Genomic DNA, 52,988 nt, shown 5'->3' with positions numbered 1-52,988 from the left:
TTCCTGAGGTTGGTGAGATTTCAGAAAGTCACATTATTTTATATCATCCACAGAGCCACCCAGTGAAGCAGGCAATGTGTTTGCTACCTACATGTTAAGGTTGAATAAACGGGCACAGGAACACAACAGAAGTCTGGAGACCAGCGTGTGGCTCGAGAAGGGGTATCCCCGAGGCGATGTCAATGAACTTCTTTTTTCCTACTTGTAAGTGGAAGAGATTGTCTTAGAGGATTTCTGAAGTTCCTTTCATCGTGGCAGAAGTCTCAGACTGGGCCACATGAATCAGAGCGAGTGGAGAGGAGGACAGAGCTGACCCCAACAGGAGCAGAAGCGGAGAGAAACCAGCTTGCGTGAGGCCGGGCATCTGGATTTAACAGAAAGCTGGTCGTTCACTCCATTCATTGAACAAGAATTTGCGGACTGGTTTTTATCTGCCCAGCACTGTTCTAGGCACTGGAGATACAGTGGAGGCTAAATCCCATAAAGCCTCGGCTTCTATGGGAGTTCTTCTTCTTCTTCTTCTTCTTCTTCTTCTTCTTCTTCTTCTTTTTTTAACACTTATTTATTTTTGAGAGAGAGAGTGTGTGAGCCGAGAAGGGGCAGAGAGAGAGAGGGAGACACAGAATCCGAAGCAGACTCCAGGCTCTGAGCTGTCAGCACAGAGCCCGATGCGGGGCTCGAACCCACGAACCGTGAGATCATGACCTGAGCCTAAGTCCAGCACTTAACCGACTGAGCCACCCAGGCACCCCTATGGGAGTTATTCTGGTAGGGGGCTTATGACAGTAAGTAAACAAACACTCTGATAATAGAGAGGGGTGCTATGAAAAAAAAGAGTGACGTAATAAAGAATGATGGCAGTAAGTGTGGAGGGTACCTTAGGTGGTCAGGGAAGGCCTCTCTGAGATGGCAATTGATGCCACAGAGCCCAACACGGGACTGGAACTCACGGACTGTGAGATGATGACCTGAGCCAAAGTCTGATGCTTGACCGATGGAGCCACCCAGGTGCCCGTATTCTTTTTTTTTTTTTTTTAAAGTTTATTTATTTATTTTGAGAGAGAGAGTGTGTAAGTGAGGTAGGGGCAGAGAGAGAGAGAAGAACAGAGGAGCTGAAGCAGGCTCTGGGCTGACAGCAAAGCGCTCAATTCGGGGCTTGAACTCATGAATAGTGAGATCATGACTGGAGCCAAAGTCGGTCGCTTAACTGGCTGAGCCACTGAGGTGTCCCTGCATGTGGTTATTCTCAATCCAAAGATCTGTGAATTAAAAAGGCATGTTAACTAGTCCCCAGCCACTGGATAAACACTTCTGTTCAAAAAGAGGAAGTACCTTGGAATCATTGCTTCATAGCAGCTCTTTCTTTCTTGTTTTAATTAATGTCTGCACTCAAAGTGGGGCTCAAACTTGTGACCCTGAGATCAAGAGTTGCATGCTCTACTGACTGAGCCAGCCAGGTGCTCCTGGTTCACAGCATTTCTGAAATCCAACTAGGCATGTGTTGCCAGATCCCCTCATTCTGGGGATAAAGAATGTTCCTTATTTATTTAAGGAAAAAAAATTTTTTTAATGTTTATTTATTTTTGAGACAGAGAGAGACAAAGCATGAGCAGGGGAGGGGCGGAGAGAGAGGGAGACACAGAATCCGAAGCAGGCTCCAGGCTCCGAGCTGTCAGCACAGAGCCCGACGTGGGGCTTGAACTCATCAACTGCGAGATCATGACCTGAGCCAAAGTCGGACGCTAAACCGACAGCCACCCAGGCACCCCAGGAATGTTCCTTTTTTAAAATTTCATTTTATTTTATTTGAAAACACTTTTTAAAAGTTATTTATTTTGAGAGAGAGGCAGAGAGAGTGATCAGGGGAGGGGCAGAGAGAGAGAGAGAGACAGAGAGAGTCCCAAGCGGGCTCTGCACTGTCAGTGCAGAGTCTGATGCGGGCTTGAATTCATAAACTGTGAGATCATGATCTGAGCCAAAACCAAGAGTTGGACACTTAATCGGATGAGCCACCCAGGCAACCCCGGAATGTTCCTTAATTAAGGCCTGCACTGCAGAGTACTTGCTAATTCCCTGTTCTTTGAGACTTTTAGTTCCACTTAGGGATCTTGGCTCTACTTTCTGAGATATCCTACTTTCCATAAAAATGGCTTGTGTTTGTAGCTGAGCAGTTTCCTCAGGCCTCTTCCTTCCCATGGAGACCTGGGGACTTAGAGGGCTACTTGCAATCTGGACAAAGCTAGCCTCTTTCAGTCCTAGCTGATACAAGTCCCTTAAAAGGTGTTGTAGGCTTTCTATGTGTGAGATTTATAGGCTACTCCATGAGAGAAAAGCCACACCCACAATTCTTTTTGATGCAGGCCTACCCCTTAGACTTCTTCATAGCTATTTTGAAATTAGGCCTCTTCGGGAGTCCTGGTAAGATTCCTGGCAGCCCTTTTGTCTATTAGGTACCACCTTTAATGTTTCTGAAGTTTTAGCAAAGGGTCTGATCGTCCAACCCTCAAGTTCACCTTTACCCTGAGGCTATTTCTTACTCTGAGCATCTTTTGCTGCCCGGATCAGCTAGAGATGTGAAACAGTTTTGTTTTCCAACATAAGCAAGTCCTGGACTTCCTGTGAATTCTTCTAAATTCTACTTGCAGACTCTAGTTGCTTCTTTCGCCCCCCTCTCTCTGGAAGGGCTTTTATCCTGTGCCGCCAGGATTAGCCAGCTGGGACTTCCAACATTCCACTTGGAAGTCAGTGTAGCTAGATTCAAAAGTTTATTAGCTGCCTTTTCTGTCTTCCAAGTCACCACAGGTGACAGCATTGCCAACTGTTTTTACTGCTACATAACACAGACCACCCTTCCACTTTTTCACTGCTTTTCCAATCTCTACTGATGATCCTTTCACTGTTTTTCCAGGCTTTGCTAATAGTTTCCTTCTGCTTTTCCAGCCCCTACCCATTGCCTGTCCCCAAACCAAGTCTTCGTACTTTCAGGTTTGTCCTGGCCGCACTTCACTCACGGAACCAATAATTGCATCAGTGAGAGTTCGGTCAGGGAAGCAGAGGCGTCAAGAGCATCGGAAGAGAAGGCGTTAGGAATTTGAGACATGACACAAATGGAAGACGAACGAGGGAGGTAAGCGGAAGTCTGGTAGGGGAGTTGAAGGATCAGAAGAAGAGTCATTATCCAGACTGCCTGCAGTCGGGCAAGTTGGAGTTGCAGAGAAATCTGAGAGGCCAACCACCGTTCAGGCTCTGAAATGGGACCACAAAGGGAGAGCTCACAGACAGGTCTTTAGAAGCTGTTGCCTCTGTGAGTCTGTGACTGCACATCTGGTGGTTTATCTGGGGCTGCTGTTAGTCTCCGGGCCAACAGTTGGGGAGATGATCCGTGTGCAGGGGGAAGGAGAATGATGACAAGCCGGGGCCTGCCCAACCGCCCCCTCCGCCACGCCCCCCCCCCCCCCCCCCAGTCTGTCTTTTACCTCGTCTGACTGGACAACCTCCTGAAGATAATGGCTGTTTTTTCACTCCTGCCTTCCAAATTCCACTCAAGTTCCTCTTCTGACCCGTTCTAACTTGGAACCCACAGGAAAGGGGATTCTGGGAACTATAGTTAACAAGTGGGTAATAGCCCAGTCCAGTGCACCCCGCATGCATTTTTCCATGCCTCTTGGGGGAATGGTACCACTTTACTGAGGTCTATTGGGAGAGGCAGAGAAGTCCAGTCATCCAGGCATTTATGTGTGTGTGGGTAAGTGGAACAAAGGGAGTGACGGATAGTGCTATCATGATTTTGAGTGACTGGCCTGACTGTATTTTCTGTTGGAAAACAGAATCCAGCCTGTTCTTGGTGTCTAAGAATTATCTACAGCTGTGGTTTCCAACACTTGATTCACGTTAACCTCTAGGCCCACTGTCATCTGTCTCCGTTAAAACTGATCTTATAGAGAATACTAATGACCTCCTTGATGCTAAACCCAATGGACGCTTTTCGGTTTTTATCATATTTCATTTTTGGGGGGGAGAGTATGAGTTGTCAGCCATTCCCTCCTTGGCGTTCTTTCTTTCTTGGTTCTTAGGATGGCTTATTCTTTTGGGATTTCTTTTGTTCTGTCCATCCCTTGAATTCTTTCTTGTGTGAAGGTTCCATGCAGGGCTCTCTTCTACTCAGGGCTGAGCCGGAGCTGGCCTGCGGCAGCTTTCAAAAACCGATCGGGTGCATCTCGTCCCAGTTCCGTGTTCAGTGATGACAAGTTGGTAGTTTGAAACTGACCACAGTGGGAGTATTTACACCACAGACATCAGCAAATGCTGCAATCAGGGCTCCTCTTGCTGGAGAGCGGATCGTGACACACTTAAGCAGCACATCGATGCTTCTATTCTGGCTCTTCACACGCGCTCCCTGGATAATCCACCGTTTTAGTTTCAAGGACCATCTCTGAATTGATGGCTATCACATCTTTCATCTCCAGTTGAGATCTGTCTTGAGGCCCAGCTTTTCAAATGCCTTCCGGCTTCCCCTGGCTGTCCCACAAGCATATCATATTTCCCCTTAAAATAGCTCTCTCTCTTTTTTTTTTTTTTAATTATCTGTCTCAGTGAATGGCACCATCCGTGCCCTTTTTCCCCCCCCCTCATCTCCCTACTCCTTATTCAAACAATCATCAAATATTCATCAAATATGCTCAATCACTACTCTGATTCTTCCTGGAATCCAGCCGTTCTTCCTCATACCCATTGCAACAGCCCTGAATCAGTGTTTCTCTCCCAGATTACTGCAACAACTTCCAAACTGACTTTCCTCCTTGTGGTCTTACCTCCTCCCAGTCTGTTCTCTGTGCTGCAGCCAGAATGATCTTTCGGCAGCACAAACATGATCATGTGACTGCCTCGTTTAAACCCCTTCAGCGGCGTCCTGCTGCTGTCAGCCTTTAAAAGTCGACTTTAATTTACACGGTGCACAAATTCTTTTTTTTTTTTTCTTTAATGTTTATTTATTTTTGAGAGAGTACAAGCGGGGGAGGGGCAGAAAGCGAGGGGGACAGAGGATCTGAAGCGAGCTCTGTGCTGACGGGCAGAGAGCCCCATGGGGGGCTCGACCTCACAAACCATGAGATCACGACCTGAGCCCAAGTCCGCCTCTCACCCGACTGAGCTGCCCAGGCGCCCCTTGGTGCACAAATTCTTTGTCATGAGACCTTGCTTACCTTTTCAACCTCACAGCTTATTACAACTTCCCCAGTTTTCATTCCAGCCACGTCACACTGAGATTTTTCATTTCTGGGTTTTTGTTGTTGTTGTTGTTCTTTTTTTTTTAGCGTTTATTTATCGAGAGAGAGAGGGAGAGAGAGAGAGAGAGAGAGAGAAGAAAAGAGAATCCCAGGCAGGCTCCATGCTTAGCACGGAGGCCCACGTGGGGCTCAATCTCACGACCATGAGATCATGATCTGGGGCAAAATCAAGAGTCAGATGCCCAATCGACTGAGCCCCCCCCCCCAGGCGCCCCACCTCTGGGGTTTTTAACACGCAGTGCTCTCTACCTGAACCACACCGCCTCTCTGCTCTCAGTTTCTCCGTTCACTCCCCTCATCCTTTAACTCAGAAAGCGCCTCTTCTGTGTGGCAGAGACAATGCTGTGTGCTCACCGAGGCATTTCATTTTCTTTCTTGGGCCCAGGAAAACTGCATGATCCGTATCTCTTGCATCGAGGTGGGGCCATGTGGCTGGTCCTGGTTAATGGAATGTAAATGAAAACTATGTGTGCTTTCCAGATGCAAGTTTTTAAGTATGTGATGTGCCTTTCCACCACCATCCCCACCCCACCTCACCCCTGCCCTATGCTGGACGACTCAGGGGCAGCCTTGAGGTTTTAAGTTTGTGTGGTCCCAACATGGAAGCTGCCTGGGGCCCCTGAGACACCTTTGGAGGAGACCGCCAAGGAATCTGCCCAGGCTGAACAAAAAATATTTATTGTATTAAAATCACTGACATTTGGGGGTTGTTTTACCAGGTAGCGAGCAAGTGTCCTGATTAATGCAGTTTGGGAATCTGTTCCTACAAGCCCTTTGAGGTTTGGTCGAGTACTCGCCTACGTATTCCGTACCTCTGTGTCCTTATCCCTCACAGAGACCTTCTCTCTATGTCCCATAAATGCCTGTGCTGTGGTTTCTCTCCGGCAGCTGTAAGCTCTTGGAGGCCAGGGATTGTGTCTTGCTCATGATTGCCTAGCCCAGCACCCAGCAACTGGTTTGCCATCTGCAACTGGTTTCCCATCTGCTACGCTAGTCCTTTCCCACCCTCTTCATTAACCAGTTGAGGCCTCCCATTTACATAAGTGCAGCATCTCTTGAAGCTGTCCCCTCCTCCCTCACCCAGTCATCCAACAATACTAGGGGCTTATTCAGTCCAGAGGGATGAGTGCTGCTCTCAAACATCAGGCAGAGAAAAAGCTGGAGAGTTGAGTCAGTTCACCTCTGGGCTCCCGGTTAGGACTGCTGTTCCTTAGACCATTGCTCTGTGATATCACTCTAGTGAAGGCCTGGCCCCCACTGCTATTCCTCCTCTGTGTCCTTCTAGGCCTGGATATGGGACCTGGATCACCTGTGCAGAATTCTCCTTCATGGTGAGTTCCCCTTTGAAGCCTCCCACGGGCTTTGTTCCTACCCCGTCTCAAGCCTTTGGAGCAGTTGCCAGGACATTGAATCTCACAGGGAAGGGGTCAGGGTTTTATCACTTTCCTCCCAGGATGCTTCTTGGTCCCCATGCAAATTTACAGGGACCGCCTCCGTATACCAAGCTTTGATCAAGAGGCAACTTTTTCAGGCCACAAAAGGTCCTCTTATCCTTTCTCCCAGAGCAGCAAGTGCCTGTTCAGCACGTATTTACATAACTACTAAAGGCCACTCATGGGTTCTGGCCCCCTCCGCTCACCAATAGAGAGCAGATACATTCTAAATGATGTCCTCTGTTCAGCTCAACCAGCAGTTGTCAAACGTTTTTGTCTCAAGACCCATTTTTCCTCTTAACAGTGTTTGTTTATTTATTTTATTTTATTTTATTTTATTTTATTAAACAAATTTTTTTTTCAACGTTTATTTATTTTTGAGACAGAGAGAGACAGAGCATGAACGGGGGAGGGGCAGAGAGAGAGGGGGACACAGAATCGGAAGCAGGCTCCAGGCTCTGAGCTGTCAGCCCAGAGCCCGACGCGAGGCTCGAACTCACAGACAGAGAGATCGTGACCTGAGCTGAAGTCGGACGCTTAACCGACTGAGCCACCCAGGCGCCCCTTAACAGTGTTTATTTAATAACAGTTCTGTTTATCTATAGTTACAATATTAGAAATTAAAATAGAGAAACGTTAAAAAATACGTTCATTAATTCATTTAAAAATAACAATAATAGGGGTGCCTGGGTGACTTAGTTAAGCATCTGACCCTTGGTTTCGGCTCAGGTCAAGGTCTCATGGCTCTTGAGTTTGGGCCCCACATCGGGCTGTGCTGTCATCCAAGAGCCTGCTTTGTATCCCTCTCTCTCTGTCCCTCTTGCCCCCCATCGCTCTCTCTCTCAAAAACAAAATAAACATTAAGAAGGTAACAATAATAAACCCTATGTTAATGCAAATAGAATGCATTTTATGAAAATAGCTATCTTTTCCAAAATAAAAAGCTTTAGTGGGAAGAAAAAAATTCACATTTTTGTAAACATATTTCCTATCTGGCATAACAGAAAACGCTGGATCCTCGTATTTATTTCTGGATTCAATCTGCTGCAATATGTAGTTTTGGTTGAAGTACTTGGGAAAAAGAGGAAATTTTAGTAGCCTTTTTAGAAAATCGTATATTATTCTTTGATACCACACCAAAACTCGATAAATTTTAATTTGTTAAAATTTAGTTTGTAATGTTGAATCTGAAATCATATCAAATCTGTTGATCTATTTTGCAGTTTGTCTTTTTTATTAATGTTACTTATTTATTTACTTATGTAAGTTTATTTATTTATTTATTTTTTGAGAGCGCGAGAGAGAGGCAGAGAGAGCGACAGCGATGGAGAGAATCCCACGCAGGCTCCACGCTGTCAGTGCAGAGCCCCACACGGGGCTCGATCTCACAAACTGTAAACCTGAACTGAAATCGAGAGCTGGACATTTAACTGACTGAGCCACCCAGGCGCCCCAGTCTATTTTGCAGTTTGAATGGAGTTTTTGGGTGCAGAGAGAGAGAGGGAGAGAGAAGGAGCGAGAATGCGGAGCTCGGAGTGGGGCTCGAGTTCACCTGATGTGGGGCTCAAAACCACGAACCGTGAGATCATGACCTGAGCTGAAGTTGAAGGCCTAACCCACTGAGTCATCCAGGTGCCCTGGATTTTTTACCCATACAAAACTTTGTTACATCGTGTGCTGGGCATGTGGGAAATACTAGTCCCCTGAATTATGTAGATCTTTTGAATGTTGACACAAGTCACTAAACAATATTTATTTATTTATTTATTAAAAAATTTTTTTTGATATCCTGAATTTTTTTTAATTTTATTTAAAAAAAATTTTTTTTAACGTTTATTTGTTTTTGAGACAGAGAGAGACAGAGCATGAACGGGGGAGGGGCAGAGAGAGAGGGAGACACAGAATCGGAAGCAGGCTCCAGGCTCTGAGCCATCAGCTCAGAGCCCGACACGGGGCTCGAACTCATGGACCGCGAGATTGTGACCTGAGCCGAAGTCAGATGCTTAACCGACTGAGCCACCCAGGCACCCCTTAAATTTTATTTTTTATTTTTTTTAAATTTACATCCAAATTAGCACATAGTGAAACAATGATTTCAGGAGTAGATTCCTTAATGCCCCTTACCCATTTAGCCCATCCCCCCCCACAACCCCTCTAGTAACCCTCAGTTTGTTCTCCATATTTACGAGTCTCTTCTGTTTTGTCCCTCTCCCTATTTTTATATTATTTTTGTTTCCCTTCCCTTATGTTCATCTGTTTTGTCTCTTAAAGTCCTCATACGAGTGAAGTCATATGATTTTTGTCTTTCTCTGACTAATTTCACTTAGCATAATATCCTCCAGTTACATCCATGTAGTTGCAAATGGCAAGATTTCATTCTTTTTGATTGCCGAGTAATACTCCATTGTATGTGTATACCACATCTTCTTTATCCGTTCATCCATCGATGGACAGTTGGGCTCTTTCCATACTTTGGCTATTGTTGATGGTGCTGCTATAAATATGGGGGTTCATGTGTCCCTTCGGAACAGCACACCTGTATCCCGTGGATAAATGCCTAGTAGTGCAATTGCTGGGTCGTAGGGTAGTTCTATTTTTAGTTTTTTCAGGAACCTCCATATTGTTTTCCAGAGTGGCTGCACCAGCTTGTATTCCCATAAATTTTTTTTAACATTTATTTATCTTTGAGAGACAGAGCATGAGTGGGGGAGGGGCAGAGAGAGAGAGGGAAACACAGAATCCAAAACAGGCTGGAGGCCCTTAGCCGTCAGCACAGAGCCTGATGTGGGGCTTGAACCCACAAACTGCGAAATCATGACCTGAGCTGAAGTCAGACCCTTAGCCGACTGAGCCACCCAGGCGCCCCACTAAACAATATTTAAAGAATCACATTTATTGTCTTCACCATTTATCTCATCTGAATACCTTTAAGGATTGGGAAGCTGTTAAACTCATAGTGGCAGATACAAGTTTTCCCAAATCCTAATTTTCCCTTAAAAGCTCACATTTTATCTCTGGCAACCAACACTGTCAGTTGTTTTCTTTGAAGTGACAGGCTCACTTCATTTATGTTTGAGAAAATGTGCCAAATACCCAAGTCAAAATAATCATAGTACGTCTGTCAGTTCTTTTAAGTAAAAATGGTGTTCCATGAAAAAGCTGCTGGTTCAGCTTAGAACTCAAGCAATCACACAAGTGCTTTTCCCTGGGGCAACCAGGCTACTTTGGTATGCAGCAGAAATGTTTTATTTCCATTTTGTCACATAGAATATTAAAAAGATGCATAATTAGACTTAGGATTTAACACAATAATTTTAAGTAAAAGTGGCTTTATTTTTATCTATCTATCTATCTATCTATCTATCATTTTTTGTTTGTTTTATTGTGAATGTATGAAAGTAGTTTGGTGCCACTGCCTTGATTTGTGCTAAGTGGCTAGCATTTTTGCACACATTTGCTTTTGTACCATCAGTGCAAATGTAAGTAGTGGGAAAGGCAAATTGACATCTTAAGGAGTATTATTAAAATACTTTGATCTTACAGATTCCCTGAAAGGATCTTGGGTCCTCCAAGATTTTCAGACCACATTCTAAGAACTGTTGAGTTAGACAGTTCTCCTTCTTTCTTCTCCTAATTAAAACAAACAAACAAACAAATAAATAAAAAACAAAAAACCCACAAAAACCATATTGAGGTATAATTGATATACAATAAGCTGCAGATATGCTTCTTTACCTAAAAAAAATTCTTGAATTCTACCTTATCATGCACCCAGCATGTGGAAACACTTATCCCAGCCTTACCATGTATTTCCTGCCCCTGACTTGGAATTGGCTATTTCTTCAAGGAGCCTTGCTTCCATTTAGTAAGAGATAGTATTTAGAATACAGAATCTGGGGCACCTGGGTGGCTCAGTCGGTTGGGCGTCCGACTTTGGCTCAGGTCATGATCTCATGGTCCGTGGGTTCAAGCCCAACATCAGGCTCTGTGCTGACAGCTGAGAGCCTGGAGCCTGCTTCAGATGCTGTGTCTCCCTCTCTCTCTGCCCCACCTCCGCTTGTGCTCTGTCTCTCTCTGTCTCAAAAATGAATTAAAAAAATTAAAAAAAAAAGAACACAGAATCTGGGTACTAGGCATGCTTACTGCCACTTGTTTAAGACTGCTTCTAGGTACTTTGAGTGGTTAGAGCTAGGAAATATAACTATATATCTCTCTCTATCTCTCTAAATAGATGGATAATGGAGATACAACTATATAAATCTCTATATATCTCTCTATATAGATAGATAATGTGGAGGAGAAAAGATAATTTTCACTCTACCCTCTGAATTCTTGGCTGAGACTCCTGTAATAAAAGACAGATTAACAAGAGAAGAACAAAGAGAAGTTTACTAACATGTATACTTCATGTATATATGGGAGATGCCTAGGGAAAAATGAATAACTCTCAGAGGTGGCTTAGAACTCCAGCTTAAATATCATCTTCAGCTAAAGACAAAAGAAAGGTGTGGAGGAGACCACTTATGTGGAACTTACCAGAAAAGGTGTGGTAAACAAGAGTATGATTTGTTATGCAGGTTTAAGTCAGTGCCTTCTTCATTGGCAAGTTGTCTCCTGGATTAACTTTTCTTTTTCTTGGTAGAAAGGAGAGAAGGGGCACCTTTGTACATGAATGTCTTGCTTTAGAGAGAGAGTAGATTGTTTTCTTGTTTCTGCTTGTTTTTAATTGCTTTCAGCTCAAAATAATGCTATGACAAGGTGCAATATTTTGGGGTGGCATATTTTGCAACCCTTCAGTAGATAGATTTAAAAATCAAGCTTATATTAATATTTCCAATTCAAATGTAATAAGTTCAGTGTATTTATTTGCTTCTTTTATTTTATACTTCCAACTCTTTTATGCTGAAATTCTTGGTACCAAACAACAGTAATGTAATTATTTATTTTCTTGACCTATATGTTTATAAAATAGTTTGTGAATTTTAAAAATAATTGTTTAATTTAAGCTCACCTATTTATTTATTTTGAAGTTTATTTATTTATTTGTTGAGAGAGAGAGAGAGAGAGAGAGAGAGAGATTGAGAATCCCAAGCACTCTCTGCACTGTCAGCACAGAGCCCGACATGGGGGCTCAAACCCATGAACGATGAGATCATGACCTGAAGTGAAGTTGGTTGGTTAACCACCAGGTTAACCACCTGAGCCACTCAGGTACCCCTAAAGTTCATCTATTTATTTGGAGAGGCAGGGGAGGGGCAGAGATAGAGAATTCTAAGCAGGCTCCATACTGTCAGCACAGAGCCCAACATCGGGCCCCATCCCATGACCTTGGGATCATGACTTGGCCAAAATCAAGAGTTGGATACTTAACTGACTGAGCCACCAAGGACCCCCAGTTTGTGAACATTTTTATATGATTGCATCCATGTTCTCAATGAAGCATGAGGTAAGGTTATCAGCTGAGAGTGAAGGGAGTAAGGGTGTTGGAGGTATGAGCACAGAGAAGCTCTAAAGTAGTCCTTTTCAAGAATGGGTAAGGGAATTTTCTAGGGCATGCAGTAGAATTGTCTGGCAGCTTTAATTCCTCTATTTGGGGTTTGTGATAATACATTTAATGTCACAACAATCAGCAGGGTTGTGTGACTTTCTGCAGTTGTGGACCCTGCTAACATGTGGTGATGGGATTGTATGTAGGGGTCTAGTCTAGTCAGGACTGGGATTTTCTAGGCAAATGCAAAGAAAAAAGAGAGGAGCCAGAGGTTAAGAGTGTTTTCCTAGAAGTAGTGCTGGGTCACAGAATCTAAGGGTAATTGTAAGAAGAAAGTCAGAGCATGAGGGCAGTGAAGAAAGTGAAAAAATGATTAGGCCAATGGATTAAAGATCCCTGTAAGATAAAAAATAGCGCACAGGATCCAGAGTTAGTAAATTGGAAGGATAAAAATAAGAAGGAATGACCAAAGGGTGGGATGCTTTGACAGCATGATTTTGAGGAGGAAAAAGCTGCACAGGATAACGTGTGACAGGGACAGAGAATTCAGTAGAAGCAGGATGTTGGAACAAGGGATAAGGAGATATGTGTTTCTTAAGAATTCTCAGAGATATGGGAGGTGAAATCCTAGGTGTCCTACCATACATGGAATCTTAAGAACATTGAATGTTATAACATTCAATGTACATACCTTGGAGTATGTACCTAAACAAACAATGTACATACCTTGGAGAAAACCCTGCAGTCTGGAGGATGGGCAGACATCCAGATGACTGACTTCTGGGTTACACTTTGGGATCTTGTCTAGAGCAGTTTGAACTCTGGTGCAGATCCAGCTGCCTATTGGATGCCATCACTCCAGAATTGAGACAGGAGTACATCTTTGCTAGGACAACCTCACCTACCCAACTTTCGCTAATAAGTTAACCTGCACAGGATATTTTGGTTCTTGAACAAGACTCCAAAGTCAGAGAATTTATTGAAACTACTTGAGATGGTCCTTGAAGCTATAATTCAAGAAGGGAGGTTTTAGGCAGAGGGAGCATTGGGCATGCAACACTGTGTGAGCTTCCTAGAGTGTCCAAGACCAAGAAATTCCAGAAATAACATGTGAGAGGGAATCCTGGAAGTCAGCGTGCAAATCTATGGCCACAGAGTTCCCGAAAGAGGAAAGGAGGTCCTTGGTAGGTGTGCTTTGATTGATCCAATGTTATCTTGCTGCAGTTGCTGGGAGAGGGTCCCCTACAGAATGGGCTTATTCTGTAGGGCAGGCAGCTAGAAAATCAGTGGAGCCCCTGGAGGAGGCCATATGCTGCCAGAAACTGCTGTATAGAGTTTTGCAAAGAGTTCTAAGACCCAGACAGGAGAGATTTGAAGGAAAAAAAAAAAAACAAACCAGGCTGAATTAGAGTCGGTGACTGTCTCTACTGTTCATAGTGGTATGTCGCATGTATAGGAGATAAAACTCAGAGTTAAGCCCAAGAGTCCAGTAAAATCAAGATACAGGCATATATCAGAGACATTGTGGGGTTCAGCTCCAGCAAAAATCCCTTCAAATGAATTTTTGGTTCCCCAGTGCATATTAAAATCACGTTTCCATTACACATTATTCCATGAAGTGTGCAATGGCATTTTATCTAAACAAACAATGTACGTACCTTGATTTAAAAAAAGCTTTATTGCTGAAAAATGCTAACCATCATCTGAGCTTTCAACAAGTCATAATCATTTATTCTGGTGGAGGGTCTTGCTTTGATTCTGATGGCTGCCGACTGATCTTGGGTGGTGGTTGCAGCAGGCTGGGGTGGCTGTGGCAATTCCTCCAGATAAGACAACAGTGAAGTTTGCTGCATTGACTTCATTTCATGAGTGATTTCTCTGTCACATGCGATGCCGTTTGATACCATTTTACCCACAGTAGAACTCCTTTCCTCCCCACCCCCACCCTTTTAAAAAACATTTTAAGTGATCTCTATACCCACTGTGGGGTTTGAACTCACAGCCCTGAGATCGAGAGCAGCATGCCCCACTGACTGAGCCAGCCAGGGACCCCAGGAGAACTTCTTTCAAAATTGGAGTCAGTCCTCTCAAACCCTGTCACTGCCTTATTAATTAAGTTTATATAATATTCTAAATCCTTTGTCATCATTTCAATCATCTTCACAGCCTCTTAACCAGGAGTAGATTCCATCTCAAGAAACCATGTTCTTTGCTCATCCATAAAAAGCAACTCCTCATCCAGTCAGGTTTTATCATAAGAGGGCAGCAATTCAGTCCCCTCTTCAGACTCTTCTTCCAATTCTAGTTCTCTTGCTATTTCCACAACATCTGCAGTTACTTCTCCCACTGAAGCTTTGAATCCCTCAAATTTATCTATAAGGGTTGGGATCAATTTCTTCCAAATTCCTATCAGCGTTGATCTTTTGACTTCTCATGAATCACAGATGTTCTTAATGGCATCTAGAATGGTGAATCCTTTCCAGAAGGTTTTCAATTTTCTTTGCTCAGTAAAGAATGCCCAGAGGAATCACTATCTATGGCAGCTATAGCCTTATGAAATGCATTTTTTTTAAATTTTAGAGACAGAGAGAGAGAGAAAGAGAGAGAGAGAGAGAGAGAGAGAGAGAGAGAGAGAATCTTAAGCAGGCTCCACACCCAGTGATGCAGGGCTTGATCCCATGACCCTTGGGATCATGACCTGAGCTGAAATCAAGAGTCAGATGCTCAACCAGCTGAGCCACCCAAATGGCCCCATGAAATGCATTTCTTGAATAATAAGACTTGAAAGTCAAAATTACACTTCGATCCACGGGTTACAGAACGAATGTTGTGTTAGCAGGCATGAAAACAACATTAATTTCATCGTACGTGTCCCTCAGAGCTCCTGGGTGACCTGGTGCATTGTCAATGAGCAATCATATTTTGAGAGGAATGTTTTTTTTCGGAGCAGCAGATCTCAATGGTGAGCTTAAAACATTCGTCAGCCATATTGTACACAGATGTGCTGTCATCCAGGCTTTGGAGTTCTATTTGTAGAGCACAGGCAGAGTAGGTTGAGCATAATTGTTAAGGGCCCTGGGATTTTGAGAATAAGTGAACTTTGGCTTCACCTTCAAGTCACCAGCTACATTAGCCCCTGACAAGAGAGTCAGCCTGTCCTTTGAAGCTTTGAAGCTTTGAAGCCAGGCATTGACTTCTCCTCTCCAGCTATGAAAGTCCAGGATAGGGCTGTTTTCCTTACATTGAAAATCTGTCGTTTAGCATGGCCACCATCATTAATTATCTTAGCTAGTACTTCTGGATAACCTACTACAGCTTCTACATCAGCACTTGCTGCTTTTGTCTTATTGATATGGCTTCTTTTCTTAAACCTCATGAATCAACCTCTGCTAGCTTCTAACTTCTGTTCTGTGGCTTCCTTACCTCTCTCAGCCTCCAGAGAATTGAAGGGAGTTAGGACCCTGGTCTGGATTAGGCTTTGGCTGAAAGTTGTGGCTGGTTTGATCTTCTCTCCAGACCACTGAAACTTTCTCCACATCAGTAATAAAGCTGCTTCACCTTCTTACCATTTGTGTGTTCACTAAAATAGCACTTTTAATGTCCTTCAAGAAATTTTCCTTTGCATTCACGACTTGGCAGTTTGGCTCAAGAAACCTAGCTTTTGGCCTATCTCAGCATTTGACATCTTCCTCACTAAGCTTAATCATTTCTAACTTTCGATTTAGGGGTGCCTGGGTAGTTCAGTTGGTTCAGCGTCCAACTTTGGCTAGGTCATGATCTCACGGCTTGTGAGTTGGAGCCCCGATTCGGGCTCTGTGCTGACAACTCAGAGCCTGGAGCCTGCTTCGGATTCTGTGTCTCCCTTTCTCTCTGCCCCTCCCACCACTCATGCTCTGTCTGTTTGTCTCTCTCAAAATAAATAAATAAATAAATAAACATTAAAAAATTAATTTTTGATTTAAAGTGAGAGAAATGTGACTCTTCCTTTCACTTGAACACTTAGAGGCCATTGTGGGGTTATTAACTGGCCTAATTTCAATATTTTGTGTCTCAGGGAATGGGGAGGCCTAGGGAGAGGGAGGGAGAGAAGGAGAGAGAGAGAGAGAGAGAGATGGGGGAATGCCTGGTTGGTGAAACAACACACATGTTCATCAGTTAAGTTCATCATCTTATATGGGCGTGGTTTGTGGCACTCCCCAATTACCGTGGTGACATCGAACATCACCCATCACAGATCACCGTAACAAATATAATAACAAAAAAGTTCGAAATATTGTGAGAATTGCCAAAATGTGACAGACGCAAAGGGAGCAGGTGCTGTTGGAAAAATGGCACCAATAGACTTGCTTGACGCAAGGTTGCCACGAGCCTTCAGTTCGTAAAAAATGCAGTAGCCTTGGGGCGCCTGGGTGGCGCAGTCGGTTAAGCGTCCGACTTCAGCCAGGTCCCGATCTCGCGGTCCGTGAGTTCGAGCCCCGCGTCAGGCTCTGGGCTGATGGCTCGGAGCCTGGAGCCTGTTTCCGATTCTGTGTCTCCCTCTCTCTCTCTGCCCCTCCCCCGTTCATGCTCTGTCTCTCTCTGTCCCAAAAATAAAAAAAACAAAACAAAACAAAACAAAAAAAACGTTGAAAAAAATGCAGTAGCCTTGAAGTGCAACGGAAGGAGGTGTGTCTGTACTAGAACAGGAAGTGACTGGGAGAGATGTTAAGCCTTGCTTTCCCACAAGAATCCCTGGAGTTTTGGGGACAGACACTAGATTTCCCCCTGAATATAGGATAGGACAGTGAGCCTATTTTTTTTTTTTTTTTTTTTTTTTAGGTACAATCGTATATCACATTATATTAGTTTCAGACTTACAACATAATGATTCAATGTTTATATACATTGCGAAACAGTCACCACGATGAGTGTAGTTACCATTCATCACCACACCTATGTATGGAATTTTTTTTCCTTGTGATGGGAACTTAAAAACATTTTTTTAAAATTCCAGTATAATTAACATACAGTGTTCTATTGGTTCAGGTGTACAATATAGTGTTTTTAACAATTCTATACATTATTCAGTGCTCATCATGATGCATGTACTGTTGACCCCCTTCACCTCTTTTTTTTTTTTTTTTTAACGTACATTTATTTTTGAGACAGAGAGAGACAGAGCACGAACGGGGGAGGGGCAGAGAGAGAGGGAGACACAGAATCTGAAACAGGCTCCAGGCTCTGAGCCGTCAGCACAGAGCCTGATGTGGGGCTCAAACTCACGGACCGCAAGATCGTGACCTGAGCCGAAGTCGGCCCCTTAACCGACTGAACCACCCAGGCGCCCCAGCCCCTTTGCCTCTTTTATCCGTTCCCCCCTTCACCTCCCACCACCTCCCCTCTGGCAACCACCAGTTTGTTCTCTATAAGAACTTTTTTTTTAATGTTTATTTTTCAGTTTTGGAGAGAGAGAGAGCACGCGTGTGTGCATGCACGTGAGCGAGGGAGGGGCAGAGAGAGAGGGGGACAGAGGATCCGAAGTAGGCTTTGTGCTGCCAGCAGAGAACTCCATGTGGGGCTTGAACTCTTGAACTTTGAGATCATGACCTGAGCTGAAGTCGGATGCTTAACCAACTGACTGAATCACCCAGGTGCCCCATCTATGGGAACTTTTAAGATTTACTCTCTTAGCAGCATTTCAAATGTAGCTATTGTCAAATTACCCTCTAGATAGGTTGTGCCAGTTTTCACTTCCAAAGGCTAATTCTAAATTATTTTTTAACATTTATTTATTTTTGAGAGGGGTGGGGGTGGGGGCAGAGAGAGAAGGGAGACTCAGAATCCAAATCAGGCTCCAGGCTCTGAGCTGTCAGCACAGAGCCCGATGTGGGGCTTGAAACCACGAACTGGGAGATCATGACCTGAGCCGAAGTCCGATGCTCAACCACTGAGCCACCCAGGTTCCCTTCATAGGCTAATTCTAATCATGAACTGCCTGTTGACCCTAGATGACCAAAGGACTTGTGGACAGGCAGGCAACTGAATTTTGGGTTACATCCAAATGACCTGTTTGGCATAGCTTTAGAAACTTTCACTCCTGTGGCTACCCTTGTGGGTCATACCAGGTGGGCTTTGGTTACCTTGTCATGCTCTTCATTAGTTTCTTTTGTTGGTTTCATATCCTCTGTCCACCCTTTAATCTTCTTTCTTGCTTGCTTTGTATATTTGTCTGAGTGATTTGATTCTTTCTATGGCTTTGAGCTTTACAAGTTGATGCCTTCCAGATCTATACTTTCAGAGTTAAACCCATGTATTCTTTGTTGCCATTTGTTTTTGTTTTTAAAGTTTATTTATTTTTGAGAGAGACAGAGACAGCACCAGTGGAGGAAAGGCAGAAAGAAAGGGCGAGAAAGAGAATCCCAAGCAGGCTCTGCACTGTCAGCGCAGAGCCCTACGCGGGGCTCAAACTCATGAAGCCATGAGATCGTGACCCAAGAGTTGGTCACTTAACGAACTGAGCCAGCCTCTTTGTTGCCTCAGAATAAATAAATAACTTAAAAAAAAAAAAGGTAGCAACTTGGCCACTGCCATAGCTCTGTGACAGTCCTCCCAGGTTCCAGTTTCTTCTTTTATAATCTAACCTCCAGCTCACTGTGAGAATTCTCTTTTTAAAGCTGTGTTTCTCTCTCTCTCTCTTTTTTTTTTTTTTTTTTTTTTTGAGAGAGACAGAGACAGCGCAAGCAGGGTAGGGGCAGAGAGATAGGGAGACAGAGAATCCCAAGCTGTCACTGAGCTGTCAGCACAGAGCCCCATGCAGGGCTCAAACTAACGAAGGGAGCGATCATGACCTGAGCCAAAACCAAGAGTCCTACGCTTGACCGGCTGAGCCACCCAGACGCCGGAGAATTATCTTTTTAAATCCAAGTCCAATCCTCAGCTTGAATGTCTTACCTTTGTGACTTCCAGAATAAATCTGAGTGATTTAGCACAAGGTCATTAGCCATCTGGAATCCTGTCTGCCTGCGAGCTTCATGGTTTTCCATTCCTTCCTCCCACGCACTCCCAGCTGCCCTTATCCTTGAGTGCGGCGGCCACACTGAACTGGACTCTTTAACACCTCCTTTTCCTTCCCGGCTTACTTATTGAATAGGGATCTGGTTAAAAGGTAACCTCTTTTACAAATGCTTTTCCACCCTTTCTCATAAAGAATGGCTGTGACAGAGATAATCACTGTCTGCACTGCTATGAAAGTGAGGGCATACCAGCATTATTGTACTCACTACACCGCGTTACGGACATCTGACTACCTTGCTTGACGGGCACTCCCAAGGGGGGCGGGGTCCAAGCATCCTGGTCATTTTCATAGTCCTGACTATTCACAATGGCTGGCCCATGGTAGGCACTAAACACACATTTGTTGACTCAGTGAATGAGAATGAGGGTCTAGGGTAGCATATATGAGCTGGGGAAAATCCTTCATTCTCATCTGGGATCAGTATTCTTTTTTTTTTTTTTTTTTTAATTTTTTTTTCAACGTTTTTTATTTATTTTTGGGACAGAGAGAGACAGAGCATGAACGGGGGAGGGGCAGAGAGAGAGGGACACACAGAATCGGAAACAGGCTCCAGGCTCCAAGCCATCAGCCCGGAGCCTGACGCGGGGCTCGAACTCACGGACCGCGAGATCGTGACCTGGCTGAGGTCGGACGCTTAACCAACTGCGCCACCCAGGCGCCCCTGGGATCAGTATTCTTTATTTGTAAAACTGTCCCTTCCTTTCTCAAAATTAAAAAAAAATTTTTTTTTAGTGTTTACTTATTTTTGAGAGAGGGAGACAGAGTATGAGCAGGGGAGGAGCAGAGAGAGGGAGACACAGAATCCAAAGCAGGCTCCAGGCCCCGAGCTGTCAGCCCAGAGCCCAACACGGAGCTGGAACCGACAGACTGTGAGGTCATGACCTGAGCTGAAGTTGGACGCTCAACCAACTGAGCCCCCCAGGTGCCCCTTTCCTTTCTTAAAGGTTTATAGTCCTGAGATGATAGATATGTCTTAACTCTTGAAATTGAGGATTAGGAAGTATTACTTTTGCTCTGTAAGTGACTATAATCCTACTTCATTAATATGAGATCTGCCCAGCAGCCTGATTTCTTTTCTGCACGGCCTGGCCATTTCGGGTTTGCAATGTTGCTCAGCAACATTCTAGATTCACCACATCATAATCAAAGAGCTCAGTACAAGTGCATTATTTATTTATTCAGAACTCCTTCAATGTATGTCAATGTTTGTCTCATATTTTCCTGGTATTTTCGCCCTTGAATATTTTTCCCGCTTTATTAAAATATGATTGGCAAACAAAAATTATATGTATTCAGGTTGTATAAACATAATTTGGGGGGAAATTTTTTATTGTGGTAAAATATGCATAACATAAAATTGACCATTTCAACCATTTTTAAGTGTTCCTCCTTAAATTTTATTGGCAAATAATTCAAGGATATCATTCCAATCCCCCCAATGTTCAATAATATATTGAATATCTATCTATATCAATATATAGATTTCTCCTATACCAGTGGAAATCTGCATATCATCTGAGAGGTTCAACACTTAGAATGAGCGAGTACAGGGCTGCCTGGCTGGCTCAGTCATAAGAGCATGTGTCTCTTTTCTTTTTTTAATTTTTTATAAGTTTATTTATATATATATTTTTGAGAGAGAGAGTACAAATGGAGGAGGGCCAGAGAAAGAGAGAGAAGGGGAGAGAGAGAGAGAGAGAGAGAGAGAGAGAGAGAGAGAATCCCAAGCAGGGAGCCCTATGTGGGGCTCAAACTCACAAACTGTGAGATCACGGCCTGAGCCGAAACCAACAGTCGGGTGCTTAACCAACTGAGCCACTCAGGCACCCCAAAGAGCATGTGACTCTTGATCTCAGGGTTGTGAGTTCGAGTCCCAGATTGGGTGTAGAGATTACTTAAATAAATAGGACTTAAAAAAAATAATGAGCAGGCATATCATTTTTCAGACCATTTTGTTTATAAGAATTCAATGACAATGCATAGCCAGCTCGTTATAAAGGCTTGAGCACCTTAGAACAAGGTCACTACTCAAAGCCGAACTGAATATTTTGGTGAGGAATGAAAGATTAATTTTAACATGAGCGAGAATACTTTGAACCTTAATTGGATTTTAGAAATAGTCTTTCAGCTTCTTTCTCTCCACTTCACTCCGAGTTTCTATATATACATATAGACTGGTAGGAAAAGTGAATGCACTAATTAAGTCATGATGTTTTGAATTTCTGTTTTCTCTCTTACTTGGTATAATCCAAATTTCAGGAAAAAAATTATTTTCTTAATTGGTTTTATTTATCACAAGAAGTCACATTCTTTAGAGTGAAAACAGCTTTCATAGGTAACAGCCAATGATCAAATCTGAGAATGCATTCCAATGTAAAAATATTCTTGCTCTCTTTCTAAAGTGATGCCATGCTGTTCAGGTTTAAGCAAGGAAGGTTTCTTTCCATTTCAGAGCTGGGGGGTGTTAGAGTAGACCAGTTCAGCTGTTTTTGTACAAAATGATTTTCAAAAATCCTGGTGACCTTTTCCTGCCCTCAAATAACTTTAAGAACGGTTGGACATAAAAACTTCAAACTCTACATATTCATAGCTCTCTGAGGAATATAATCGTTGTTAGTTTGAGAAAAAGCTTACTATTTTTTTCAGCTGGAAAGCTCTAACATTACATGTTTGCACATGCTTGGTACGTAACTCCTAGTCTGCCGACGAAAAGTGATGGGAGACTTTTATAGCATATGTGTAGATGCAGATTTTTTTACTTTATTTACCATGTCATAGAACTTATAAAGGCATATGGAATTTATGCTGTAACCCTTCTATCAAAGTTAAAACTTTACATCTGTTCAGCCATATAAAAACAGAGATCCTGCTACGACATAGCAGAAGTCATGTAGAAAACCTTAGGGTGGCTAGTCTGAAGAACTCTCAGCTCTGTTCATGTCCTCATCAAAGGAAGCCCAAGTCTTCTGGCACTCTATAGGAAAGGGTTGGTTTTTGTTTTGTTTTTTTGAGGATCCGTAAAAGACTGTCACACACACACACGTTCTGGTTAGAGCCCTAAGCAAAGATTGTTGATTGCTGGTGAGGTCAGGCTTCTGACACCTGGGGTTTAAAAATCACTTACATCAGAGTTCTTTTTTAGAACACTGAAGGTAGTTAATTCCTCAGTGCCTCATGCAGGACCCCCTGAATGTTTGGCTATCATCCAAATGCAAGCCCTTTGTATCATCCTCTCCTCTGGTTTAAATTCCACATTGTTCTACATTTCCTTTTCCCCATTTGTCTTCTAACTGCTGTACTCTGATCTCTGGAAGCTCTTCCATCAAAAGCAAACCCCCTGTACTCTAAGCGTCTTTCCAGAAGTCTTCCTCTCCCTACTCGAAGAGATCTACTCACTCATACTACATCCCTGACTGTTGCCAGCAGGGTTACTTTCCTTGTAGTCTCCATTCCTGTGAAGAACTTCTCTTTCTTCTTTTAAGTAAACTCTACCCACAACGTGGGGCTCGAACTCACCACCACAAGATCGAGAGTCGTATGCCCCACCTACTGAGCCAACCGGGTATCCCTAGAAGGCTTCTTAAAAGAAAATGAAAATAAAAACTCTCCCTGACCCCCAACCAGGAGATAAACATTGTTATGTTTTTTAGTATATCTTTCAAAACACAGGTAGTGAATTATACTGTATGTATTCCCCTCCCCCCCATGACATATACTATACATTTCTTTAAAAATCTACTGTAAGCAAGCCTGGGTGGCTCGGTCGACTGGTTGAGCATCCGCCTCTCGATCTCAGCTTGGGTCATGATCCCAGGGTCATGGGATCGAGCCCCACGTTGGGCTCCCTGTGAGTGTGGGGCTTGCTTGAGATTCTCTCTCTCTCTCTCTCTCTCTCTCTCTCTCTCTCTCTCTCTCTCCCTCTTGCCCCTTTCCCCCATTCACACACACTCTGTCTCTAAAATAAAAAATAAATAAATAAAATAAAATTTTTTACTGTCAATTATGTCAAAAATATAGAGAAAAATAGAAATATGAGGAACTCTTGCACACCCACTAACTGGTTTATGAATTTGAATAGGCCATCTATTGGATATCTTCCGGTTATCACTCCAGGTTCATCCTTTACCCTTCTGTACCCTGCAGAGTGCCCCAAGAGGCTGGCTATTATGGACTGATCTACTGCCTCGCTCTTTAGCTTCCACTTGGTCCATGGGAGCACCTATGGGAGGAGCCAACAGGAGGAGACGGAAGGGTAGGAGGTGAGTGAGGTCAGGGTATTTATTCCTTCCACTCTCCAGCTCCATTCCTGCTGGGTTGCTGCTTGTTGACTAAGTCTGTTCACTGAAAGCCCTGGTTCCTATATGAGAGCTGTCTCTCTCTGGGCTCTGAGCAGCTCTTCATGCCTAGAGTTGAAACAGCTCTCTGGTGTGATTAGCCCCAGGATACTGTACTATCTATCTCTTGTTGGTTTCCTCAGATGCTGTCTATGGCTGTCATGGGTTCCGTTCAATTATATCCCCTCCCTCTCCCCACCATTTATAGAATCTTTACAGAGGGAATCAAATTAAAGTGAGGTCAACAGGGTGGGACATAATTCAATATGATTGTTGTTCTTCTTGAAAAGAGAAATTTGGACAAAGACATGGAGGGAAGGGAATGTGAAGGCACAGCGAGAAGAGTGGCATGGTCAATCCAAGGAGAGAGGTCCTTCCCTCACAGCCTTCAGAAGAAATCAACCCTGCCAAAACCTTGATTTTGGACTTCAGCCCCCAGAACTGTGAGACAATAAAATTCCAGTTGCTTAAGCCACCTAGTCTGTGGTATTTTGTAATGGCAGCCTTTTATAAATACTCTTTTCATTTAATAATATTTGAGTATCTAGTTTGTGTTATCTGTTTCCTGTAGGAACAGATTGATCTAGGTCTATAATCTATAAGCCTGTCTATGCCTTATTTACTTTATTTTTTATTTATTTATTTTTAAAAATTATTATTTTTTAACATTTACTTATTTTTGAGAGACAGAGAGAGACAGAGCGCCAGCAGGAGAGGGTCAGAGAGAGAGAGGGAGACATAGAATCCAAAGCAGGTTCCAGGCTCTGAGCTGTCAGCACAGAGCCCGACGCGGGGCTTGAACATACGAGCCATGAGATCATGACCTGAGCCAAAGTCGGCCTCTTAACTGACTGAGCCACCCAGGCTCCCCTGCCTTATTTACTTTAGACTGTGTTTTTTTCTGTTAAGAAATTGAACGCTATAGATTCGTGAAGTGCTTTCATGTCAATACACATGTTTGCACAACACTCTGAACATACTGAGGAAGTGTGACCTAGAGTACTCCCCTAATATCAGCTCATATCTAGACTTTTCCACACACAAGGAGATAGGACTCCTCTGGAGCTGTTTGTCCCTCCAAGATGCTGTTACTCATTGGTCACTTTGACCAAAATCATCCTTGGAATCACTCAGTAACGGTGCTATTTCTGTGCATATAAATGTTTTAATCACCCTCCAAAGTAGACCCGTAAGCAATTGTTGGCTTCTGACAACCCGCACATCTGTTTTGTGGAAATCTCTTTTATTGTAAAGAGGCAATACACTTGTCTGAATATTTCACTTCAAGCCTTTTTATTTCGAAATTGTTATTTCTTTGTTTCCAGTAATTCATCAGCTCTATTTTTTTTTTTTTTAAAGAACACCACTAAAGAACAGAAAACTTTTAGCGCTCTGATTTTTAAAAGGGGAACAAGGGGTGCCTGGCTGGCTCAGTGGTAGAGCATGTGGTTCTTGATCTTGGGGTTGTGAGTTCCAGCCCTGCGTTGGGGGTAGAGTTCACTTTAAAAAAAGACTTTAAAAAAATAAAAAGGGAACAAAAATGCCAAGAGCTTTTCACTGGAAATACCCTACTTAAAAAAAAAAAAATACAAACAAACAAGCAAACAAAACCACAAAACCTCTCTCTGCCAAATTAAGTTTTAATGATGTCAAAGGTGGTGAAGTCAAGCTTTATGTTTTCTTTCCTGTCTTGGATAGGATTATCTTGGATAATTAGCAAAGCAGGTCTTTCAAACAGAATTAGCCAAAGAAGAATGAACAGTTTAGGAAAAAAGAAATGTAGCAGTCTTGGGGAAAATATAACTAGAAATTGAAAATTCAATCTGTGTTACATTTTGTGCTACTGAATGTGAGTTGACTGTATGGGAGAGTGGCCTGGTAAATCCCTCCAACCACTGCCCATCTTAAAACATGGCAATGCTTGTCACTTAGGTTAGTATTTCACTGTGGCTTTCAAGATAATATGCTGTCCATTTTTTAATAACATTTAAAATGTTCATCTCCTTTTGACTGGGCACTTATAGCAAAATTATTAGTGCTTATGGCTTACTGCAGACAGTATTTATGCTGCTTTCCAGAAGCCACTTTTATCTGTTGGGAAAAAAAAAATCCCACTGTAGGATTTCCAACCTTTTAGGCTAACGTCTGACTCTATTAGCTCCTAAAGAGAAGAACCATAAATAATCTTCCCATTTTATATTCTATGCTTTTAGCCAAAGCATTAATCACAGAGGTTTTTTTTCTTTGCCTCATGAGAAAAGCCAGCCTTATGGTTTGAAATTTTGGTTTACAAAATATGGTTTTTAGGGTAGGCAGGCATGGGGGTAGGATGTAGAAAGAAGAAGGGGTCTTTGCTGGGCTTTATGAGTAGAAAACTTTGGGAACAAATGAGTTCTTTTCTTTCCAGGGCCAGATAATATCTCAGGGGTCTCCCACTTTTGTGGGGAGGGGAATCTTATTAACTCTTTCAGGTCAGAAGGGTGCCATTTATTCATCACAGTGACAATGCACTTGAACCATCCTGAGCAGTTGATGTGGCTCCCAAAGGGCTTAGTGTTTAAACCTACTGGGGCGGTAACCTTAGAACAAGATTAAGGCTGATTAACTACGCTTCTTTTTTCCTGGGCTTTCTCTGAAATTCGCATGCATACAATTTAATTATTATTGTCATGATCTTTCTTGTCATTGAAATGATAGGTATTCTTAGATGTACTTCATTCAGTAAATAGGCATTTTCCTTTTCTTACAAGATGATCATAGGAAAGCAGTTTTTAACACAATTCTCTCTCTTTCTCTCTTTTTCCCCCCTTTTTTTCAAAAGGCACCCCATCATCAGTAGGAGTTAGCGTGGCAAGGCTTGATGGTTCAACCATGAATTCCTTACGTCATTTGCTTCTTGAACTAGGTTTCTGCGAGGTCAGTAACTCATTTCTGAGCCTTGAGAATTGCTTGTTTGATTTGATTTTACTTGCTGACAAAATTTGCCTTTTAATTTTGTTAATGCCTTTATACTATCTCTGACTTCAGTTAGCTCTGACTTTCAAGGAACAATTTCAGTTGATTTGGATTAACAGCGGTAATAATTTACTAAGTGGCAGTGTTATTCATCCTTAAATATATATCTGGTCTTGAAGTCTCCAATTTCTGTAATAGCTATAAATGGGAATAAAATGACCAAACTACCACATACAAATTTTTCCTACACTCCTCAAAATCGCTTTAAAGAAACAAATACACCAGATTTTCTTTTCATTTTTCATCTCAAAGAACTTTCTCACACTGTTGTTGTAACTTCGGTATCTCTGTTACCTCATTCTGTTCTCCATTAAGCTGTTATTCTCCAATCATTTAAATATTACTGTTTCCAAGAGACTCAACTTAATTGGTAAGTAAGCTTCCCATTAAGGAATCGTGTATTTTTTCTTTTCTGAGACACCCAAGTTTCCTCCTCCCATTGGCTGTTTGGGTGCTAAGAACAAAATGTTCTCCATTCTTAGAAATATTTTCTTTCTTTTTTTAAGTGTATTTATTTTGAGAGAGAAAGAGAGAGAGAGAGAGAGAGCTTGTGAGCGGGGAAAGGGGCCCAGAGAGAGGAGATATAGAATCCACGCTGACAGTGCAGAGCCTGATGCGGGGCTCAGTATCACAAACCGTGAGATCGAGACCTGAGCCGGAATCAAGAGTTGGCCGCTTGACCGAATGAGCTTCTTTTTTCTTGACGCTTACTTCCTTTTGTTATGTTTTAAAACTTCATTACAGGTATCTTTGTTATTCAAATAATGTATTCTTTAACATGCTTTAGTTTGTACTTTATTATGTATGTGTGTATTCGTTCATGTTGTATTGAGGTGTAGGAGACACGCGATGTTACATTAGTTTCAGGTGTACAAGTGATTTGATAACTCAAATGTTATGCTATGCTCCCCCCAAGTGTAGCTACCGTCTGTCACCATGCAACGTTGTTAACAATAGCATTGACTATAGTCCCTATGCTATGCCTTTCATCCCCATGACTGACTCATTCCATACCTGGAAGCCTGTACCTCCCACTTCCCTTCACCTGTTTCCTCCATCCCCCACACTCTCCCCTCTGGCAACCACTAGTTCTCTGTATTTATGGGTCTGTTTCAGCTTTTTTTGTTTTTTCGTTCATTTGTTTTGTTTTTTAGATTCCACATACGAGTGAAATCACATGGTATTGGTCTTTCTCTGTCTGACTTATTTCACTTGGTATAATACTCTCTAGGCCCATCCATGTTGTTGTAAATGGCAAGATCTCATATCTTTTTGTATGATTTTTAAAAAATGATTTATTAGGAGCCTGATACGAGGCTCGAACCCATGAACTGTGAGATCATGACCTGAGCTAAAACCAAGATTCAGACGCTAATTGAGCCACCCAGGCCCCCAAATGTGAGATTTTAAAAACTGTATTTGGTACTCTGAGAAGTAAATCACTTCTCCAATGCCAAGTTCCCTGGCATCTTGGCACAACAGGGAAGGGGATGGGAAATCCTAACAGGTTAATATTACCTGTCAGATTAGTGGAATGCAGAGTCATAATGAAAATTAAGTTAAGGTGTAGAAAGTAAAGAAAGTTATGTTTCTTTTTTAAAACTTATTTATTAATTTTTTTAATGTTTTTATTTTTGAGAGAGAAAGAGAGGCACCAATACACTCAATGAATGGTACTTATTACTATTTGGATAAATACTTCATAAAAGGTGAGTGTCAATATTGAGCAAGGCTAAAAATGTCATGTACTTGGGGGCACCTGGGTGGCTCAACCAGTTGAGCGGCCATCTTTGGTTCAGGCGGTGACCCCGATTCAGATCCTCTGTCCCCCTCTCCTTTCTGCACCTCCCCCTCTTGCCCTCTATCTCTCTCAAAAATAAACATTAAAAAAAAAAAAAAAAGGTCGTGTCCTCCAAGAAACCATCTTTGAACCTCAGTCTAAATCACATTCCCTCAAGCTGTGTGTTTTCCCTTTATAGCCTTTGCTGCCATTGGTAACTATGCATTGATTATTTCTGTTATTGTTCAACAGAGTAGTTGTGAACTTGGTGCTGAGCTGGGGAGATCACGTGTGGACTGAGAAGAGCTCCATGTCTCTAACCAAGGCAGTTCCCACTAGGGTGTGTCAGTTGTTCTTTTGAGGGAGTGAGGGGCTCAGTGCTCCTGGATTTTCCAGTTTTTCACATAACCCAGAACCTTGGCTTTTTATAGGAAATGACTTGGTCTGAAAAGGTGGGGAAAGAATTCAATCAAAAAAAGACATGGCGGGGCACCTGGCTGGCTCAGTCAGAAGAGCATGCAAACTCCTGATTTTGAGATTGTGAATTTGAGCCCCACTTTGGGTGTGGAGATTACATAAAATAAATAAATAAACATTAAAAAAAAAAAGACGAAGATATTGTATGGCTAACCAAACTCATCTGTGTGGTCACAAGAGATCTGAGAGCTGCCAGTTCACAATCTCTGGTTTCTTTTTTCTTTTTCTTTTTCTTTTTTTTAAGACAGAGAGAGAGTGAGCATGAGTGGTAGAGGGAGAGAGAGAGACTCTCAAGCAGGCTCCGTGCTGTCAGTACACAGCCCAACGTGGGCTCGAACCCGTGAACCGTGAGATCATGACCTGAACTGAAATTGAGTGGGAACACTAACTGACTGAGCTACCCAGGTGCCCCCAATCTCTGGTTTTTATTTGTCTCCATGATTAGACTGTATTGTTTGTATAGTGCCTGACAGAGTAGGGGTACATAGTAAGCACTAGATGTTGAAAGAAAGAGAAGGCAGGAAGTAAGAAAGAATAAAAGACTGCAGTTGATTTCTTTTTTTTCTCTATAATAAATTACATTTGAAAAATTGCCAACCTCGAGGACATTAGACAATCTGAGCAAGTTGATAGATTTCATATTTAAGAGTTCCATGTTAATATAAACTAAGAAAGAAAAAGCACTCACTCCTTCTCTGTATAATTTTCAGGAAAAAGTAAAAATATGAGGTTTGTGGGGCACCTGGGTGGCTCACTCGGTTGAGCGTCCGACTTCGGCTCGGGTCATGATCTCACAGTTTGTGGGTTCGAGCCCCTCATCAGGCTCTGTGCCGACCGCTTGCTCAAAGCTGGAGCCTGCTTCAGATTCTATGTCTCCTTCTCTCTCTGCCCCTCCCCCGCTCACGCTTTGTCTCACTCTGTTTCTCAAAAATAAATAAATGTAAAAAAATTAAAAAAAAATGAGGTTTGTTGTGTTTATAACCAAATGGTAACAAAATGAAAAAAATGTTTTGACTACCGCAGAAGCAACATTTGCCATGTGTAAGTATTTTATTGAAAAGACTGTTGGTCGCATATTGTCAAACCAAGTTTTGTTTGCTGGGAAATAGAATTTAATCTCTGACCTCAAGTTTTATTGTGTAATGAGCTCACCAAATACACTGAACTGCAGATTTCCATGGTAGTATGATTTGTGTACTGACATGAACTCTGGAAGTCATTGCAGCTGTCAGTTGGCGAAAAATAGGAAAAGAGAGGCTTTGGGGAGCTTAGATTTCTAGAGCCAATGGAAGAGGGAAAACCTTAAATGCCAGATTATTTAGAAACTGTCTAAATTGAAGTGGCTGTCTTTGACATATTTGTAAATTTAAGGATTCTTAGAGATTTGCCTTTGGGGACACAGAATATGCCTCAGAAACTAGAGTGGTCTACCGATCAGATCCCTGAATTGCAAAATTGAAGATCAACAAATGTTCCTAACAGATAGTTATATATTCTGTACTACATCAGACACTATGGCCCCAGAAAGTAAGTATTAGAAGTAATGGTGGGCGGGGGGGTTGGGGGGTCATCTGTGTACTTAGGGAGTTTCATTCTAGCTGGGGAAAAAAAAGACCAATAATTGGGAAAGGATAAAAGACTCTGTGATTCAAGGCTAAGCCATGTGTTAGACTATAGTGTAACAGGAAATCAGAGGGTAAAAATCACAGCAGGCTTCATAGATTAGGTAAGACTGCCACTACAACTTCCAGAAAGTATTATGGCTTAGAGAAGGAAAGAATACATATCCCTATCATGATCCTTTCTGCTTTTCTGAAAAAAATTTTTTAAATATTTATTTACTTTTGAGAGAGAGAGAGAGAGAGAGAGAGAGAGCATGAGTGAGCAGTGGAAGAACAGAGAGAGAAGGAGACACAGAATCTAAAGCAGGCTCCAGGCTCTGAGCTGTGAGCACAGAGCCCGCCCAGGGGCTCGAACTCATGAACCATGAGTTCATGACCTGAGTCGAAGTCAGACACTTAACCTGACTGAGCCACCCAGGCACCCCTCCTCTCTGTTTTTCAAAGTATGCTAATTCTGATCTTGGGTTTTGTTTTTTTGTTTTTTTTTCTTGAGAGACAGAGAGAGAGAGAGAGAGAGAGAGAGAGAGAACAGGTTGGGGAAGGGCAGAGAGAGGGTGAGAGAGAGAGAATCCCAAGTAGATTCCACACTGTTAGTGCAGAGCCCCAAGCCTGACTCAGGGCTCAAATTCAAACCTTGAGATCATGACCTGAGCCAAAGTCAAGAGCCAGAAGCTTAACCGACTGATCCACCCAGGCACCCTGATCTTGGGATTTTTGAAAAGTGACAGAAAAAAAAGTGAAAGTTGTTTCTTTGTCTACTATCAATTTACGTATTTAAAATGTTTTTCTGTAATTCCTGTATGTAACCAGTCAACAAGTCCTATCATTTCTTTGTTCAAATTGTGTTTCTTGTGGTAATACCCTCGCTGAGGACTTTAAAATTTCATGCAGAGATTTTGATTTGTCTAAGTTCACTTTGCGAGTGGCAAAGCCAAGAGTAGAACCAAAGTCCTGTGCTTTGTCTTTGACCCCATATGGTATGGCCCACCCTCTACAATCATAAAATCATCTCTATTATTGGTTAAAGAAACCATAGCACATTCTTCTGATGAAGTAGCATGCAGCCATCGTAAATTATGATTTATACTTACATTTATTGCTGTGGAAGTTGTTCACTGTGTATTAGCAAATGAAAAAAGCAATCAGCACATATGATCCATTTTTGTAAACATATATCTGTATGCATATGCTTGCATGGGAAAGATCCGGAAGTTTTATTCTAACACATTAACAGTAGTTGTTCTGAGTAGTGGGATTTTAGATAATTTAGATGTTTTCTTTGTAATTTGTCATCTTTTGACATTGATCATGTGTTATTTGTGTAATTAATAAATCCCATGTTAACATCCCCTCTTTCAAAAATCATGGAGGGCTCCTCTTGCTTACACAAGCAGTAATAAAGATTTGGGGCGCCTGGGTGGCTCAGTCGGCTAAGCGTCCGACTTCGGCTCAGTTCATGATCTCCCAGTTCGTGAGTTCGAGCCCCGCGTCCGGCTCTGGGCTGATGGCTCGGAGCCTGGAGCCTGCTTCAAATGCTATGTCTCCCTCTCTCTCTCTGCTCCTCCCCTGCTCATGCTCGGTCTCTCCTTCAAAAATAAATAAAAATATTAAAAAAAAAAAAAGATTAAAAACCCTGGTTGCATACGTTCATCATCTGGGTTATTAAAAATAAACATACTGGTGCTCAGGTCCCACGTTAGACCAATGAAATTAAAATCTCTGAGGGGTAAGTCCCTGGCTTTGGTTTTTCCAAAAGCTTTTTAGATGGTTCTAATGTGCATCCAGCCTTACCTGGGAATATATGACAACTACAAAATCTTGGGTCCCACCCCAGATCTGCTAAGATGGAGACCCTGGAACTGGGGTGTCACAAGCTGTTATACCAAGTTTCCTGCCAAAATTCCAGAACCACTACCATTGAGTAAAAGCTCAGCTTGACACTAGCCTCAATGTCCCCAAACTTACTCTGTACCATTTCCAACCTTCCACTTGCACTCCAACCAGACAAGTTGATTGTATGTCTCCTGAGGCTACGTGGCTGGGTCTACCTCTTCTCCCATGCTCTTGACTCTTCTGGCATACCTGCTTGCCGTCCTTGCAAGCCACCCACGTTTTAGCTCTTCCTCAAGGCCAAGTTCATGTCTTGCGACCTCCATGAAGCCTTTGTGCTTCTCAAGTCCTCTCACTACCAGATCTCCTTTTTCTCTCACATTTATTTATTTCTTCAGTAAGTATTTATTTCATGCTTGTTGTCTGCGGAGTGTTGAGCGAAATACCAAAGAACTACACCAGGGCCTTTTAGAGGGTTTTTAGTTGTTTATATATGAGATTAAAGGTGAAAAAGTGGATGTGGGAGGAGATGAAGTGCGAGGTGACGGGATGCAAAATTAGGAGGTGTGATAGGGTGGTTAGAAGAGCGTGGAGATAGTGGGGTTGAAAAGTATAATGTGGATCGTTTGCTCCGGTAGATGACCATAAGAAGATGGGAGAGGGCAAGTTCTCCCATGCACCATACCTTTTAAAGGAATACGTTTTCAGGGTGGCTTAGTTGGTTGAGCGTCTGACTGTTGATTTTGGCTCAGGTCATGATCTCAGGGTCATGGGACTGAGCCCCTTGTTGGGCTCTGTGCTGAGAGTAGAGCCTGCTTAAGGTTCTCTCTCTCTCTCTCTCTCTCTCCCTCCCTCTGCCCCTCTCCCTGGCTCACTGTCTCTTTATCTCTTCAAAAAATAAATGAGAGGAAGGAAGGAAGGAAGGAAGGAAGGAAGGAAGGAAAACTAAAAAATAAAGAATACTTTTCCTCTTTACAAAAGTATTTGTTTATTGCAGAAAATTTCAAAAATATAAAAAAATCGAAAAATATCACTGACATTCCTACTACTTGAGGATAAAAATTGTTACTTCTTTGTTGTGTATTTTTTTCTTTAAAAAATGACTAAATGCACATAGCCATAGATAAAATATATTTTACAATAAGATCATATTAAACATACTGTCTTGTTACTTGAATTTTTTTTGTTACTTGAATTTCTAAGTCAATACACTTTCATATGTCTTCCTGTCATTAAGTTTCTTTTTTTATTAAAATTTTTTTTAATGTTTGTTTATTTTTGAGAGAGACAGACAGACAGAACGTGAGCAGGGGAGGGTCAGAGAGAGGGAGACACAAAATCTGAAGCAGGGTGTAGGCTCTGAGCTTCAGCACAGAGCCCGACATGGGGCTCGAACTCACCAGCTGTGAGATCATGACCTGAGCTGAAGTTGGACGCTTAACTGACTGAGCCACCCAGGCGCCCCTGAGTTTCTTTTTTTTTTTTTTTTAAGTCTATTTATTTATTTTCGAGAGAGAGAGAGAGAGAGAGAGAGAGAGGTGGGGGGGGGGGGAGAGAAAGAGGAGCAGGGGAAGGGCAGGGGAAAGCGAATCCCAAGCAAACTCTGTGTTGTCAGTGCAGAGCTCAAAGTGACTTAGGGCTTAATCTCACAAACTGTGAGATCATGACCTGAGCTGAGATCAAGAGTTGGATGCTTGATCCAACGTGATCAAGCCAGCCACATGCCCCAGGTTTTAATGATCATATCTTTGAGTGATCACAGAGTACTTCACAATTTAATCAGTCCTTCTATTATTAGATTTTATCCCCCATTTGTTCCTTTTTCTATTTGTGGGTTACATTTGTTCTCCTAAAATTCTCCTTTAAAATGCTCAGGCAAATGTTATTTATCACAAAATATTTTCTTTAACACATTTTCCAGTGCTGTATAGTTGTTTGGAAATCCAACTCTCACTTTAACACCCTTGTATATTTTTTGCTCTTCTTTCTGAGAAATGTCCTCAGTGTTAGTTTTCAATGCTTCTACTGACTTTTTACCCTCTGATAACATATTTATAACTTCTAACAGCTTTATTTTTCCTGATATCTCATTTTTTAGACTATTCTATTCTTGTCTTGTGGTGCAATATCTTATCTCTCTGAATTTTCTTTTTAAATTTTCTTCTTCCTACATAGTTTCTGTTTCTTCCAACTTGCTATTTTCCATTTCTTGCTTTGGTGTTTGTGAAGTTGGATGAAATAGTGCATAAGACCACCTCACTTCTGAAACCAATTACAAGTTCAGGGGCTCTCAAGGCCACCTTAGGTTTGATAATTCCTGAAAAGGGCCCACAGAAGTCACTGAAAGTTGTGTTTTGGAAAGAGGAAGGATGAGAGGGTGTGGAACGATGAACCTTTGATTCCTGGATGACTTCAAGGTCACGCATGGTATAGAATTGCAGTTCTGCCATCGGTTACTGGAGGTCAAAGTTAACAATGGAACTTAGAAATGATGGATCCAGTTCCAAGGACCTGGCTCACTAGATGCATACAGAATTTCAGAGTAACAAGAAACAAGCTAAATATACAACCCTTGGTTATTGTTATCTGTAACAGCCAAAATGAAAGTAAAGGAGATTGTTGGGGTTGATCTTGGCACTGGGCCAATCATGGATTCTGGTTTGTAATCTGAATCTGGTTTGTAAGTGGGCCAAGCTTAGATTCTGAGCTGCTAGCCTCTGCAGCTGCTAGCCTCTGGGTCATTACCAAAGAGAAAAGTTATGTTGAAACAACAGATAGTGAAGATTAGAATAATTCATAAGAGAATGGGAAAGAGAACGAGGAAACTTAAAGAACTCATCCCAGCAGAGGAAGACTCTTTTAAATGTAATTAAGAAATGACACGAATATGGGGTACCTGGGTGGCTCAGTTGGTTAAGCGTCCGACTTCAGCTTGGGTCATGATCCCATGGTACATAGGTTCGAGCCCTGCATTGGGCTCTCTGTGTTGACAGTTCAGAGCTTGGAGCCTGCTTTGGATTCTGTGTCTCCCTTTCTTTCTGCCCCTCCCCTGCTTTTGCTCTGTCTCTCTCTGTCTCTCAAAAGTAAACAAACATTAAAGATAAAAAAAATGAATAAGTAAACAAAAGAAAGAAAGAAAGAAAGAAAGAAAGAAAGAAGAAAGAAAGAGAAAGAAATGAGATGAATGGGCACCTGGCTGGCTCACTTGGAGGAGTATGCAACTCTTGATTTCAGGGTTGTGAGTTTGAGCCCCATGTTGGGTGTAGAGATTACTTAAATAAATAAAACTTAAAAAAGAAACGAGGGGTGCCTGGGTGACTCAGTGGGTTGAGCGTCTGACTTCAGCTCAGGTCATGATCTTATGGTTCATGGGTTTGAGCCCTGCACCGGGTTCTTTGCTGTCAACACAGAACCCACTTTGGATCCTCTGTCCCCCTCTCTTTGTGCCTCTCCCCAACCTTCTCTCCTTCTCCTCTCTCTCTCTAAAAAAGAAAGAAAGAAAGAAAGAAAGAAAGAAAGAAAGAAAGAAATGAGATGAATAAAGTAGACATTGATAGGGTCAAAACAAAGGTCTTCATGCAGCACTCTTGGAATTTAGGTGTACTAATAAGAGTTTCTGCTGGTCCCCTAACCCTGAAAGGTTCTAAACAAGTCAACTCTATTATGCTAGTTTTGAGAAATTTAGAAGGCCAGAAGACAAAGATGACAGGCAGAAATCTGATCTCTAGTCACTCAGAGTGACAGCTCCACAATCTAATTAAGATAAGTATTGACAAAAGGGCCTGGGTCCCTTGGCCCAAGCCCTGTCTGAAGACTCAAGGTCATATGCACTTGAGTGGGTGACACGGTCAGAGGATGGAGAAGAGACTTTTCTGGGATTCCTTGACATGGGAGCCCAATGAACTGTGGTTTCAAATCTGTTGGTAAAAGCTTAACAGGGTTACATTTGGATTGGCAGGATATAGAAATACAGTGTTTGATGGGGTCAAGAGGAACATATGGATGAAAATTGGGATGACTGAACAGATTTCTTTTTTTTTTTAATTTTTAAAGTTTATTTAGTTTAAGAGAGACAGAGTGAGTGGGGGAGGGGTAGAGAGAGAGGGAGACAGAGAATCCCAAGCAGGCTTCACACTGCCAGCGCAGAGTCCGATGTGGGGCTTGAACCCACAAAACCATGAGATCATGACCTGAGCTGAAACCAAGAGGCAGACACTTAACCGCCTGAGCCACCCAGGTGCTCCTGGACAGATTTCAGTGTGAAGTATTTGTGCCTTCGTTACTTGAATGTATTAAGGGGATGTGTATGCTGTCTGATGGAGAAGTACCTTTACCTTGTATTATAAAACGAAGGCATATAAACTTGCCCTTCAGCCAATATGGGTTTGACATGCTTAAAAGAAGTCTGTAAGATTACCCAAGCCCACACAGGTTGTTAATTTGAAAACATATAGACTATTTGGTAGGCAAAAAGGTTATTACTGTATACAATTCCCTGTTAGAAGCTGGAGTGCACAGACACATTCTCTCTACAGTAACCCTGTGGGGAGCACAGACTAAGGTTTAAGGTAAAAGCCAAGGAGCACCACCCAGCAGTGACCACTGGGATTTTGGACCATAAAATTCCCATTTGAAAGATCACTAGCTTGTTATGAGATATTAATTAACACTGCCTCAATGACTGAAGGACGTAAACAAAAATCTTGAAACCTGGGTAGCTCAGTCGGTTAAGCATCTGATTCTTGATTTTGGCTTAGGTCATGATCTCACTGTTTGTGAATTTGAGCCCCGCATTGGGTTCTCCGCTGTCAGCACAGAGCTGGCTTCAGATCCTGTTTCCACCCCCTGCCCTTTCTGCCCCTCCCCCATGTTTTCTCTCTCTCAAAAATAAACTTTTTTTTTTTTTTTTATTTTTTTTTTAATTTATTTTTGATACAGAGAGAGATAGAGCATGAACAGGGGAGGGTCAGAGAGAGAGGGAGACACAGAATCTGAAGCAGGCTCCAGGCTCTGAGCTGTCAGCACAGAGCCCGATGCGGGGCTCAAACTCACGGACCATGAGATCATGACCTGAGCTGAAGTCGGACGCTCAACCGACCGAGCCACCCAGGCACCCCTCAAAAATAAATAAACTTTTAAAAAACATCTTGAAACCTGAAATACCCAAAATGTCTTGGATGATGTTGAAGAAATATTTTAATAGGAAGGGAGGTTCTCAGAAGTGTTAAATAATAAAATGGAAAAGATTTGTGTGGGGACATGTCACCATGGGAATGCTAGGGACTCATTGTTTTGTTGTAAGAAAGCTTTGGCAAAAAACCAAGGAGTGGCCTATAAAGTAAAGAATTTAGTGTTGCCCAAAGAGAGTTCTGGCCTTTGCCATGGGCTTCTGGGAGGTAATTTCCAAGCCCTTCAATGTCATGCCAGTAGGAATGTTTTTGTTTCTTTGGGGGCCTTTGAGCCACACCAGTGACATGATGCAGGGTGGGTGCTTTGGTTCATGCCAAATCATCTTGACCTCCTGAGGGGCTGGAGACTGAGGTCAGCCATGTGGATAGTCAGCCGTGCTTCTAAGATGGAGCCCCAATAAAAACTCTGGACTCAGGGTGAGCTTCCCTGGTTGGCAATACTCTGTGCATGTTGCCACACATCATCAGCAGGAGGAGTTAATGGTGTCCCTGACATCATGGGGAGAGGACAACAGGAAAACTCTGTGTTTACACTCTGCCCTATGCACTCCCTCCCTTGGCCTATTTTAATCTGTGTCCTTTGGCTGTAGTAAGTCATACTTCTGAGTATAACAACTTTTAGTAAGTTCTGTGAGTCCTCCGAGCAAATGATCAAACCCAAGGGTGGTCTTGGCGATCTCCAAATTTACAACTGATGTCAGAAGTGAAGGCGGTCTTATTTGCAACAGTGTGGATGGAACTGGAGGGTAGTATGCTAAGCGAGATAAGTCAGTCAGAGAAAGACAAATATCATATGATTTCACTCATATGTGGAATTTAAGATACAAAACAGATGAACATAAGGGAAGGGGAGAAAAAAGAATATAAAAACAGAGAGGGAGACAAACCATAAAAGACTCTTAAAATTGCGGCGCCTGGGTGGCTCAGTCGGTTGAGCGTCCGACTTTGGCTCAGGTCATGGTCTCACGGTCTGTGAGTTCGAGCCCCACGTTGGGTGGAGCCCCTGCTTTGGATTCTGTGTCTCCCTTTCTCTCTGCCCCTCCCCTGCTCATGCTCTGTCTCTCTCTCTCTCTGTCACAAATAAATAAACATTAAGAAAATTAAAAAAAAAAGACCCTTAAATATAGAGAACAAACTGAGGGGTGCTGGAGGGGTGTTGGGTAGGGGGAAGGACTAAAGGGGTGATGGGTATGAAGGAGAGCGCTTGTTGGGATGAGCACTGGGCGTTATATGTAAGTGATGAATCACTAAATTCTATTTTTGAAATTATTACTACACTCTATGTAAACTAACTTGGATTTAAATTTAAAAGATAAATAATAAAAACATAATAAATTAAAAAATAATTCAAGCAAAAAAAAAAAAAAAAAAAGAAGGGAAGGCGGTCTTACGGACTGTTACTTCTAACTTTGCAGGGTCTGTCTTTGCTATTAGAGTCTTTCTTTGGATATCTGTTGATATCTAAGTATCAGCTTCCACCTAAGCAAGGATGGCTAAAATGTTGTGCGTGGTATCTATTCACAACACTTCACAGCAGGCTGACTACTTAGGGGGAACCTCCAAGTAGGTCTTTGCTCTTGGGCTGGTCAATTTTTGTAGAAAAGACTCTGTCACATCCCACATGAGGGAGAGAGCTGGTTGTCAAGGTTCTAGAAGTTGAGGAGGAAAAAAGATGGTAGTCTCAGTAACCAGTATGCATTCCTTAGCGTCCCCAGTCCCAGGTCCCTCTCCATTTCCCCTCCAGAAATAAAGTCTTTTGTGGGGAGGAGGCAGTCGCCTGTCTGTTGGTAGCTGGGAAGGGGAAATGAGGATCTGATTGCTTCTCAAGGAGACTTCTAATAGTCCCTCTTCTTTTCTTCTCTTTCCCCACTCCACCCCTACCCCATTTTAGCTCCACTTCCTGCGGTATCTGGTGCTGCCCTTTCCTGAGCCTTTTGGGGCTTCTCTGCTGTGAATCTACTTGCTTCTTGGCTTTCTTCACTATCAGCCTAGGATGCAGTTTTATCAGAGTGTTAAATCATTTGTCACATTACTATCTGCTTTCCAGCTTTCACAGTTTTGGTGCTTTGTTTCCTCTCCTATTCTGTGTGTGTGTGTGTGTGTGTGTGTGTGTGTATTTTAATAGTTTATTTATTCTGAGGGAGACAGCGAGAGAACAAGAGACAGAGCATGCGCACGAGCAGGGGAGGAGCAGAGAGAGAGAGAGAGAGAGAGAGAGAGAGGGAGAGAAAGAGAAGCCCAGGCAGATTCTGCGCTGTCAGCTCAGATCTAGGTCTGATCTCACCAACCTCGAGATCATGACCTGAGCCGAAATCAAGAGTTGGGCTCTTAACCAACTGAGCTACTTAGGCGCCCATATGAGTTTGTTTGTTTGTTTGTTTGTTTGTTTATTTATTTTATTTTTATTATTTATTTTTTTAATATATGAAATTTATTGTCAAATTGGTTTCCATACAACACCCAGTGCTCATCCCCAACAAGTGCCCTCCTCAATGCCCATCACCCACTGTCCCTTCTCCTCCACCCCCCATCAACCCTCAGTTTGTTCTCAGTTTTTAAGAGTCTCTTATGCTTTGGCTCTCTCCCACTCTAACCTCTTTTTTTTTTTTCCTTCCCCTCCCCCATGGGTTCCTGTTAAGTTTCTCAGGATCCACATAAGAGTGAAACCATATGGTATCTGTCTTTCTCTGTATGGCTTATTTCACTTAGTATCACACTCTCCAGTTCCATTCAACGTTGCTACAAAGGGCCATATTTCATTCTTTCTCATCGCCATGTAGTACTCCATTGTGTATATAAACCACAATTTCTTTATCCATTCATCAGTTGATAGACAATTAGGCTTTTTCCACAATTTGGCTATTGTTGAGAGTGCTGCTATAAACATTGGGGTACAAGTGCCCCTATGCATCAGTACTCCTGTATCCCTTGGGTAAATTCCTAGCAGTGCTACTGCTGGGTCATAGGGTAGGTCTATTTTTTTTTTTTTTTAATTAAAAAAAAATTTTTTTTAACGTTTTATTTATTTTTGAGACAGAGAGAGACAGAGCATGAACGGGGGAGGGGCAGAGAGAGAGGGAGACACAGAATCGGAAGCAGGCTCCAGGCTCTGAGCCATCAGCCCAGAGCCCGACGCAGGGCTCAAATTCACGGACCACGAGATCGTGACCTGAGCTGAAGTCGGACACTTAACCGACTGAGCCACCCAGGCGCCCCAGGGTAGGTCTATTTTTAATTTTTTGAGGAACCTCCACAGTTTTCCAGAGTGGCTGCACCAGTTTGTAATCCCACCAACAGTGCAAGAGGGTTCCCATTTCTCCACAGCCTCGCCAGCATCTATAGTCTCCTGATTTGTTCATTTTGGCCACTCTGACTGGCATGAGGTGATATCTGAGTGTGGTTTTGATTTGTATTTCCCTGATGAGGAGCGATGTTGAGCATCTTTTCATGTGCCTGTTGGCCATCTGGATGTCTTCTTCAGAGAAGTGTCTATTCATGTTTTCTGCCCATTTCTTCACTGGATTATTTGTTTCTCAGGTGTGGAGTTTGGTGAGCTCTTTATAGATTTTGGATACCAGCCCTTTGTCCAATATGTCATTTGCAAATATGTTTTCCCATTCCATTGGTTCCCTTTTAGTTTTGTTGATTGCTTCCTTTGCGGTGCAGAAGCTTTTTATCTTCAAGAGGTCCCAATAGTTCATTTTTGCTTTTAATTCCCTTGCCTTTGGGGATGTGTCAAGTAAGAAATTGCCGCGGCTGAGGTCAGAGAGGTCTTTTCCTGCTTTCTCCTCTAGGGTTTTGATGGTTTCCTGTCTCACATTCAGGTCCTTTATCCATTTTGAGTTTATTTTTGTGAATGGTGTAAGAAAGTGGTCTAGTTTCATTCTTTTGCATGTTGCTGTCCAGTTCTCCCAGCACCATTTGTTAAACAGACTGTCTTTTTTCCATTGGATATTCTTTCCTGCTTTGCCAGTTTAGTTGGCTATACTTTCGTGGGTCTAGTTCTGGGGTTTCTATTCTATTCCATTGGTCTATGTGTCTGTTTTTGTGCCAATACCATGCTGTCTTGATGATTACAGCTTTGTAGTAGAGGCTAAAGTCTGGGATTGTGATGCCTCCCGCTTTGGTCTTCTTCTTCAAAATTACTTTGGCTATTCGGGGCCTTTTGTGGTTCCATATGAATTTTAGGATTGCTTGTTCTAGCTTCGAGAAGAATGCTGGTGCAATTTTGATTAGGATTGCATTGAATGTGTAGATCTCTTTGGGCAGTATTGACATTTTAACAATATTTATTCTTCCAACCCCTGAGCATGGAATGTTTTTCCATTTCTTTATATCTTCTTCAATTTCCTTCATAAGCTTTCTATAGTTTTCAACATACAAATCTTGTATATCTTTAGTTAGATTTATTCCTAGGTATTTTATGCTTCTTGGTGCAATTGTGAATAGGATCAGTTTCTTTATTTGTCTTTCTGTTGCTTCATTATTAGTGTATAAGAGTGCAACTGATTTCTGTACATTGATTTTGTATCCTGCAACTTTGCCGAATTCATGTATCAGTTCTAGCAGACTTTTGGTGGAGTCTATTGGATTTTCCATGTATAATATCATGTCATCTACAAAAAGTGAAAGCTTGACTTCATCTTTGCCAATTTGGATGCCTTTGATTTCCTTTTGTTGTCTGATTGCTGATGCTAGCACTTCCAACACTATGTTAAACAACAGCGGTGAGAGTGGACATCCCTGTCGTGTTCCTGATCTCAGGGGGAAAGCTCTCAGTTTTTCCCCATTGAGGATGATATTAGCTGTGGGCTTTTCATAAATGGCTTTTATGATGTTTAAGTATGTTCCTTCTATCCCGACTTTCTCGAGGGTTTTTATTAAGAAAGGATGCTGAATTTTGTCAAATGCTTTTTCTGCATCGATTGACAGGATCATATTATTCTTATATTTTCTTTTATTAATGTGATGTATCACGTTGATTGATTTGTGAATGTTGAACCAGCCCTGCATCCCAGGAATGAATCCCACTTGATCATGGTGAATAATTCTTTTTATAAGCTGTTGAATTTGATTTGCTAGTATCTTATTGAGAATTTTTGCATCCATATTCATCAGGGATATTGGCCTGTAGTTCTCTTTTTTTTACTGGGTCTCTGTCTGGTTTAGGAATCAAAGTAATACTGGCTTCATAGGATGAGTCTGGAAGTTTTCCTTCCCTTTCTATTTTTTTGGAATAGCTTGAGAAGGATAGGTATTATCTCTGCTTTAAACATCTGGTAGAACTCCCCTGGGAAGCCATCTGGTCCTGGACTCTTATTTGTTGGGAGATTTTTGATGACTGATTCAATTTCTTCGCTGGTTATGGGTCTGTTCAAGCTTTCTATTTCCTCCTGATTGAGTTTTGGAAGCGTGTGGGTGTTTAGGAATTTGTCCATTTCTTCCAAGTTGTCCAGTTTGTTGGCATATAATTTTTCATAGTATTCCCTGATAATTGCTTGTATTTCTGAGGGATTGGTTGTAATAATTCCATTTTCATTCATGATTTTATCTATTTGGGTCATCTCCCTTTTCTTTTTGAGAAGCCTCATTAGAGGTTTATCAATTTTGTTTATTTCTTCAAAAAACCAACTCTTGGTTTCATTGATGTGCTCTACAGTTTTTTTAGATTCTATATCGTTTATTTCTGCTCTGATCTTTATTATTTCTCTTCTTCTGCTGGGTTTGGGGTGTCTTTGCTGCTCTGCTTCTATTTCCTTTAGGTGTGCTGTTAGATTTTGTATTTGGGATTTTTCTTGTTTCTTGAGATAGGCCTGCATTGCAATGTATTTTCCTCTCAGGACTGCCTTCGCTGCAACCCAAAGCGTTTGGATTGTTGTATTTTCATTTTCGTTTGTTTCCATATATCTTTTAATTTCTTCTTTAATTGCCTGGTTGACCCATTCATTCTTTAGTAGGGTGTTCTTTAACCTCCATGCTTTTGGAGGTTTTCCAGACTTTTTCCTGTGGTTGATTTCAAGCTTCATAGCATTGTGGTCCGAAAGTATGCCTGGTATGATCTCAATTCTTGTATACTTACGAAGGGCTGTTTTGTGACCCAGTATGTGATCTATCTTGGAGAATGTTCCATGTGCACTCGAGAAGAAAGTATATTCTGTTGCTTTGGGATGCAGAGTTCTAAATATATCTGTCAAGTCCATCTGATCCAATGTATCATTCAGGACCCTTGTTTCTTAATTGACCATGTGTCTAGATGATCTATCCATTGTTGTAAGTGGGGTATTAAAGTCACCTGCAATTACCACATTCTTGTCAATAAGGTTGCTTATGTTTGTGAGTAATTGTTTTATATATTTGGGAGCTCCCATATTTGGTGCATAGACATTTATAATTGTTAGTTCTTCTAGATGGATAGACCCTGTAATTATTATATAATGCCCTTATTTATCTCTTGTTACAACCTTTAATTTAAAGTCTAGTTTGTCTGATATAAGTATGGCTACCACAGCTTTCTTTTGGCTTCTAGTAGCATGATAAATAGTTCTCCATCCCCTCACTTTCAATCTGAAAGTGTCCTCAGGTCTAAAATGAGTCTCTTGCAGACAGCAAATAGATGGGTCTTGTTTTTTTATCCATTCTGATACCCTATGTCTTTTGGTTGGCGCATTTAGTCCATTTACGTTCAGTGTTACTATAGAAAGATATGGGTTTAGAGTCATTGTGATGTCTGTAGGTTTCATGCTTGTAGTGATGTCTCTGGTACTTTGTCTCACAGGATCCCCCTTAGGATCTCTTGTAGGGCTGATTTAGTGGTGATGAATTCCTTCAGTTTTTGTTTGTTTGGGAAGACCTTTATCTCTCCTTCTCTTCTAAATGACAGATATGCTGGATAGAGGATTCTTGGCTGCATATTTTTTCTGTTCATCACATTGAAGATTTCCTGCCATTCCTTTCTGGCCTGCCAAGTTTCAGTAGAGAGATTGGTCACGAGTCTTATAGGTCTCCCTTTGTATGTTAGAGCACGTTTATCCCTAGCTGCTTTCAGAATTTTCTCTTTATCCTTGTATTTTGCCAGTTTCACTATGATATGTCATGCAGAAGATTGATTCAAGTTACGTCTGAAGGGAGTTCTCTGTGCCTCTTGGATTTCAATGCCTTTTTCCTTCCCCAGATCAGGGAAGTTCTCAGCTATTATTTCTTCAAGTACACCTTCAGCACCTTTCCCTCTCTCTTCCTCCTCTGGAATACCAATTATGCATAGATTATTTCTCTTTAGTGTATCACTTAGTTCTCTAATTTTCCCCTCATACTCCTGGATTTTTTTATCTCTCTTTTTCTCAGCTTCTTCTTTTTCCATAATTTTATCTTCCAGTTCACCTATTCTCTCCTCTGCCTCTTCAATCCGAGCTGTGGCCGTCTCCATTTTATTTTGGAGCTCATTAATAGCATTTTTTAACTCCTCCTGACTGTTCCTTAGTCCCTTGATCTCTGTAGCAATAGATTCTCTGCTGTCCTTTATACTGTTTTCAAGCCCAGCGATTAATTTTATGACTATTATTCTAAATTCACTTTCTGTTATATTGTTTAAATCCCTTTTGATCAGTTTGTCAGCTGTTGTTATTTCCTGGAGATTCTTTTGAGGGGAATTTTTTGTTTCGTCGTCATTTCGGATAGTCCCCAGAGGGGTGCGGAACTGAGGGGCACTTCCCCTGTGCTGTCTTGAATAACTTGCCTTGGTGGGCGGGGCCGCAGTCAGACCGGATGTCTGCCCCCAGCCCACTGCTGGGGCCACAGTCAGACTGGTGTGTGCCTTCTCTTCCCCTCTCCTAGGGGCGCAATTCACTGTGGGGTGGCATGGCCCGTCTGGGCTACTTGCACCCTGCCAGGCTTATGGTGCTGGGAATTAGCTGGGGTGGATCGGCAAGGTGCACGGGGGCAGGAGGGGCAGGCTCAGCTCGCTTCTCCTTCGGAGATCCGCTTAGGGAGGGGCCCTGCTGCACCGGAGGGAGTCAGACCCACCAGAGGGATAGATCCACAGAAGCACAGCGTTGGGTGTTTGTGCGGTGCCAGCAAGTTCCCGGACAGAAACTGGTTCCCTTTGTGGTTTCGGCTGGGGGATGGGCGAGGGAGATGGCGCTGGCGAGAGTCTTTGTTCCCCGCCAAGTTGAGCTCTGTCGCCCGGGGCTCAACAACTCTCCCTCCCTTTGTCCTCCAGCCTTCCCGCTCTCCGAGCAGAGCTGTTAACTTATAACCTTCCAGTTGTTAAGTCCCGCTCGCTGTCGGAACACACTCTGTCCGGCCCCTCCGCTTTTGCCAGCCAGACTCGGGCTCTGCTTGGCCGGCGGGCCGCCCCTCCGCCCCGGCTCCCTCCCACCAGTCCGTGGAGCGCGCACCGCCTCTCCGCCCTTCCTACCCTCTTCCGTGGGCCTCTCGTCTGCGCTTGGCTCCAGAGAATCCGTTCTGCGAGTCTTCTGGTGATTTTCTGGGTTACTTAGGCAGGTGTGGGTGGAATCTAAGGGATCCGCAGGACGCGGTGAGCCCAGCGTCCTCCTACGCCGCCATCTTCCCAGAAGCCCCCTGAGTTTGTTTTTTTAATTGAAACCCTTTGGGTGAACTGGGTCACTTCTGTTGGGTTCAGCAAGAGCTGAGTTTAGGATTCCGCTTGATTTTGCCCAAGATTTTTAGCACTGAGACAAGAAGCAGTCAAAATTGGAAGGGATGTGGGAGATCATATGGGGTCCGCCTTCTCCTTTCCCACATGGTGAAGTCAAGGCCTCGAGATGGGAAGGGACTAGCATGCTATCACGCAGCTAGCCAGGGGCAGGGCTGGGACTGGAGCCTGAATTTGGTGGTTCCTGGGTGACCAGTTCTTGCTACTACGTTCGCTGTCTTCTTGGAGATGAGAAGAAAGCCCCATCACAGAGCTCATTCCAAAGTTTTCAACCAGGGTCTATAGAGATGTTTTTGGGTTCTGTATATGCTTAGCTCAGATTTCATTTTAAAGCAGATTTAAACCATGAATGCTCATATTTTGCCAATTTAATAAGGCATTACTTTCATTGGATTAAAAAAAAAATCCCTTTACTGTTATTTTAGCACGATTTTAGGAGGGAGAAGTAAATGCCTTTCATCTTTACCCAGAAGTGGGGACTTCGTTTTCTGTATCTTTCCTGTTCTTTGCTATGATCTAGAGCGGCAATGAGGACCTTCAGGATAGATAATAATGATCTTCATTAACTTCTCAGAAAGTAAGATAAAATGATTTCATTATTTTTTCGATAAGTGGTGATAGGGTTTAAACATTTTCTTATTGGACGTTTTAAAAAAAATTGAAGTATAGTCGAAACACAATGTTACATTAGTTTCGGGTGTACAACATAGTGATTTGATAACTCCAAATGTTATGGTCTGCTCATCACGGGTGTAGTTACCATGTGTCACCATACAATGTTATTACAATACCATTGACTACCTTCCCTACGATGTACCTTTCATCCCCATGACTTTATTTATTCCATAACTGGAAGCCTGTATCTTCCTTTCCCCTTCACCTGTTTCACACACAGCCTGCCCCCCAAACCCTCCTTCCCTCTGGCAACCATCAGTTTGTTCTTTGCATTGTTAACATTTAAAATTTTATCCTTGATAATCTGGGTTTATGCTGTTTGATCACCCCTAACATGAAAATGGAAAATGGGATAGCAAAGTGTCCAGGGGAAGAAATAACAGAAGGTAACTATTGAAGCTACAAGTAGGAAACAATAAAGAGGAAACAAGTGAGAAAATGTCCTTCTCCTGGCTTTCTTTTCTCTTTCTCTCCCCCTCCTTTTGTCTCCTTCTCTTTCTTTTTGTGCTTGGGGAGCACAGTCCAATTAGGAATTCATTCTTGGGGTGCCTGGCTTGATCTTAGGGCTGTGAATTCAAGCCCCACGTTGGGTAGAGAGCTTACTTTCAAAAAAAAAAAAAAAAAAAAAAAAGGAAAAAAATTCCTTCTCAGTGCTTAATAATAAAAAAATTAAAAAAAAATTTAATGTTTATTTATTATTGAGAGACAGAGAGAGACAGAGCATGAGCATGGGAGAGGCAGAGAGAGGAGGAGACACAGAATACAAAACAGGCTCCAGGTTCTGAGCTGTCAGCACAGAGCCCGACGCGGGGCTCGAACTCACAAACTGCGAGATCATGACCTGAGTTGAAGTCGGACGCTTAACCGACTGATCCACCCAGGTGCCCCTAAAAAAAAACTTCTATGTAAATTTTATAATAGGTCCTTAAAGAAAATTAACATCTTGTAGTTATTCTATGTTGTTGGTTAAAAAGACTTGAGAGAATGTTATGTCTCTTAAGTACATTGTTATGTGTTAAGAAACACAGCAATTACTTAGGGTGTGTGGACCTTGTTTGGATCCTGATTTGAGCGAACCAGCTATAAAATGTCATTTTTGAGCCAAATCAGGATATTTGATTTTGGAGTGGGTATTAAATGACATTAATTTTATTAGTAGAACCAGTAATATTGTGGTTTATACAGAAATGTCCTCATTTTTTTTATAGGTGCATAGAGACAACGTACGAAATTTGCTTGAAGATGTTAAAAAACCACTGCGCAAACACACATAAAGGGAAAGAATGCAAAAAAGGAGTAGCTGGAACAACAATGACAAAGTGGCCACGCCTGAATTTGGGGAGGGGTTCGCTATGTTATTCTGTTCGTAATCTTTCATATTAAAAAGTTTAAAATGATATTTAAAGTCCTGCAAGTTACCCCTGACCTCTACTACTGAAAAGATTTTACTGTGCCTGCAATAAATGGAAAGTCAAAAGCGTAAAACAAGGGCAAATGTAAATCTTTTAGGTAAAACAGCAAATGAAGTTATGGATGCTGACCCCAGGCAGGAAAGGGAGCTCTGGAACACTGGTAATTTGTAGAAACAAGATGAGAATAGTAATGTTAGCAATAAAAATAATAGCTAACACTGACAATGACTGAGGCTTAGCAATCCTGCAGCTGTGTGTCAGGTACTGTGTTTATCTCACTTCTATGACTCCAGAAGCTCATGAGCTAGATACTGATAGCACTGCTTTTCTACAAATGTGGAAACTGAGGTACAGATCGTTTAAGTAACTCACTCAAGGGTCCCACGCCTGGAAAATGGCAAGCCGGGATTTTTGTCCTGCCCAGAGACCATACTCTTTACCTTTATTATTATTTTTTTTAACGTTTATTTATTTTTGAGACAGAGAGAGACAGAGCATGGACAGGGGAGGGTCAGAGAGAGAGAGGGAGACACAGAATCTGAAACAGGCTCTGGGCTCTGTGCTGTCAGCACAGAGCCCGACGCGGGGCTCGAACTCACGGATCGCGAGATCATGACCTGAGCCGAAGTCGGCCGCCTAACCGATTGAGCCACCCAGGCGCCCCCATACTCTTTACCTTTAAAAACCTGGCCCCTAGGAAAATAACTATTTTTGGAACGCACAAAGTCATGGCTATCTTGACAAGGAGGTTTTTGTTTAATGCTTTATAGATATAATTCATTGTACATTTTTTAATATTTATTTTTGAGAGAGACAGAGTTTAAGTGGGGGAGGGGCAGAGAGAGAGAGGGAGACACAGAATCTGAAGCAGGCTCCAGTCTCTGTCCGAGCTGTTAGCACGGAGCTGGATGCAGGACTTGAACTCCTGAACTGCGAGATCAGGACCTCAGCCAAAGTCAGATGGCTCAACCAACTGAGCCACCCAGGCGCCCCTATTGTACATTTAAAAAGTAGAAATGCGCCTGCAGCCCCTCTCCTGCGCATGTAGTTTCTGGAAATTTGTAGGATGTGTATGAATTGTTCATCTCTAGCATTTGTGATTTGATTTCTCCCAGGTGGAAAATATGTCCTTCATCACACAGTAGTGAGTGCCAGGTAAACTTGGTGTTCCCGAGCCGCCCACAGGGGATTTCTGGGAGAAGGGGAGGGGCTGGCTAGAACTGGAGTAATTCACACCAGCTGGCTCCCCTCTACATAGGGCTTCAGTTGCAAACATTTTAACACTATTTTTTCCCCACGGCAAGCGAATGATTACAGAAATTAGCTGCTATCCGATAACACAACTGTGGTTGAGACTGTTGGAAAGTGAAATCTATTTGGGAGAGTAGAAGCAACGTCTAAATGAGCTCTTCTGGGGGTGCCTGGGTGGCTCAGTCGGTTGGGCGGCTGCTTTCGGCTCAGGTCATGACCTCCCGCTCATGTGTTCGAGCCCCGCTTTGAGCTCTGTGCCAACAGCTCGGAGGCTGGAAGCCTGCTTCGGATTCTGTGTCTCCCTCTCTCTCTGCCCCTCCCCTGCTTGCACTCTTGTCTCTCTCTCTCAAATATAGATAAACATTAAAAATAGATAAATGAGATCTGTTCATTCTGGAGTGTTCTGTCCACTGCACATGGATGGGCCCATAGTTAACAAAGCTCTTCTCACATTAAAAAAAAAAAAAAAAAAAAAAGCAGCAGGTGCTCTTTAAAAAAACAAAAAGAAAAGAAATATTAGTGATTTTTTAAAAAAGACCTGAATCGTAAGTGTAGGTGGCTAAGAATGACTTGGGTATGTACTCCAGGCCTGTGCTTTCAACTCTGACTTTTGCACGAGCAGGAAGAGGAAGCACCAATTTTGTTGATATGAGATAAAAGATGTCCTCACACATGATGAATGTCATCGGCTTCACTAGCCAGCATCTGAATTGTGAATTTTGCAGTTGCAGAAAGAGAAGAATGAAAATAAAAACAAGGAGCGAGGGAAGATAGAGGAAGATTATAGGTTATGCCTACACAGTTTATGGCAAAGGAAAGCAGTGGAATCTCGCTCAGGACAGGGGTGTGCACAGGGTATAGCTGTAGGTAGTAATTGAAATTTATATAGACTTTGGCTAAACTGTGACCACCACTCGCATTATCTCCATAATCTCCCGGGCCAGACGTGCCATTAAGTATGATACGATCGCTCTCACAACAGGGGCTGCTAGTTAGAGAGAGCTCCAAGGTGGTTACTGAAATGTCTGAGGAAAACAAAGGACAAAAAGAACAACGCTCTGATGCACGGAAAGAACAATCAGAGTTGGTCTGGCGGCACGGCCTCTGGACAAACCACGAGGCAACGTAAGCGCCGTTCCCCCTTCGCAGGCCTTCCGGGTCAGGATCTACAGGATGTAGAGCAGAGAGCGTCTTATGAGACTACGTGTCAGTGACTATATTTATGATGGTATTGCAGATTTTCTTTCTTTCGCAGTAGCATAGGCATGCCCTATATGGTCACTAGTGTAATAATAAGCAATAAAAATAATCATCTACTGAGTGATTACTGTGAACAGACACAGTTGGGTCCATGATGCTTTCCCATCTTGGGAAAGATGTGAATCCCCAAAGGAATGTCAATCTCCAAAGGAACGGTTGCTGCTTAGACCAAAATGACAGAGGCCCACTACAGTATGACCATTCCCATTCAACAGAAAAAGAATCTGAGTCTCAGAGGTGTTAGGTAAGTTGCCCAAGGTCACACAGCCGGCGTATGAAGAGGCCCTCATGCGTTCTGCTTTGTAAGCTCAGGCTCTTGATGTCTCATACTTGGTGGACTATGCGTGGACATATCCAGGGGGCACATTTCTGGGAACTGTGTCCTTTGAACACGTTTGTTTGGGATGTTATAATTTTAACATATTTAAATAAAACATCAAATGTACTCTGAGCATTTGTTCCCACTGTTTTTTATCAGGGTGCTTTTTAGGTTCCAGGTTCTGAATCTTTCCTTTTCCTGCAAATGAAGCAACGAACTTCCTCCCCTACCTCCACTGCGGGCAGAACCCTTGAATTCTGGTCTTAGTAAGTGAATTTGAGGAAACTTGGCCCAACAAACAGGAACCAAGTGCCCTTGTTCTTTGTTTTGGTAATCTGGTTTGATTTCTCATCTCGTTCTGGTACTTGGATTTTTTAGCACCCTGTGTCCAAGTACCTACCGTCACCACTGGTTTAGATCCTAGGCCTTCAGGGACTTGGATACTCTTGCTTTTGCCAGTTCCTTCCAGGAACACCTGGCCAGGCCTGGCATTGTTGCTGCCCTACTTATGTTATGCGTTCCATGGCCTCTCAAAGTACCTGGTCCTAGATTTGGCCTGTCCATGGGTCTCCCCATTAACACATGCTGGACTTTCCCAGTGCTGGCCATTTGCCTAGACCACCACATTTTCTCTACTGACATGAGTTTGGACTATAAAGTTTTGCACGCTTCTGGGGTGACTTTCTCTAGGTCCCAGAAGCTTTTTTCTCCCTCAGATGTGGTCCTACCCAAACCGGCAACTTACGTGGAGTTCTGTGGTCTTCCCTCCTACCCTCCCTGGCAACAGTTAACCAGGATCCTCATAACTGGGTTCCAAGTTGTGAAGTTTTCTTCTTAGGAATGTTCTTTCGGGACGCCTGGGTGGCTGAGTCTGTTGAGCATCTGACTACTGATTTCGGCCCAGATTATGATCTCACAGTTCATGAGATCGAACCCTGCCTCAGGCTCCACGCTGACAGCACAGAGCCTACTTGGGATTCTCTCTCCTCTCTCTGCCACTCCCCCACTCGTGTTCTTTCTCCCTCTCTCTAAATAAATAAATACACTTAAAAAAAAAAAAAAAAGAGGGGCGCCTGGGTGGCGTAGTCGGTTAAGCGTCCGACTTCAGCCAGGTCACGATCTCGCGGTCCGTGAGTTCGAGCCCCGTGTCAGGCTCTGGGCTGATGGCTCGGAGCCTGGAGCCTGTTTCTGATTCTGTGTCTCCCTCTCTCTCTGCCCCTCCCCCGTTCATGCTCTGTCTCTCTCTGTCCCAAAAATAAATAAAAAACGTTGAAAAAAAAAATTAAAAAAAAAAAAAAAAAAAGAAATGTTCTTTCTCTATCTCCTCATTTCTGCAATGCAAATCCAGCTGACTAGTTAAGGAATAGCTCTGAGGTCACGCCTTTTTTTTGAAGTGTGATCCCACAACTGGCAAAAGTATTTCCTACCTTTGTCATCTCCTGGCGTTTTATTTTCACCTCTTTGATGGCACTGATTACAAGCTCAAGTATATTGGGTTTCATTCAACTGTAAGCCTCTTGATGTCAGGTAGCACTGCATGAACACCTGTAAATGAGCTGGTGCCACCACTGGCTAGAGAGGTCATCTCATAAATGTTTGTCAAATGAATACATCACTTGTATAGCTACTTTTCTCTTCTTTGGCTTACTTTAAAAAAAAATGTTTATTTTTGAGAGAGAGAGAGAGACAGACAGACAGACAGACAGAGCTCGAGCAGGGGAGGGGCAGAGAGAGGGGGAGACACAGAATCCGAAGCAGGTTCCAGGCCCTGAGCTGTCGGCCCAGAGTCCGACGCGGGGTTCCAACCCATGAGCCGCGAGATCGTGACTGGGGCTGAAGTCGGACACTTAACTGGCTGAGCCACCCAGGCGGCCCTCTTTTCTTTAGTTTAAA

At 42.6% G+C, this 52,988-nt stretch overlaps 1 long non-coding RNA gene across 1 annotated transcript; it reads left to right on the top strand.

Annotated features, from left to right (window-relative positions):
• The first annotated feature begins 2,391 nt into the window (after positions 1 to 2,391).
• LOC144616970 (uncharacterized) lies at positions 2,392 to 48,250 on the top strand. The gene is made up of 5 exons (XR_013556948.2): positions 2,392 to 3,127; positions 6,571 to 6,616; positions 23,404 to 23,519; positions 26,416 to 26,510; positions 48,062 to 48,250. It is a non-coding gene; the product is annotated as an uncharacterized LOC144616970 (long non-coding RNA).
• The last annotated feature ends 4,738 nt before the right edge of the window (positions 48,251 to 52,988 follow it).

The sequence above is a fragment of the Panthera onca genome, chromosome B4 (assembly GCF_046562875.1).
Source record: "Panthera onca isolate mPanOnc1 chromosome B4, mPanOnc1 haplotype 2, whole genome shotgun sequence".
Taxonomy (NCBI): domain Eukaryota; kingdom Metazoa; phylum Chordata; class Mammalia; order Carnivora; family Felidae; genus Panthera; species Panthera onca.
Note: the sequence above shows the minus strand (reverse complement) of the source record. Positions and strands in the feature narration are given on the sequence as shown.